The sequence below is a fragment of the Lactuca saligna genome, chromosome 1 (assembly GCF_052625555.1).
Source record: "Lactuca saligna cultivar CGN05327 chromosome 1, ASM5262555v1, whole genome shotgun sequence".
In the NCBI taxonomy this organism is placed as follows: domain Eukaryota; kingdom Viridiplantae; phylum Streptophyta; class Magnoliopsida; order Asterales; family Asteraceae; genus Lactuca; species Lactuca saligna.
This window is the reverse complement of record NC_136417.1, coordinates 180006039-180078127: the sequence shown is the minus strand read 5'-3', so window position 1 is coordinate 180078127 and position 72089 is coordinate 180006039. Positions and strand designations below refer to the sequence as shown.

General features: G+C 35.9%; 2 protein-coding genes and 3 long non-coding RNA genes across 8 annotated transcripts in view; 2 read left to right on the top strand and 3 right to left on the bottom strand.

The window, feature by feature from the left end:
• The window catches only part of LOC145046447 (putative disease resistance protein At4g19050), a 17087-nt gene extending 347 nt beyond the window's left edge, over positions 1-16740 (top strand). The window contains exons 3-4 of the mRNA XM_078994737.1: positions 12187-16354; positions 16429-16740. Coding sequence (XP_078850863.1) covers positions 12187-16332 — 4146 coding nt within the window. The 3' untranslated portion in view covers positions 16333-16354; positions 16429-16740. The remainder of the gene's footprint in view (positions 1-12186; positions 16355-16428) is intronic.
• Positions 16741-18078: 1338 nt separating this feature from the next.
• LOC145046435 (uncharacterized) lies at positions 18079-24148 on the top strand. 3 transcript variants are annotated; one of them, XR_013682002.1, is made up of 4 exons: positions 18079-18454; positions 18534-18881; positions 19370-20472; positions 20898-21049. It is a non-coding gene; the product is annotated as an uncharacterized LOC145046435 (long non-coding RNA). The 3 variants fall into 3 exon arrangements; XR_013682003.1 differs by lacking the exon at positions 20898-21049 and adding an exon at positions 23997-24148 and having other exon boundaries at positions 18095-18454; positions 19370-19454; XR_013682004.1 differs by lacking the exon at positions 20898-21049 and adding an exon at positions 21056-22167 and having other exon boundaries at positions 18095-18454; positions 19370-19454.
• A 2594-nt stretch (positions 24149-26742) lies between these two features.
• Positions 26743-29086, bottom strand: LOC145001574 (uncharacterized). Of its 2 annotated transcripts, XR_013661647.1 has the most exons (4): positions 28106-29086; positions 27817-27895; positions 27052-27724; positions 26743-26823 (listed from the first exon to the last, which is right to left on the bottom strand). It is a non-coding gene; the product is annotated as an uncharacterized LOC145001574 (long non-coding RNA). The 2 variants fall into 2 exon arrangements; XR_013661645.1 differs by having other exon boundaries at positions 27817-29085.
• A 133-nt stretch (positions 29087-29219) lies between these two features.
• LOC145001564 (N-terminal acetyltransferase A complex auxiliary subunit NAA15-like) lies at positions 29220-31135 on the bottom strand. The gene is made up of 6 exons (XM_078960935.1): positions 30646-31135; positions 30370-30415; positions 30019-30098; positions 29801-29935; positions 29615-29719; positions 29220-29528 (listed from the first exon to the last, which is right to left on the bottom strand). Exons 1-5 carry the CDS (start codon positions 30669-30671, stop codon positions 29707-29709), a joined length of 300 nt encoding a protein of 99 aa, XP_078817061.1. The 5' UTR covers positions 30672-31135; the 3' UTR covers positions 29220-29528; positions 29615-29706.
• Positions 31136-31521: 386 nt separating this feature from the next.
• On the bottom strand, positions 31522-33009 carry LOC145001556 (uncharacterized). The gene is made up of 3 exons (XR_013661640.1): positions 32586-33009; positions 32149-32306; positions 31522-32076 (listed from the first exon to the last, which is right to left on the bottom strand). It is a non-coding gene; the product is annotated as an uncharacterized LOC145001556 (long non-coding RNA).
• Positions 33010-72089: the final 39080 nt, after the last annotated feature.

Sequence of the window (72089 nt, the reverse complement as noted above, 5' to 3'; positions counted from 1 at the left end):
GTGCCCTTAAACCCCAACGTTCTCAAGTCCTAATTAGTTGTCTCAAAATGCATATATATATATATATATATATATATATATATATATATATATATATATATATATATATATATATATATATATATATATATATATATATATTATCTCCAAATATAATCGAACCGAATTCAACTTGAACTGAATAACATCCCAATTACAATAAATATATCGATGACACTAAAATCATCAACATTTAATACTTTCAAAATTATCTCAATAATACATATTATTGGTACCTAATTTTAAGATAACTTTATTGAAGAAAAATAAGCAAACATGTATTCTTAAATTTTTTAAAATGATTATCTAAAAGTTTAATAACAAGTAGATTTGTTTAAGTTTCTTATAAAAATGAAATATCAATTATAGGCCATTATTTTTTCTTATGGTAATATTAGTTATATACGTTAATTATAATTAATTTTATATAAAATGTTTGTAAACAGATTGGAAAACAAATAATGTCCATTTAGGGCATATACAAATTTTTAAGTTATGATAATATTTAATATTGTGCAACTTACGATCATATTCCAAAATCCAACTTCTTGTTTTGTTGAACATAAGACAGAACAGGCTTTTATTTTCGTAATTTATTTTGCGTTTTTGACTTCTTAGATATTATATTATTTTTTTGTTAAGAGAAATTAGATAAAACTATTTTTCTTTATCTTAGATTCTTTTTAATTGCATAATCTAATTAAAAATATTTAATATTGTATTTATCCGATCGTATATTTTCATGATGTTTTTGATTTTTCAGTTAAAAAAAATGTATGTCTATCCAACGTGATGTTTACTGTTCATTGAAATAGAAAGATAAAACTTTACGAGGAAAACATATTTTTTAAAATATAAAGTAACTATGGAAATCAAACTAAGGGCTAATGTCATAAAAACCGTTAAGTTTTTAGAATTTTGTCGGTTTATCCAAAGTTGAATTTTATATCCGTTTTTACCCTATTATTTTCCAAAAAATGTTCGATTTTACTTTTTTTACCGGTGATAAGAGGTTAGTATTATATTAACTGCGCAAAAAAACCCTTAAGTTTATAGTTTTTTTTACGTTTTTACCCTTAAGTTTATAATTTTTTTTTACACTTTTACCCTATGAATTTTTTTTCCATAATATACGTATTCAAGCAGAAAAATCATATGAATATGTATTTTATGAAAAAAGTATACTTAAGGTAAAAGTGTAAAAAAAAAATTATAAACTTAAGGGTAAAGACGCAAAAAAAGATAAACTTAAGTGTTTTTTTTTTGCGAAATTAATATAAAGATAATCTGGAAAACCTATTATCATTGGTAAAAGGGTAAAAGCGAGCATTTTTTCAAAAATATTAAGATAAAAACGAACATAAAATTCAACTTTGGGCAAAACCGATAAAACCCTGAAAACTTGATGGTTTTTATAACGTTACCCTAAGACTAATCAAGAAATGATTTGATAATAAATTTATATATATATATATATATATATATATATATATATATATATATATATATATATATATATATATATATATATATATATATATATATGGGGAAAGTGAATATACTCTTAAGGGTATATAAGCTTAGGTACCCAAACTCACTATAATTAGTTGTTTTGTTTGATATATTCATTATAATGTTATTAAACTTCAACCTTAACTTGATTTACTTTGAAGATTTTCGAAATTTCACTATTGTTTTCCTCTTGTATCAATTCTTTTTGCCGAACACCTATTAGACTATGTATATTAGAGTTTAAAATGAAAATTATGTAAGAGGAAGATAAATGAAAATTATATTAAAAAATAAGTTAAGTTATAGAAAAATATTTATTTTAGGTTTTGGTAATAGGCAATGTTGTAAAAATCCCGACTAGGTCCTAATTAATCTTCGATTAATCCCTAGGCGCTACTCGACCGATTAGAGGGCGCCTAACGATTAATCCGTTCATACACAATGAGTGAAACAGTAGAACTTGATGAAATTTTAACACTTTGAAAAAGTTATACCTCAATAGAAACTATTTAAGGTATGATTACTCTTTTATTAATCATAATAACCTATTTTGTTATTGATATTAGGGGTATTTATGAACTTTTATATAATATTAGTCATATTTAATTTTTTTAAAATTCAACAAATTAGCAATTAATGGTCACCGATTAGTCCTCCGATTAATCTCCGCCTAGCCGGTTAATCTATTAACCACAGTCCACCGACTAGCTAACGTCAAACGATTTTTACAACCTTGATAATAGGTAATAGGTTGTAATTTATTTTGTTTTAGATTGTTGTATTAATTATTTAATATTAAATTTACCTTTCATTCTTGTTATAAAAAAATGAAATATTATATATTTTAGACAAATTTGTAAGAATGGTCTATGTAGTATGTCAAAACTAAAATGTTTGGGCAAAAAATGTTTGGACTAGTATTAGTGGTCCAAAAGTTTCATTATCTTACGAGTTTGGTCTAATTTGGTTTCAATTTTTTTGTAAGACAATTTTGTCTTTAATATTTAATTTTCCATTTTTGTTTTGTTAGTAGCATTAGAAAAACAATTAAAAATAAAATACCCTCCCTTTTTCCTCCCCCCCCCCCCCTTCTTTCTTTCTTTCTCTCTCTCTCTCTCTCTCTCTCTCTCTCTCTCTCTCTCTCTCTCTCTCTCTCTCTCCATTACAACCCTAATTCCAAAGATATTGAAGCGATTGTTATCAAAGTTTGGAATTGAGGAACCCTTGAAGAACATTCGTACAAAAAATTCATCAAGAAAGCATCATCGCTGCAATATTTTAAACTTTTTTTCGTAATCTCTTCCACATCAAGCTCCTCCTCATATGCACAACAACTTCAAAACTCATCTCCATCTTCTTTGAGATTCAACTCCATTACAAAAGTTATTACATTTGCTTCACCAAATTAAAACGAAAGACAAATCAAAAAACGATCAATATTTAAATCTGAACACCATATTCCAGATCATGATCGACAAATAAAAAATTCCAACAAAACCCAGATCAGAAAAACTTCAAAGCTATAAAGACTAAAAATATTTCATCTACTGAATCTGAAGTGATCAGTGGTTTTGATTTTCATATATAGTCAATGATTATAGAAACGAGAAGTGTGTACGAATCTTAGTTGAGAGAGCTTCAAATCATTGTTTAACTACCGTCGATCTCTCAAGAACCAACCTACAACAGCAAAAAAAAATCCTCTGAAAATCCCACTTGAAGTTCTTCAATGGCAACATCGATTCAGTCTCTATCAGTTCAGAGTAAGGGGAGAAGTGGATATGAAGGATGATAGGTGGGTGTTGGCTTCGATTTCAGTTTCAGAGAGGCAATCAGAGCTTTTTGATTTAGATCTTCTGGGATATCCGACGAACTTTAGGGATGAACATACATAAATCGATTTCAAGAAGGAAACCTACACATACACACATACATAAAATCGATTATAGATTGGATTTATGGGTATTCTTTTGAGAAAGAGATTTGTGTGTGTGTGTGTGTGTTCATCAGATATGGGGTTCATGAATGTAAGTGTGTACGTTCTTTAGCTCTTGATTTCAACTTTAGAACAAGAAACCCTTCATCAGATTTGATTTCGACTTTAGAATAATAAACCCCAAAAGTATTGATAACAAACCCATTGGCAATCATTAGAGCTCAGATTGAAGCTGTCGATTAAAGCTAGAAAGAGAACATCGATTTTTCATATGTATAATTTTTCACATGCCATTGAAGCTTCGGTGAGAGAGAGAAAGAGGGGTATTTTATTTTTGTTTCATCTTTAATTGTTTTTTAATTGCTGGTAATAAAATAAAAAATTGAAAATTAAATAATGAAAGCAAAATCGTTTTTACGAAAAAGTTCAAACCACACTGGGCAAAACTCTCAATAAAATAATTTTTTTTTACCATCAGTGTTACTCCAAACTTTTTGGTCAAAACATGCGAGTTTTGATATATATATATATATATATATATATATATATATATATATATATATATATATATATATATATGGCTTAGGTTATTCTATTTTAACTAATTATTGTGCGAATATCATATGATATAAGAATGATACAGAAAATATATTGTTTGATAATATAAATACGTTAAATCTTACATAAATGTTGTCATTAACACACATTCTCACTAATTAAATCGTCTATAAAGTTATTATACACATATTATTATTATTATCATTTCTGTCAGAACGTTTGTCAGAATGCTTATTGGGTCGTATTATGTCAGAATGAAAATGAGTGAAAAACGATATGTGAGAACAAAAATAAATAATAATTAGCGAGAATGTATAAAAATAACGATATTTTTGTAAGGTTGAATGTATTCACATTGTTAAACAACTTATTCTTTTAGTAATTCTCATAACATATTATATCCGCACAATAATTAGTTAGAATATTTAAATTTAGTTCATATATATATATATATATATATATATATATATATATATATATATATATATATATATATATATATATATATATATATATATATATATATATATATATATATATATATATATATATATATATATATATATATATATATATGCGCGTGTATGTGTGGGAAAGAGAAAAGCTATTAGGTAGGTCTACTTTTCCAAAATGACAATAAAAGAGAGCACTGCAGGATTTAATCGTATAAGGGAAAATGGAGTGGTTTGAAGTAAGATATAGATTTTACATGGTGGAGAAGGTGAGAAGAGACTCCATAAACTCATGTGAGAAAGGTCATCGATGACCGAATCCCATGACTATAACTCTATACTTGAACGATAGGGATGAGGTTTCTTCCTTTTTTTTTTTTATTTTTTTTTACATAAAATTAGTTGAAAAAAAATAAAAAATAAGATAAGAAAAGGATATAAAAGTCTTTTTATATACGTAAAACCAATCAATCGAAATTATTATTGAAATTGAAACCGTATTGGATATCTTTGACACAAAAGGAAGAGACTAAACTTAGTATTCTTAATATAATATTAATTTTAATGTTCTTTTCATCTTGTAGTCAATTCGCTTCATAATGGATGGAATCAATACACATACTATTAACTAAAAGACATTGAATTAAGCTTGCTAAATCATTATATATTAGAATGGCTTACTTAAAATACATTGAATTAAGCTTTCTAAATCATTATATATTAGACTCACTTCATTGGGTATTTCCATCCAAACATTAAGGGACTCGTCACTAGTGAGTATTGGAAGCGTAATGTGCAGGGTCGGTGGCGGTTCTGTTGGTTTAAATATTTTCAAATACTTTAGATGAGTCAGAAAAAAAATGATCTTTTTATTATTATACTAGGTGTAAAACCCATATATTATACGGGTTTGATAAAATAAAAATTAAATATAAAATTTTAATCAAAAATAGATTTCAACTTAAAATTTTAGATTTGAAATTTAAAATTTAAAATTTGAATTTTAAAGGAAATATATTTAATGCTATATAAGTACTAATATTGAATTTATTGATTATTTTCAATTAAAACAATTATTGATTGATGTGTAAATATGATGTGTTAATTAAGAAAAGATTAAAAAAATAACAAATGGAAAAACATTTAGTCAAAAATACCAAAAAATAACATGTGTCCAAGTTAATGAGGAAGTGATATGTGGCAAAATTGTCATTCATTTATTAGGTATGAAGTTTTTTATATTTAAATAAATATATATAAAGCCCTGTACAACGTACAACTGCCCACTTTACCTTAGTTTGAAAATATACAACTGCCCACTTTGCCCTCGTTTGAAAATATCACCACGTGTAGGGCATAGGATGTGCCGTCTTCGTCCAGAAAATCAACAATAGATAAACATGGTCAAATTAGTGGTAACAAGTAAAATCCAAAACAATGTCTCTTTCTCCACAAAGACGTTTGAAAACTATAGTACTATTTATTTTCTTTCTATGTTGTTTTATATTTCGAAAACCTCTTAGTTTTTTGAATTGTTATATGTTTGGCTAATTTCATTAAAATAGCATAATACTTATATTTTAGATGCCAAATAGATATTTAGTCGATTGAAAAGAAAAAACATTAAAATCATGTAAAATATTATTATTATTTTAGTCAAATAAATACCTTCAAATATATTATAATATCACAAGCAAAGATAACATCCATAAATTCAAATATAGCAAGCCATTGCAATCATGCTATGTAAACAAGCCAGAGTGAATGAGGAGAACCACTAAAAACAAAGAACTAAATGGGCATCCATTTTTGGACAATTTCCACATAAAATTCAACCTCTTTTCTACCAAAATCATGTTTTTGCTTCATACAACTTTTGATTGTCCATCTATTTGAGGGTGAAAGGTGTATTTTACTCGATTCTTTCCGTTGAAGCTTAAAAATGTAACGTCTGATAGATTTTATGGAAGCAATAAAAGCTTGACATTTTCATGCAATGAATAAAAAGAACCCAAAACAGGAGTAACTTTTTATTATAATATTTCAATGTGTTCAACATTACAATCTAATCTTCTTATATAGGAAATGTGCTCAACATTACAATCTATTCTTCTTACATAGAATAGGTGTGAAACCCGTGTATTACACGTATTTATAAAAAATATTTAATATAAAATTATAACCATTACATATTTTATAAAATAATAATTTTACATAAATCCAAAAAATATAATAAATAAAGTAAGTAATTTAATATATAATATAAGATATTTGAAAGGTTGTAATGCATTTATTATGAATTTAATAGAATAACTTACTTTACATATATAAATCTCACTAAAATGTGGATTTTAAATTTAAGAAAATGCAAAATACAAGAAAATGGTAAGGGGACAAAAAATAAATCAAAAACTCTTAGAAAATAACATGTGTCAAATTCAATAAGAACATGATATTTAGGTTAGACTGGTAAACTCTAAATTGATTTTCATTTATTAGGTTAGACTAAACTCTAAATCATTATAATAATAAATGAGAAGATTTAAAACGGACACATTAAATTCGGTAAAAAAACCTCCACATTAATATTGATCCTAAATATAAAAGTAACCTACGCAATAATAAATAAGGTTATTATTACTAGGAGTGCAAACGAGCCAAACTACTCGTGAACTACTCGAGATCGATTCGTTAAAAGCTTGACTCAGAACCGATTTTAAACGAGCTCGAGCCGAACTCAAGCTTAATATTAAGCTTGTTTATTAAACGAGCTTGAGCTCGAGCCTATATCACTAAGCTCGATTAGGCTCGTGAGCCTAAACGAGCTTTTATATAATATAATTTATTATTATTTTTATATATTAAAATAAAAATATTTGGGGAATTAGGAATTCATGGTATTAATAAACAAGTTTCTTAACTAGCTCGAGCCGAACTTAAACTTATTTAGGCACGTCGAACAAAAAACTAATCGAGCCCGAGCTCAGCTTGTATAATTATTTACGAGCTTGAGCCGAGCTTAGTACAAAAAAGCTCAAATCGAGCCGAGCTCGAGCTTGAACCTCATATAACTTAAACGAGCCCGAACCGATCCTGATCAGACTCAGACTCAGGCGTTGTTGGTCCCTTATCAATCCCCTCGCTTGAAAAGAACTCGTCCTCGAGTTCTTGGATTAGGCATTTTTGGTTGAAATATTGTTGATCAACGTCGAAAAATTCATCATTATCCACCAATAACTTTTTATCTGGGCTTTCAATATCATCCATGTTCCAAGTTTGAAGAAATTTTGAACCATTATTTTCTTTAGAATATTCATGAGCTTTGATATCATATTCTTTTATCAAGTTAAAATTATTATCCTCCTCCAAAATTTTGACAAAGACTTTGATATCTTTTCTAACAATATGTTTACCTTGAGATTTATCAAAACCATTATTATTAAAGTTTTTTTCTTCAATATCTATACGTTAGTCTCGAATTATTTGTTGTTTGACCTTCGATTTTGCTACTTGGGTTCTTGCATTGATATGGAGGATTGCATTTCGTTTCTATTCCCATGTAAAAATGTAGATATATTTTTTTTTGTTTCTTATAAATACCACTAACTTCTTGTTGCCACGATGTTCCCAGTAGAACATGACATATATCCATGTCAACAACCTCGCAAATCACATCATCTCTATAGGTTTTTTTCCGCTCTCACAAGTCTCTATTGGTAATTGTAAGTACTTAACAAGATCATGCGAGACAAAATTATTAGCATTATGAGTAATTAAGCGTCATACCTTATTACTGATAGAACACTTCGAGTAGAATATTCAGCCTTCTTGCAACTCTTTTTCTTTATATATATATATATATATATATATATATATATATATATATATATATATATATATATATATATATATATATATATATATATATATATATATATATATATATATATATATATATATATATATATATATAGGGTTAGGTTCATTTGAGACCACCTATATTTTGTGAGACCGTGAGACGCATTTTTTTATTTTATTTTATTTATTTATTTATTTATTTTAGTTAATTCATGTTCCGAAAATAATATTTAAAAAAAGAATTTTTTGATTTTTCCATTTATTTTGCATTTTAAAATTATTTTTAGAATATGTACAGTGTAATATTCTATTTAGAATATTTCACGTATTTTTAAAAAAAAATAGAATTTTTTTTTAATTTTATTTTTATTTTTTTTAGTTAATTCAAGTTCCGAAAATAATATTTAAAAAAAGAATTTTTAGATTTTTCCATTTATTTTGCATTTTAAAATTATTTTTTAGAATTGTCAGTGTAATATTCTATTTAGAATATTTCACGTATTTTTCAAAAAAAACGGAATTTTTTTTATTTTTTTTATATTTTTTTTAGTTAATTCAAGTTCCGAAAATAATATTTAAAAAAAGAATTTTTGAATTTTTCCATTTTATTTTGCATTTTAAAATTATTTTTAGATTTGGTCTCATGGTCTCACAAAATTAGAATGGTCTCAAATGAAACTGAACATATATATATATATATATATATATATATATATATATATATATATATATATATATATATATATATATATATATAATTTGTGTGATTATTCCGACCATCTACGATCGCGACACATAGTTGTTCAAGCTCGACGACAAAATTATCGTTCACTCGAGAAAGAACATCAACCTCACGATTAAATCCAACTTAGTATGTCATCAAGATACTAACGAACTCTGATACCACTTGACACAGGACGTGTTTTGCAAACCTTCGCGTATCACACAATATGGAAGCGATAAAACGTAGACAATATCTAGCAAAGAATAAAGAGAATTTAAAACGGTAGACTTTTATTACTCCCTCCGTCCTAAAATTATAGTCCATCTTTTCTTTTTAGTTTGTTCCAAAATAATAGTCCACTTATAAAAATAAATAATATTTATACCAAAATACCCCTCATTATTACTTAACCTACTAAGCATTTAATGGAACATTAAATGCAAAATAAGAACAAAACTGTCATTTTATTATATAAAATTAATGATAATTAATGTATTTTTTAATCTGTGTGTTATTTTATCTTTGAACAATAATATTGAAACTGAGGGAATATAATATTTCAATGTCCTGGACATAACAATCTAATCTTCTTATAGGAGACTAGTAAACTCCAAATCATTACAATAATAATAAATGTGAAGATTGATAACCGACACATTAAATTCAGACATTAATATGATCCTAAATAGAAAGGTAACCTAGCGTAATAATAAATAGCGTTATTATTACTTCTATTTTATGGAATAAAAAACAAAAAATCTATAATAAAAAATCAAACTATGGAACTAAAATATTTAATATAATTTTATTTTAAATTGAAGAATATGTGACTTGAATTTGACCGTCTTTCCACGTTCCCAACAATCCATAGGTGAATCAACGAGTTGCGTTGTTGGTCCCTTGTCAAAATCTATTTCAAAAATCGACTTTCTAAAATTCAACCTCTAATCCATATTGGTTGACATTAAAACATGTAAATAAGTAATTTCCTTGGTAAAAAATCTAGCTACCGATTAAGCTGTAAATGGATGCTTCGAGGTGACTAAATAAAGGAATATATTTGCTCAATTAGTCAACTACAATAATTATAAAATTCATTCCTCTTACTACAAAAATAGAATTCATTCGTCCGGAGTTTAGAAAACTATATATGAGGGCCATTATGATTTCTTTCCATACCTTCAAAGGTAAACGTATAAGTTGTAGCAACGTCGCCACATTTCAAGACAAACGTTTGTTTCTTTGACAAAGATCACATGCTTTGATCATATCAAATATATCGTTCATTATTCCCATCCCAAAAACCTTCCACACAATACGTAGTTAAGTCCCTTCTTTTTTGAAGTGACCCACTATCGGTTTGACATAAAATTCTTCAAAGATAAATTTTTATCAAAGTTGACTTCCTTGGTATAACCAATTAAAGAAATTATTTTTGAACAATGAAACCTTTATCAGAACTAAGGTCTTCCATAAGATCCTTTTTATCTTATTTAAGAGATCATCATTGTTTTTCTCTTGTTTTAAAATAATCTATTATCTCAAATGTGCTCCACAAGGACTGTTCATTATACATCGGGGCTTCATTCTTGATAAGGCATCCGTAGTTCAATTTTTAAATCTAGTATTGTACCCATTGCCTTCACTTAAACATGGTTTTGGAACCTTATCCCATCCCTTAAAAGAGCCCAATTTGATATCACTTCTCATAGACATTTCTCTCCAAGTTCACCATTCATACTTTGTCTTAAAGCCAAGTAGCCTAAATCGAGGCACTTTTGTAAACAAGTATACAAGGGAAGAAACTAAGAATAAACTTTAAAATATAGTTATCTTATAAGATGAAGTTGACAAAAGTTGATGGATGATTACAAATGAAATGGGACCTATTTATACTAGAGTCTTGCCTTATTATACAAGAGAAGAAAATGAATACAGACACATACATACATACATACACACACCCTACATATTTACTAGTAAGGTTCTAGAAAACTAATAGACCATTTTACCATCTTTTTTAGAGGACTTGAAGTTTTGTTGTCGATTTATGTGAATTTTGGATCGACCTAAACATGGTAGGTAATGACATTATGAAGTCAAATTCAAATAGATCATAGTTTAAAACTTTAAGGTAAGAACTTTCTAATAAAATATGATCTGTTGTTTTCCCTTGTTGACTATAGATAATTTCGGTCACCACTAGTTATATTGGAGTTAACCCTCTCTCTTTAGTGGATCTTTTGGAGTGAAAATTTAGGACTCCACACATCATATAACAATCTAATTAATATGGTATTGGAGCCAAAGTTGAGCACCTCAAGCTTTGACACATCAGTCTAATCTAATCCAACCTTCCTCTGGTGGATGTGTTAGTATCCCACATCGGCTTCACATATGGTCTTATTCACATTTATATATACCGGAGTGCAGTCTTATCTACCCGAGACCTCTTTTGGAGAAGAAAAAAAAATAGGAATCTACATATCCTATAACAATCTATATAACATGATTTCAAATAGTTAACAATTGTATGTATTCATTAAACTTTTAGTGCCATGGATGGTTATTTCCCCATCTCCTTTCTCTTCTAAATGGATTGAATCGAGTTAAAATAATTAAAAAAAAATATAGTGCTTTTACTACTACAACTAAATACTTTTCGCATGTCTATGAGGTTATCCTAGATACAAGGTAAGAGTTTTAGTGTGTGACAAATAAAGGGAACTCAAATAGGCATTTTCGCCATCGTACATATTTGGTAGAGTCTATTTTGTTTGCTAAATAAATTCAAAACCACTATGTATAAATAAATTTTGTTTTCTAATTACTATGTTTTAGTCAAAACTCTAAAAATTAGGTATATATAATCTTCTATTTACCCCTCTCTAAACCACCCTTTGTGTTTTTAAAAATTCTACAAAGGAAGAAAATAGTATCCACAATTTTATAAAAGTTAATGGTTTATACTAAACACCTTTATGTGTCAATTGAAAGAATAAAGCCATCATCTAGTACATGGGTTTTAAATGACCATCATATAACTTGATCACTTTTGATTACATTCCGAAAGTACTAAATTTATTTTATATTCATTATAATTGTAGAATAATAATGGCAAGGAAAAGGTGCTCAGTTCAATTCAGCATGTGAGCAAAATATGTGCAAGCCTAAAAGATCACAAGAAAGTAAATCTGTTTGGGCCTCCAGGAGTTGGGAAAACATGGATGGCAAAGAGAGTAAGTGAGCTTGCCACCAGGATGAAAATTATCCATGTCACACTTTGGGTGTTTATGTGCAAAGAGTATACGAAAGAGTCTCTCTCCAAAAGTATTGCTCAACAGCTATGCTTACTTCCTACTACGTATGAGGAGTGGGAGGATGGGGATGAAAATAAGGAACTAAAGGAAAACGATGATAAGGTTCAAGACTCAGAAACATTGATTAAAGAGATAAAGAAGAAACTTGAAGAAAAGGAAACGAAGAAACTTGAAGAAAAGGAAAAGAAGAAACTTGAAGAAAAGGAAATTCTTCTAATTTTAGATGATGTTCACCTAGATCACGAAACTGAACATGATTCAAATGAAACAAAATTTTGGTCACTATGGAATGAAATGTTTCCTAATGAAAACTTCAAAACTCTTTTAATATCAAGATTAAAGAGGAAACATGAAGATATTTCTGATGCTATTGAGGTTGAAGCTTTCCCTAAAGAAGAGTCTAATGCTTTATTGATAGGAAAACTTGATGCTCAGTTGAGGAAGAAGGAAAGAATCCTAGATCTAGGTAGAACATTGATGGAAAAAAGTGACGGTTTTCCTGGTACAGTTATTATGATAGCAAAATCCTTGAATTACTTTGGTGTAGATGAATGTAGAATGTCTATTCTTGAAAAGGAGTTGGAAGAAACATCTCACAAATATAGTGTAAACAAGTTATTGTGCATGAAGCATGATGTGTTGCCCATCAGTATTTTGAAAGATCTATGGTGGCATGGTCACCATTTCTTTCGTGATTCAGCAAGTGTTCACTACAACGAGCTGATAACTTACTGGATCTTGGAAGGGTATTTGGGTTATGGTAGCATGACTAGCTTGTATAACAAAGGTCATGGGATTGTAATGGAGCTAATGGATTATGGCGTACTCAAAGGGCTAGAGGGTGATTATGTTTTCATGGATAAATCACTTATAAACGTTGATGATCTCTATCAGTACGTTGACCAAAACGCAAATCTTGGTTTGGCGACTGTGTTTACTTCTGATGTAGAAGGTTTTGGGCGAATCACACATGAAGATGGAATGTTAAAAACACCTCGGACACGTACGAAAGAGAAGAATCAAGAGCAGAAACAATCATCATCAAAGGAAGTTGGTCAGAATCTTTCGACTTTATTATTAGACGGGACCCATTTTAGCGAGCAAGTCATGATGAACTTCCTTGAATACGAAAAGGAACTTCAAGTTCTAGCTTTATTCAATCCCACCATCAAATCTTTGCCAAATTCGTTGGATATGATGGAGAAGCTTCGTGTTCTTGTGCTTAGAGGTTGTGAGTTTTTGCAAGATGTCAAGCTCCCTTTAAAAGCTTTACGTGTTCTTGAGATCTCTGGTGGAAGGTCTTTGAGGTCATTAAAATCGATATTTTTCAAGAACATGGTGAATCTTCAAAGTATTCATCTATCTGGACTTCAAATCAGTTATTTACCTCAGGCCTTTTATAATCTTCTTGAACTACGTTGGCTAGTCATTAAGGATTGTCGGCGTTTGAAAAAGCTTGAGAGCCTTTCAAAACTCGAACATCTTTTGGTTGTTGACCTCTCGGGTAATATCGTTTTGGATACTGTCGATAAAAACTTCTTGAAATTTAAGAATCTTCAAAGCCTTAATCTTTCTAATACCTTGGTTTCCACAACCCCATTGCTCAAAAACATTGAATCACTCACTCATTTGTTATGTCGGGGATGTAAAGGTTTAGGCAGATTGCGAGGGCTAACTTCACTAACCAGTCTCCAAACTCTTGATCTCTCTGGTTCCATAGAATTCGAAGAGTTCCACGATTCGTCTTTACAAAGCTTAAGATCCCTCAAAACCCTTGACCTATCCGAAACTGCAATTGATCGTCTTCCTTCTAACATTTCCGACCCTCGTTCTCTTTATCTTAAGAGTTGCCCTCAGTTAGAAAGACTTCCATGCATCGAATCCCTTCGAGACCTCGAGGTACTTGATGTTTCAGGTTCAAAGAATCTTAAAGAGTTTGAGGTGGGATTCTTTGATCGACTCACAGATCTTCGAGTCCTCAACCTCTCAGAAACTAATGTTGTAGATCTTCCTTCCCTCTCACGGCTTTCCAATCTTCGTGAATTGTACCTATCACGTTGTCCATCATTAAAACGTTTGCCCTCGCTAGAATCTGCTACAAAATTGGAGATTCTTGATGCCTCATGGTGTAGTGCTTTAGATGATATTGGAAATCAATCTTTCGAGGGAAAAACTCGCCTTCAAAAGATCGATCTTTCTGAAACAAAGATTGAGTCCTTCCCTTCCCTTTCAAATCCAAGCCATCTCCGTCAGCTCCTACTAAAGAACTGCAAAGCCTTGAAGAATTTTGAATTAAATGTATCCTTGCCGAATCTTGAGGAGTTAAATCTTTCTGGTGTCACCTTGAAACCTAATGGAGCTGAATTAATGAAGGACATGAGCAACATTCAAATTCTTGACCTCTCTAATACTTCCCTCGAACAGATTCCCTCCATTTCAAAATTCACAAACCTTACTCGTCTTTCTCTTGCTGGTTGCTCATGCTTAGATGCAGAACTAGATTTGAAGCCATTAAGTAAGCTTGAAGTATTGAATCTTTCAGGATCATCCATTAAACGTTTGACAAACCTCAGTGGGTCCCACACCCTTCAAAAGCTCCTACTTCAAGGTTGTTCTATAGCGGAGTCCTCCGAAGATGACGAGTTTAAAGATCTCTTGGGGTCCAACCCAAAAATACCTGATGAGATGTCTGGATTAAGTCATCTTGACCACATCGAGTTTCCAAATGTCAACGTTAACACCAGCCATGAAGAATCTTCATCAAAAGAGGCGAATCAAGATGAATGGAGCATTTGTCGGTTGTCTGAGGATAACAAAGCTCCCATATTTACTAGTGGTTCTCAGTTTCTTGAAATTCTCAAGGAAAACCCTTTGCAAGAGGAGAGCCATTTATGTGCAGTTCCTTACATGGTGGAAGGTGAAACAGGAGATCGATATCTTCAACGACATGAACTTGTTTTTCGAGATGTCTACCTCCAAGCATGCGGGATTCCTCAATACAAGGGAAACAAGTCGTTGCAGATTCGTGGTTTTAACCATTTCCCAAAGGGTATCGAAAACATCATCTGTAAAGTCAACATGGTCTTTCTGATTGATAATATGTTCAATGGTTTGCCATCTGAGTTTGATGTCTCTAAGCTCAAGCAAGTAAATGGATGCTGGATCGACAGGTGTGATGAAACAATCACCATTTTTACCGAAAAGGAAGGAGACGAAAATTCCAATTCTGCAATTTTCTTGCAGAATCTTGGAATTTCGAATAATCGTCGTTTGGAAAGCATATATAAAGGGAAACAGGCATCTGGGAGCTTCCATAGTCTCAAAAGTTTGTATTTGGAAAGTTGTCCAAAGCTTTCAGTCGTATTTCAATCATCATGGCTACCAAAGAACTTGGAAGTTCTTCAAATCAAACACTGTGACAAGATAGTAACACTCATTGATCCAACGGATCATGGTATACTTCCAAGCTTAAAAACATTGCATTTATGGGAACTACCAGAACTGGAGAACATTGGCCTCTCATTTCCAAAGTTACAAACTCTAAAAATCTGGGAATGCCCAAAAGTGAAGCAAATTGAGCGCATCTTTCAATCATCCGATATTTTAGAGACATTATCGATCACTGGTGCGACTAGTTTGAAGAGTTTGGACGGAATCTCATGTTTAAGATGTCTTTCTACTCTTATATTGGAAAGTTGCCCGATGCTTGAATATGTTGCCTCTTTTCTCGACTCTGTTAAAACCATCGAGATAAAGTCATGTGAGAAGTTGCAGATTCTGTTTACACGCGTGTACTATATGCCAGATTTAGACACACTCTATTTTGAAGACCTACCGATGCTGAAAAAGATTGGCGTCACTTTCCCATCAATAGTAACTATAATTACTTATGAATGCCCAAATTTGAATCTCAAAGGCACGATTGTTGACTAGCAATGATTCCACATGCATCATGGTACGTGTCATCTAGTTCATCAAAACATCAATTATATAATAATGAAATTATTGACTATGTATTTTGATACTCAGGTTACATATTGTGGCATTTAATTACTTGTTCCTGAAAAAGATGACAGAAAATTACTAGTTCGTGAAGGTAATAAAAGTTGTGTCATGCATTGGATATATTTGTGAAGATTCTAATAATGTGTGTGCTTAATTACTGATTGGATTATGTATGTTAATTAATCTGTTGTGGTATTGAGTATCCGTAGAAAAAGGGCATCACTTTCTTTGTTCATTGTAAAATAATGTGCGTGAAAACGTGACAGAACAATAAATCCATGTATTAGTTATTATGCATCTTGATTGTTTAATAATATGGTTTGAGTTATCAATCGATTCTTATTATCGTATATTAATATTTCTGCTTGATTAATAATGTATACAGTGATTTTGGGAAAACATCCATGATTAAGCAAAATTTTTGTATAGTGCTTCTCTAATGCATATTATAATACATCTCTTAATGGTTAAGAACCTCTCGGCCATTTGTTTTTTTTTTTTTTTTTTTTTTTTTTTTTTTTTTATATTATAATCTATTGGAATTTTAAGTCCTGTGTGGCTATGTGTGATAGTTTATAGGCCGTCCTAAGAAATTAAATAACATACTACTATTAATACCTCATTTTTTTTTTTCTAACATTGCCTCTTTAATTATTTCTTGTTTGGTACCAGATTTTATAGCAATTATTTTTATAGAAGTTTTTTCAAAATTCTAACATCAAAATATATATATATATATATACACACACTAGCAGCGTACCCACGCAAAGTGGCGGGGTGTGTAAATTTTTTCGGTGATATGTTTCATCTACAAAAATGTTATGTTACAAAAGAAAGTACATGTCGAAGACAAAATAATCAAACTATGGTGTTATTTGGGAGATGAAATCATTTTTTATTCCTAGACGGTGGGTTTTATAGCAGACGAGGGAACAAAGAGGTATCTGCGATTGGAGGGATATTTAAATTAACATGCTAAATTTAAGGATATCGAAAAGGGTTCAAAATTTGAATGAATCCGGGATTTGAGGGAACCATATCAAATTGCTGAGAAATATAAGGAGATTTGATGATAAATATTTGAATTCAAAATGTGGTTAAAATTTAATATTATTTTATTAATGGCTAGTTGTACTATCAGCTTCATCATTTGGACGTCTTAAAAAAATATTATTATTATAATCAATCTATTTTTAGAAATAGTTAGATTTCTTTATAAGATAGTAAAGATATATAAAATATGTATTCTTTTAATACATTGAATATTGTGTGCCGCAAACAATCAAAATATTAGCCAATGTGTATTATGCTTTATCTATCAGATTTCCAAACTGTCCACTACTAAAAAATAGGGCATTACCGACAGAATTTAGTGACGGAAAAAATCCGTCGGAAACAGAGACGGAATACCGGCGGATTTTCGACAAATTAGAAAATTTTAATTATATGGATTTTAGTGACGACTTTTGCGACGGTTTAGCAACACTATACATTTTTGTTACTATACATTTTTGTTGGTAGTCCGTTACGCTTCACCAACGGAAATCAACAATTTAATTTTTCATTCCGTCCGAAATCCGTTAGTGAAATTTGTCTTTTTTTTTTTTTTTTTTTTTTTTTTTTTTTTTTTTCAATCTTTAAATAGCTTGGGCAATATTGTAAATATACGAGTGTTAAAAGGGCGTTTCTGAACAAGTCTGAACTGAACTAAAAAAGAACGTCATCTACCGATTTTCCCTTACTCTCACTTTCCCTCTTCTCTGGCCACTACCTCCGTCAACAACGTCACGTCCGCCATCCGCGCCGACAGCAAAGCCCTCCATCTCCTCCAAATTCATCGACGTGACATGCCTTCTCCCTCTCGGTCTGACCTGCAACCCACTGCCCCTTCAAGCTTTCACTAAGTAAAATTTCTCCCATTTATCTGAACGACGACCAACATTGCCTCTCTCTTTTGTTGCCGCCACCACCGCCACCGTCAAAATTGCTGCAGTAGCCAGTGGACCGTACCATTGGATCCAATTTCACTTTTTTTTCTCTCCAAGTTTTGGTAAAAAAAAACCCTAACTTATTTTTTCTATTAGATTCTTTATGTACATTACTCAAATGATGTTTGTTTGTTCTATTAGCACGAGATTTCGAATAAGCCGAAAAAAACTTCATCTCCTCGGGACTAGCAACAGGTCTTCTCTATTAAGTAATTGGACTGTGTCGGCATCAAATTACACGTATAATCTTCTTGGAACCCAAGATTAGATAACTTATTGGTGGATTTTTTATTTTGTCAAATTTTGTGGCTTAGCTTTTCAAGATTGCAGATATATTTATCCATATCCACAATCAACTCATTGAATTTGTTGATAGCTTTTTTGTTTCTTTTCAATCACTCATTGTGTGCTTTGCATAGCTCTGCAACCACATGAGGAAGAAGATGAGGACTTATCTACCTTTTGAAGTGCACACTAGCTGTTTGTAAGGTATGGTTTTGGTAATTTTCCTTATTATAGAGCAAGAAAAACTATGATAATAAGTCTCTCAGATTCCTTTTTATGTTGCTCCCAAACCAATTTCAGTTATAGGGTGTTAACAGCTGTAAATGTTGTCCACCAAGTGTTTGTTATTTTTTTTGTTGGTATGGTTTCCATAATTTTGATGATTATAGAGCTAGCAAAACGCCATGGATTTTGGAGAAGAAATTTTGTTGATCTTTTATCTATGAATATGGTTTACAACAAGGGTTTAGGTTTTTGTTATGTTCAATTTATGTTTTTTATATATACAGTTGTAAGCAAAAGTAAGCAAAATAGTTAAACAATGTATTGAGTAGAGTTGAAACTATGGATAAATAAAATAAAAAGTGAAAATGCAACTGGACAACTAAATGTGATTATTGATATAACGATTCATTCATTTAGCTTGTGCTTATTACCTTATTCCATTCAATCTTAACTCATATCATATGTAGATGAGGAACCTTCAACTTCCAGGAGTTCAAATGAAGAGATCAGGAGGTCTTTCGTCCAAAAGAGATTGATGATTGGCCATGATGAGTATGTTCTGATTATTATTATAATTATATTTGTGCTTATTATTATTGGTTTTTTTTTTTTTTTTTTTTTTTTTTTTTTTTTTTTGGATATGATTAGCATAAAAAGAGATCAGGAGGTCTTTCTTTTTGTCTTCTCTCTCCCGTCCTTCAACTGAATCATCTTCATTGCTCCCCATACCAAGAATCACTGTAATGAATTGGAAATCGAATGGATGGAATTGGAATTAAAGTAATCTAGCACATTCCATTATTTTAATGGAATTGGATTCTGTCCATTCGCAACCAAACACAACCTGGATTAGAATCTTGAAATCTGAAAGATTTTGATTGAATTGGAACTGAGTTCCGTTCATTAACAACTAAGTGCTCAGTGGAATGGAATCTTGAATCATGAAATCGTATTTTACCACAGTTCTTGATTATGGCATCATACATTACGAAGCAGCAATCTACTTTCATGTAAGTTGTAATTGGGAATTATGGCATCATACATTCCATCGCTTCTTATCGAAACTCAATTGTATCCCCACACATGTATTATCTCCACAGTTGTAGGTTAATCGGTCCTTCATTTCTTTGTTCTTATCCAACCTTTTCTTCTCCCATCATAATCGGCTAGAAGCCCTAAAACCACCCCACCGATTGATTTTGCTCCTTCTACTACGGTGGCTTCAATGGTTGCCATGGATTTGGTGATGCCGAGATCGGTCATCTGGAGGTGCCGATGTGGAGGCGACGGTGAACCACCACCTATTTTGGGTCACTTCTTCTTCGACTCACTTACGTTTTAGTCAAAATTCTTCACTCCATCTACATTCATCGTCTCCACTGTTGTCTGTTGTTTTGCCCGATTTTGGTCCTTGACTACCTTCGCTTCAATGGCTGCGATGGATTTGGCGATGCCTTCCCTTGATATTAATTTGGATTTTCACTACGAATCGCATCTTCTCATCACATCTCCATGTTATCTCCGCAATCGGCCAGCAGGTTGGAATAATCGAAGCTCCTCCGGACCACAAGTAATCTGTGATCACTTCCGCCTTCGTCATGTAACAGGAAAATACCCCAGTTTTCGGATTATTGCTGATTACTTTGTGTATTTCTCTTTAGTTGCATTTCTTCCTCAACACAACCCACTAAAATACCCGGAACAGGAGCAGTGTTTGTGTCGTTAATATTAATTTTTTTCGAACTAGAGGTCGATTAATCACTGTTTTTCATTGCTCATTTGATTTTCTATCTTCATGGTTGATGATGCTTCCGTCATCTCTTATTTTTCAGACGGTTTTCAGCCTTGGTTCACAATAATCTTTTAATTATTCGTGAATCTTGGAAAGTAAACATAATTGACAATAATTGAGGAACCTGTTTTAAGTTGGTCATAATTGCATACCGTTTTGCATGCGTGGAATGCTGATATAATTTTGTGTTTCTAATGTCATAGTTAGTGATTCTTGGTGTTCTCTATGGGGTGACATGACCCTTTTAATTTGATTATTTACATTCATGAATCTTTATTCATGCGGATGGCAAATACATCCCTTCATGTTGCTGCTGCTCATAATAGTGTTGAAGTAGTTAAGTTTTTGTTGAACATGGCAGGACTTGAAACACTTGTGTTGGAACAACGAACATGGTGTGTAAAATCTTTATTCACTCATTATAGGATTTGATTATTCATATAATCTGTTTATGATTTTCGCTTCAAAAAATGGAAACTTATTGTCTTGCTATATTTTGTCACAACTAGAAAATTTTATGCCTTGTAACTACAACACTTATGTCAATTATGAATCAAAAACATGAAAGCATGCATGATGCTTACTCTATGACAACAGAATTACAATCAAACACCTTATACAAGCATTGCAAATAGTCAACAAGCAATTGGAAACCCTAGAAGTTCTTGTTTAGGTCCATTTTGGACTAGGACTTCCTAATTGGACCCAATGGACCAATAAGCTTCCAATTTGACTATCTTGGGCTTAGAACTCTTAAATGGGCTCTAATTGGACCCACTTCCATTTATTTCAATATTTTGGGCCATATTGGGCCTATAATGAAATAAATTATTTAAAATGAACCATATTGGGCCATAATTCACCTAATTTAGCCCTAATAGGTCATAAAAATCGCACTTATATTTATTAGGACCAAAAATCACTCAACATAACCATGAAATTGGGCTTAAGCCTTTAAGGCCCAAAAACTCTCTCTCCTCTCTCCATTCTCGGCCCAAGCCCAACCAAAGAAGGAGGAGTTGACTTCTTGCATGACACATCATCTTTGTATGGAGGATATGTAAGTATTACACTTCAAACATCCATGCATTCTCATCTTTCCATGCAAGCTCATTCTCTTCTTCTCCCTCTCTCTTTCTCTCGGCCGAATCCAAGCACACACACACACACACACATTTCACTCACAATTCTCTTAAATAAACTATCTTATTTCTCCTCCATATTTTCGAGATCCAAGAGGTGTTCAAGCGATTTCTTCCATAAAAATCATCATCTAAGGTAAGATATGGCTTGGATCGATAAGCTAGCCATTTCATTTCATTCAAAAATCATCTCTTAATTCATTCAAACTTATGATCTAGCACCTTAGAAGCATCCAAGTTCGAGATCTTTCAAGAAAGGTTGCTAGGATCGAATTCTTCTCATCTTTTCCTTCCAAAACCGAAACCACACCCAAGGTGAGTTTCATACCCCTTTTCTTTTTCAGTTTTATGAGTTTTTATTGGGGAGAATACAAGTAAACATGTAGATTTATGTGTAAATGTATGCTATGTGTGATTTGATGCATGTTTGTGTGTGATATCATGTGTTGTGATGAAAATGTTATCCAAAAAGTATGTAAAAACTGAGATCTAAGACCTAGGGAAGGAAATAAACATAACATAAACTATCTTACCCTAATCAAGTCAAGAAAAATAACTCATATGGTTAGGATGAACATGCTTGGACATAAAACCCATTTTTAGGCTTAAATTGTTAAAAATGCAAAAACTAAGGGCCTAAACTGACATGTTATAGTTTTTGGAGGGTCAAAAGAGTCCAAACAGTTTCTATAATAATTTTTCTGAAACAAAACATTTTTGAAGGACTAAATTTGTAAATTTTACACTTAATGGGCTAAACTTGGGCTTTTCGGCAGAATAAGCCTCAATATTCGAGATTTTTAAGTTTGAGGGGCTGAAAAGGAAGTTTTTGTAAAACAGGGGATTTAAAGTGTATTAAAACCCTTTCAAAGGTTAAAAATGTTTTTCAAATTCAAAAAGGATCAAAAATGTAAAAATTTCCTATTTTGGGCCAAAATCATAAAAGTTGCGAAAGTGGGGGTTCTAACCGAGAAAACCACATTTTTGAAGGACTTAAGCTGTTTATAAAGTAATTCTGGGCTGAAAATGTCTTTTCAATAAGTTTTGATACTAATGTGTCAAGAAAAATTGGTTTAAGGTCTAAAATGGAAATTCTTTTATATGAAGGACTAAAAGTGTTAACTTTATAAAAGAAGGGTTGTGAAAAGGTAAAACTCTTACTTTAAAACAAACAAATCCCTTAAGACAAAATGCGAGATCCACGACTACCGGTGAATCGTAATAACAAATACACTTTCAACACCAATATCGTTATGAGACGCATTGATTCGGTCTCGAATCAATAACAAAACCAAAAATCAGTAAATCGTATATATCAATAAAAAACCGATAACTACGAGGAGTCATTATTCAATATTTGGGCTTGAAAGTCTCAAATCGTGCTTGTTGGGCCTTGCTAGCCCAATGATATGATCTTTGGGCCCGAAGGGAACGCGCTTACATGTTAATGGGCCTTCTATGACCCAATTACATGTAAAAGGACTTTCGATAGCACTATTGTGCTGTTGGGCCCCAAGGGTCCATTAGTACTGCTAGCGAAGTCGAGAAGTCAAATGCGAGTCAGTCCAAGTGCCTTTCGCATTCCCGATAGCCTTGAATGACTTATGGAAATAAAGGAGACTTCTTACCTTCCTTTCTCCTTGGTTGTGGGGCTATGAGAAACCGAGTAAACAGATCCGTGTCGTTAAACAAGAGAAGTTAGGGTGGTTAGATTATGTGAGTAGTATGGATGACGCCTCAAGGATCGTTCATAATTTGTAGTTATAAACTAGTCATTTTTAATAATGCGTGATTGTAACAACTCACAACCCTTAGTTAATCCAATGTCACCTGGATAATCAAAAAAAAAAAAAAAATCATCGTATCGGTATAACAATAAACAAGACATGTAATTTTATGTGTTGGGAAAACATCGGGTTTTCCCGGGGCGTTCAACATTTTAACTTATATGAAGTATACAAAGTTCAACAATTATTCATGTTTTCAAAATCGACAAGCATATTTACGGATCTTCACACCTTTTTATAAACAATAATCTTTTCAGAAAATGTCGGATTTTCTGGGTTTTCAAACTTCAGAAAAATCATTTTCCATAACATTACTTATGAACTCACCAACATTTCATATATTGACCGTTTTCAAAATAACTTGTATTCTCAGGTAACAGGTAAACAGAAGAAAACGTATCAAGTTATATCATGGTGTTTTGCTTAGATTAATGATCGAACGGTTTAGGTTATGGAATTGTATTGTTTAAAAAAATGTACTGAATGTAAAAAATATCAGTTGTAATATTTCAATGCATGGTAATGAATGATGTTATGATTAATGTATAATCATTGTGATGGTATTCAATTAAGTCACAACAGCCCCCGGACGTTTCCACCGTCTGGTTCGGGGGTGTGACAGGTTGGTATCAGAGCTCTATTTATAGTGAACTAGCATATCTAACGACATATTGATATGCAACTATAAACCTAAAGAGGGACTAACACAACTCTGAACAAAACAAGTAAAACTTAACAATAAAACACCCTTGCTTGCAATAGGAACAAGAACATAATACCGAACCAAACAAGATAATGCTAGTATCTCGATTAAGCCAGAACTGTGCTAGTCATATCAAGGAGTGGATGTAGCCTGATCAACGACATTCTCTCCAAGGTATAACTATCACATGTCCTGAGGAGATCGTGATATCTAGGGAGCCTAAAAACATACCCCTTTATCACCAAGAAGAGAACATCCATTTAGTCTATACAATAGTTGTAGAGTCATAGGATAATGATAGTATATTCGTATACCTTCTCCCAGCCTTCATGGAAGGAGAGTAGCAGGGCATTCAGTTTCATCAAGTCCTAGTAGCCCATGGGAGGGTCAAGGATGAGCCAGAGGTAGATCAAGGAAAGGCACAAGGCATTAGAACTAAAGAGGAACAGGACGAATACGTGATGGTTGATCTCGATTATGATGAGTTGGACCAGGAGCCAGATGAAGAAAAGGGCGTAGATGTCACACCCCGAAAACCGAAGGCGGAAACATTTTCGGGGTTGACTCCACGTTGAGTATCAAATCCAATGCACATAGTAAGTAAAGTAAAACAACCATTACATTACATAAGAAAAGTTTTACAGTTGTTTCAAAAGTAAAGTTTGTACAGTTGTGTTACATAGCAATATATATGAACAAAATGAAACGGGTCTCTTGAGTACACCGTCTTCAAGCAAAAAGGATCTTCGGGTACCCGTTCTAACGCTGACCTGAGAACAGAAGTGGTTTGAAAATTAGCATAACGCTAGTGAGTTCATAAGCGGTTTTTTTGTTTGTGAAATTATTCAAGTTTCCTTTCAATTTCTGAAATGTTACACACACCAAGAAAATCCCATATTTTCTTAAAAAGGTTGGTTATTGTTTGTCAACATGTAAAGTAAAGTTGTACACTGAAAAGCTTGTTTTCTCTTGCAAAGATGTATAGTTAAGTTATCTGAATTGATATACTATTCTGGTTATGTACCAATGTATTCCCAGGAAAGTCCCATACTTTCCTGATGTGTATGTTATCAATTGTGATAGATGTACCGTTATCCGGTTTGTTATCCTTTCTGGTTATGTAAACGTTTACCCAGGAAAGTCCCATACTTTCCTGAATGTTGGTTATCGTATGTAAATGATGTATTCTTGTTAGACCTAGTTATGTACAAGGTTTCCCAGGAAAGTCCCATACTTTGCTGAATGTCAGTTACTATATGTAAAAGATGTTTTCCGAATATGTGGTATTGTTCAATGTTTTCCCCAGGAAAGTCCCGTACTTTCCTGATTGTTGGTTTCCAATGTGAAAGATGTATACTAGAGAACTGGTTATCTTGTGAATTGTATAAAGTTGTTTATTATTACCATAAGTAAATCTCTGTTATCCTAATTGCGAGTTCCATAACCATACTATGGACTAAACTTGTGGCAATAAGTAGTCCACATACTTATGACTTTCGTCACCCTTGAACTAATTCGGTTCGGATGTAGCTAGCAGCCAGGTGTGGGGTAGTCAGCCCCGTATAGATCTATACACTCAAGTCACGCTCTCTAAATCCCAGAGATTCTGGTTACGGGTGTAATCCTCCACTCGCATATCTCTGTGGAGTGTTCACCGAGGACGTGTCTCCAATCATACAGGATTAACAAATTTACTAGTAATAATATGATAGTCCTCCACTCGCGTATTTATGTGGAATGTTACCGAAGACAAAACAGTGTACAGGTATTATGTTCAAATGTTCTAATGTCATGCTTTTAACTGATAAAATGTGGAAAACCATTTGTGAAATATATGTAAAACATAACAGTTTAAAATCCATTTCACAAATATATGTTTACGTCACTACTAGAAAAACAGCCTTTTACGAGGCTCATTGCGCGTCGTAAAACGCTCAGACGACGCGCAAATGCACGTCAAGGAAGGCCCTGTCATAAAGAGAGACGACACGCATTTATGATGCGTGGTTATGACACACAATGCGTATCAAGGAAGGCCCTGTCATAAAGAAAGATGACACACATTTGCGTGTCGTAACATTACGACGCGCATGTTTATGATACGCAATGCGTATCAAGGAAGCCCCCGTCAAGAAAGGTCATGTCATAAATCAAGACGACACACACTTTTGCGTATCGTAATTTTAATTTAAAAAAAAAATTATTTATAGATTTAATGATTTTCAAATTAAAATTCCATTTCATGTCTCATCATAGAAAATAAAATACCATATACAAAAAATACAATACATTGCACAAAAGTTAATATCATACAAATAATCATTCCAATAGTAGATAAATGTAATACATCAAATAATCATTCCAATAGTAGACAAATGTAACATTTCAACATTTTTTATATAATTAACCAAATTACTAGCCAAATTTCCTAAAATACCAACATACTTTTCTATGAAGAGCATTAACACTATTCTTTGCCGTCTAAAAACTTCACAACCTGCATAATTAAATGAATGTGCAATCAGCTACAGAAATATGTGTGAGCATATGGCAATAGAAAGAGAAGATGATAATCAGAAACAGAAATTTTTGGCATTGCAAACCATCAGAATAATTGGAAGTATATGTATACTTCATGTTGGAGGCGTTGACTTTCGGTCATTTTATAGCAATTTGTGTATTTAATATAGAAAGACTCCAACAATAAATAGAGATGTTATGTTACCTTGACGCATCTCTGCTGTCCAAAAGTATCCTCAAGTAGGAGCTTTCTTCATATTTGGAGGCCTCTCTGTTCCCCAAGTCAATCAATCCACACACAACACAAGTGAAGTGGAGAAAGAATTAAATTAAACCTTAACTCACCTTCTATATGAAGCTTGTATAACCAGGATAACGCCAACTTTGACATACTCCAAACGGAAAGTTGTGGATTTGAACCAGCTCACGATGTAGATGCAAGAAATTTGGAATAAGATGTTTGTATATGTATGGAAAAGTGTTGCATCATAAGGTTTGTTTCTATTATAGACTGGAATAAGACTAAATAATTATGTTACCCCTACATTCCAAAAAAACAAATTTCACTATATTTATCAAATTTAACATGAGTTGTATTAAGCCAGCTTTTCTAGCTATCTATCCCTTTTTAAGTTCTTAAGTCAACAAGAAGCAAGTGTATGTATGTATGTACCCACTCTAAGAGAAGACCCAATTACAACCACGAGTATGTTTTTCTCAGGGTCCCACAATATGATGACAGTTTCTGCAGCAACAACCAATACAGAAGCATCACTAGAAAATGCAGCAACAGCCATATAACTTTCTTCCTGTATGAACCAACATCATGTCATGCCTATCTACATCTACTCCTCTCAATCAACTTATCTTCACCATTGCTAACCCAAACATGTAAAGCCACAAAGAACAATTATACAAACACAGATTCATAATTATAAAATAAATTAAAAAACAAATTAAAAAACATTACCTTAAAGTCAGCACCATAAGAAGCACTAACAGCCATGAAACGACTTGGATGGGAAATAATTGCAAAAACTACTGCATCCCTGTAACCATCACATGTTAAAAAAATGTTATACTGGAAAAAAGTTCTATATACATATTAAATAAAAAGATTTTATAAACAAAAAAAAAACTATGGGGCACATATATAACAATAGACAAGGTAAAATCATTATTGTGTTGCCCACATTCCTAAAACTTGAGTGTTACAAAACCTCCTATTCCTTGTTCAGACATTTTGGTTTCAACAGTACCCATCACAGTGCCATGACACGATCAGCAACAGCTTCTAGACGATCCCATAATTTCCTCACGAAAAATTCTCTATTATTTGTTAGTATCTGTTGGATACCTCATTGCAAAAAATTCTCTCCACTAAAATCATAAATTGGGACTCTGCATTGTAAAAAAGTAAAAACTAATTAGAAGGACACACATGTTCTTCTAATAAGTTTTCATTTGTTGAGATGTACAGTTCATCCCTAACATAGAAGTAGCACTTGAACAATATCCAACTTAGACCAAAATGAAATGAAAGCTAAAACAGGCCTGTCCTGATCATTTTGGCTTGTTGAGATGAAATTGCACAAGGGTTTTTCCTGGAACTTTCACACATTGAACAAAGAAAATATAGTTTGAGATTAAATTTTATCTTGGTTTAAGATGTACATTTCATTGATAACACGAAATCTTGATTAATGACATGTAATATGAGAACATCATAAAAGTTGTGTATGTACAAAAATAACAGAGTGAGGGCTTTTTTTTAATATTTGGAAGAAAGTTTTTGACTAATAACTTTTAACTAATTAGGTGAAATTTTGTGATCTCTTTTGATGGTCTTCCATGTGGCAAATTGTTTAAATCGGAAGGAAAAATTTCAGACATACAAGTGATATTGGTGAACAGTGGAGCAATGCATGATTTCATGTTCTTCCAATTGATCTTGCTTGATTGGATAGTACTAGGCCATTTAAGTGCTGACCTTACCTTAGATGGCTTAGAGATGTTCCCCATAACAAGGGGAAGGAGTATTTGCTAAACTTTAAAGGATTGGGATTGAATAGTATGGTTGTAAGACTGGGATGGGTATCCTTGCAACCAACTCATTTGCTGGCAGAGAGAAATAGGGAACCTGTTTTAGTTAAAATTTAAACGAAATGGTAATTGGACTGGGTTTAAAGATAATGGAAAAGGAAATTGGAAAAGTTTAGGTTTATTGTCCATGGTAATTGGAACCTTTTCTATATGACCATCTAAATGCTTCAAATGGAGCTACCAACATAACAAAAGTTTATCTTTTTATGGTAGAAAGCACAAGAATCATGATAAGTAATAATTATAATATGTTGAAATAAATACCTTATAATCTTGCATAAACTCATAGTGATGAACTGTATCTAGGTTAGTTCTAGCAGCTCGTAGAAACTTATCTATACCATCTCGTGTTCCATTATCCATTACAACCCATATTAATTAAAAACAAAAAAACGGTATGTTATTACTTATTTTGCACCTATGAAGGTCATGATTTAATAAGATTACCTATAATGCAAGCAAGATCTTTTGTGTTCGCATATTTACTTCAAAAGAAAGCAAATGTGTCTCCAAGGAATCAGATTAATGTTTCTAAAGCAACTTTAGATACTTTCCAGCTTCCATTAATGGATCTTCAGTCTAACATTTACATTTGGAAAAGATTACAAGAGTAAGTCCATCAAGCAATCTATTATGGAGGGGGGGGGGGGGGGGGGGGGGGGTACCTGCAATAGCTTCTCTCCATATGGATCTGGATCAACTGGCTTGACAATTCGTTTCCCATACTTACAAACACCACCCACTACTTCCTCACTTTTCACTTCTGCCTCCTTAAGAAAACATAAAAGAAAATAATTATTAAACAAAAAAAAAAACAATTTTTGTATCCATAAAATGTAAAGAATTTATACTTTCTTAGCTCGTGCTTCAGCCTTCCTCTGTTTTTTTTCCTCAATTTCTTTTTCTGAGAAGCAGGTAGTTTTTCCAACTCATCGTCTTCTTCGGTAGATGACTTTGAAGGAGAATCATACAACTTAATATAACATCTGCATCAAACAATACAAAAAGAAAATCAAATTTCAAAAGGTAATGACAGATTTTACAAATGTAACTGAATCATCAGCATTACCTTATAGCTCCGACTACCGCCTTCCTAAAGTAATTATGTGCATGAAGTCGATCTTGAAACCTTAAGATTTCAATATATGCCTGCAGATTAATTTTTCTTAAACAATAAGAATGAACATCAAATTGACTACAACATTCAGAAGAGTTTGATTGTTTGTTTGTTATCTTTTATATATATATATATATATATATATATATATATATATATATATATATATATATTAGTTTTAAATACTCAATACAAAAGGTCTTAAACAATCATAAATCTTATTAATACTTTAATTTTTTTTAATAAATATTTTTCCCGTGGTTCCCACGGGTTGTAACCTAGTTTTTAATAAGTATTTGGTACCTGTATTTGTGAATAACAGTGACTGCATGTCGGTTTCTCCAGCTCCCTAGCACCATTATGTATGGTGTACAAGTAATCTTTAAATTTCACAAATCGGAAAAGGATTTAAATTTCACTATTCATAATGAGTCCATTATGTGTTCTTTTCGGTGCATCAGAAAAGAATTTAATAAAAACAAATAAAAGCAGAGGAAATGATTGATGAATTATTACATGTACATGATAGTAAAAAAACCTTAAATCAAAACCGGATACTTGCATAATAAACCCACATACCTGAAATTGACATACCGATAAACCATGCAAACCAAAAGGGTAAGGCAGAGACAGTAGCAGTCCCGACATCCACCTACTTGAACATGAAGAATAAACCAAGTTGCTTCAAATCCCGAAGCCTGCAAATTGTTGAATAGTTAGATGAGTCTATTCATGTAAAGGAAAGTAAAAGTATCTACAGAATGTACAAACTTGCCTTTGGAACTGCTCGGTGTCAATAAATTTCAGTGACAGCTACAATTCAAAGGAACAATTTATAAACTTTGATTGAAATTCCATCTCAAAATCGTGTTTAGAATGTAGCAAGAAGAATGCACTAAGCATGAATTAGTTTCATGCTCTTAAATATAAGCCAATGACAGTCACCAACATGTCTATTAGTGTCAATCAAGATTCATGAACAGCTATAGTACAGACATTATAGCAACTTACTATGAAAATCAACTACCAACATCAAATTAATGGTTTCTTAACTTTTCAGTGGTCCACAAATTTATATTTCCTTCTGTCTTTTCATTTTCTTCATTTAAGAGAAGCAATTTATCAAATCATTGGATTTGGTTTATAATTCTTCAACATACAATGAATCTTTAAGGTTAGATAGGCACAGAAAATAATATAAATACTGTATTTGAGTGAATATAACTAAAAAATCACATACGAAAAGTGAAGTGGCTTAATAACAAAGTCAAAACCTTAAAAATAGATTAAAAGAGCTATCATGATTTAAAGAGTTACTTTCACATATTTAACTAAATACATCACAAGAAAATGTATGATTCTGAGGACATCCAAAATAGAGCTACACTAAAGCTACAAATACCAACTAATATAACACATAGACAAGAATATCATCAAAATTATAAAATAAATTGAATAAACACCAAGGTAATCATCTGTAATACCAAACCTAATCAGTATTCAGCAGTTAAAAGCATCAAGATGATCAAGGCCTTTGGTTGAGTGAAAATATAAAAAAAATAAAAATAAAAATAAAAATTATGCTGTAAAGACCCCTTAAAAATCCACTTGATTCTGGGTAGTAACCTTACATTTGGTGAAAATTAAAGTCATATGTCTCATTGAGGCATTTCATCAAATAGGTGAAGTGCAATTTGGTTTTCTACTAAATTCATAAGTATAAATGGAAGCACTTATTCTCTGCACCATATTGATGATCTGGATAAAATTTCCCATAATATTCATCAACAAAGGATCTAGTTGACAAAACAATTTGACCCAATTGAAAAACTTACAAATATTTTAGGGCTATGAACCGCAAACCAGGGGGAGGGGTTGCACAAACTGACCTCTAGGATGATTTCTGAAATACCAAGGGAGATTTCTTTTTATTTGTGCATATATCCCATTTGTGCTGTAGAAGGTTTTTTTAAAAAAAAGTGTAAATTGAAAGCACACTCCAGAAGATGCCTACAAGGTAAACACCTAATCAATTCAGAGATATTTTAGAGTTGGAAACTGAATTAAAATAGGAGAACTTACCTTCCAAATGTTGCTTGAGCATGTGGAACTGCTCTTGTAGGTTACAAGCTTGTGAGTTGAGCAACAAAAGCCATAGAACACAATATGAAAATATTCAGTAACATGGGTTTACCTACTATACATGGGTTCTTCTCCATCATCTAAATAAAGGTTGTTTCCTGAACAAATCCATTAACAGAGTGATCAGAAAAAAAAGAAGCTAATTACGCAAACACCAACGGGTTAATGAAGGAATCAAAGGTATTTCTTATAAAATTTTGTTTTAGGGGGTCAATTATAGAGGTGTTTGACGGTTAGAATAGAAGAACTGATGAAATATGTTCCATATTTCCTTGAAAAATGAATGAGAAAACCAATAAAAGAATGAAATGTTGTGATTTTTTTTCACATAATTACATTTTGTTGAAGAAAAACAAACCAAATTGATGGCGTCAAACCTGGAAACAGAGCATGGTAACCCTAAACAGATCGATTTCAGTGTTCGTCTTCAACTTCAACTGGGAGAAAGAAGTTGAATGGTATAAGGTACAATTGGTTTGAGGAGGCAGGTGGATAGAGAATGATAGCGACAGAGGGAAAAGTAGACGACGATGGAGTAAAATCATGTCTCCATTGGGAAGAAGTAGATGGCAATTGAGTCGAGGTAGGGTTTGTGGAGGCTTCGCAGTCGGCAATAAATCGTTTAATCGGAGAGCAAACGAAAGGAACTGGGGTAATAACCCCCAAACTGGAAGCAACTGAATTTCGGAAGGGGTAGGGGGAAGAGGTGAGCGGAGATCGTCGGTGGGAAGTGAAGCGGTGGATGTTTGAGAATCGAGAGAGAAGAAAGAAAAAAGGGGTTTTCGGAGGGGACGAGCTAGGGTTTTCAGGCGGTGGAAACAAAGAGGGTTTTTAATTTTTGTGATTTCAATTCCCCGCGGGATGGACGTGCGTTTGATTAAAATTTATAAAACGACATGGTTAGACGATACACGTTTTATTTAAGGTGCCCTCCGTGTTTTTTTATTAGACACTAATTTTGGGGCATGCAAAAATGTGTATCCTCAATCCTTTAAATTTTAGGATAGATGACATTATTTTTACATCACACACGTTTGCGTATCGTAAATCCGTGCGTATCGTAAATTGCGCGTCGTAAAAGGCTGTTTTTCTTGTAGTGCGTGATCTGCATGTTCAAACAGTTATCAGTTGTAGTAATCAGTGTTAAAAGCATATAATAATGTGAAACACACATTTGAAAACATGTTTTGAGTATAAGAAATCCCTTGTATTTTGCTTGTGTCCCCCCTGAAAACAGTGAAAACAGTGAAAAAGGGTAGGGGTATGAACTCACCAGACTTGGAATTGCAACGGTTTCGAACACTAGACGTTGGTTCGGGGCTTGATTACTTGCGATGTCCCTATGTAAAATGTAATAATGTCCATATATATCTATATAGTTTTACAATTACTAATCATATGGAACATTACACTCCAACGAGGTTAAACACCTCAAAACGAGCGTTTAGAGTGACCCGGGTGACATCTTCGGACGCGTAATGGCACTAGGGACTTGGGATTTGAGTTTACTCCCAAGAGTAAACATTTAAGGGAGTTTACAGCCACATAACACACACATACATGAGTTTACGGCCGTAAACTCATGTTGGTGTGATTTTAAGTGTTTAATAGCTTGTTTGGACATGGGGATTGTTGAAATGGATTTCTAAAATGCCTTGGAATGGATTAAATGAATTTAGACCATTTAAAAGGGAGTTTACGGCCGTAAAATCTACTATGGTCAAGAATAATTGATTTAAGGTATAAGGGACAATCACATGTGATTCTAGTTAATTTTCCAAGGTTTTGTATCACTTTTGGGCATCATTTAACATCAAATTGGGAGTTTGCGGCCCAAGTATACATACCATGGCCGTAAACTCTCTCATGTTCATGAATAATTAATATTTGACACTTAAAACAATCACATGTGATTCTAGAAATTTTTCCAAGCCTTTGGGGTGAATTAGGGGCATGATTTGGCATGGTTTTATGAGTTTACGGCCAAAGGGTATGTGCCTAGGCCGTAAACTCCTATATGTGGCATTTTGATATGTTACAAACCCCCAAACTATTTTTAGATGGATCTAGGATTTACCACAAGGCTATTGGTTGAGTTACAAGGCATTTTGACATTATTTAAGGTGTTAAATCCCCATTTTTGAGGAGTTTACGGCCCAAGCACATGCCTTGGCCGTAAACTCTTGTTTTTCCCTATGTCTGTTTAATGTGTTCCAAGTCCAGGTTAGTAAGCCTCAAAGTCGTATCTAAGTCCCAACTATGATTTGGAAGGGTTAAATGGCTCAAAAACCCCATTTTTGTGTGCTTACGACCCAGCTTCCTCCTTGGCCGTAAACACATGTTCCAGGTCCTATTTCACATTTTGAACATGGATTTGAAGGCCTAAGAGGTTGAATAACAAGCTAGGAAGGTTACCTCTAAGATTTGGAGCCTTAAATCTTTGATTTTGGACCTTAATTTAGAGTGAGGAGAGAGGTTAGAGACAGAGTAGTGAGATGAAGCCAAAAGCTTTAAATGAAGGCCTAGAACACATTATATAGTGTCTAAGTTTTAGACACGGTGAAATTCTACCCGATACCGGCGTTAGGCGATGCTTTTGGTCATACCCGATTAGGTTGCCGTAACCCGATATGGTCGATTCTAGAAATATTCCGATCACTAATATGGGGTGTTAAAAGGATTTCTAAATGTATTAAGACACCCATTAAGCCATTTTAGATACTAACAAGTTAATGACTTAATTAAACAAGAAAATCGGAATTGAATTTGGAAACGACGATTGGTTGCTTGAATTGAACTACGAAAGAGTTACAAGAAGTGGTACGGAAAATTCGGGTTGTGACAGTAGAGGAGGCGTGTAGTGAACCTCGCCAGTTGGAAGCCCCGTCAAATTTCCGCATGTTTCAAGGGTGGATACAGACTACTTACGCGCCCTCGAGGAGGCAGTTACCAGCCTGAAGCTATAACTCATCATGGCCAAGGCAAGGGCCACGCGAGCCGAGCGAAAAGTAGAGGTAATCACCCAAGAGGCGGATGAACTGGCTGAACTTCTGGTGCGTCACATCGATGATTGAGTGTCGTCGTCATCCTTAATAATAGGAGCTACTCTACTACCCGCTAGATAGGTTCCACTGTACGAGGGACTAGTTACACTCGTCTTTAGTACTGGTACTAGGATCTATGCTATGTACCCCGACTCTATGTTTAAGTGACTACACTACTCATAGAGCCGTTATGCTGTCGAACTAATATCACTTATGTATGCTCTTACGAGCAAAATTTTCATGTATCAAATGTGGATAATATTAGTAAAATTTTTTATATGTTTTACTATGACGTTATAATCTGCTATGTGTTACGAATCCATGATTGTATGCTAAATTGTAGAAGTAATTAAGTTTGTGCCGCGCACCTAGTTTATAGGATCACAACCTCACAAAAACCATATACACTCAACATCTTTCCGTTCTATGACAGAAAGATGCCTCCACGACCCGCTTGCGGAAACCCTGGACCAACCCCACCCAAAGTCGACTCAGCTGCATTCCAGGCAGCTGTATCTGCTGTGGTCACCGCAACAATGGCACAAATTCACCAAGGGAACAATGGAGGAGTCAACGGACAAGGGGCCGGAAGTTCAAACAACGGGATGAATCAAGGACCCACCAAAACATGTTCCTACAAAGACTTCACAAACTCCAAACCACGAACCTTTAACGGCACTGGATGAATGATCACCCTGAAACGATGGATCGAGAAGGTGGAATCGGTGTTCGAGATATGTGATTTCCCTAAAGAGATGAAGGTGAAGTTTTCCGCATGCACTTTCGCTGACCAAGCGCTCACTTGGTGGAACAGACACGTGGAAGCCATGACACTCCCCGTAGCCAATTCTAGACCATGGGCAGAAATGAAAGAAATGCTGATGGCTAAATACTGCCCTCATGGTGAAATTCAGAAAAGGGAGCAAGAGTTGTGGAACCTCACTGTCCGGAATGCTGACATAGACGCCTACATATCAAGGTTTAGCGAATTGTCTCTGTTATGTCCAGGCATGATCACCTCAGAAGGAAAGAAGATCGAGCGATTCATCTGGGGACTAACCTCCCCGATCCAAGGAAATGTGATAGCTGCAAATCCTGAAACTTTCGACAGTGCCAAGAGATTGGCCAAGAAGCTGTATGACCACAACAACAAGAAGGGTGAGAAGCCAGTAGAGACGAAAGTTAAGAAGGAAAATGATAGCAGGAAAGGGAAGAACAACAAGAGGAGGGGACGTCAAGGCTCCGAAACTTCCAAGAAGCAGCACGCAGTTTCAGTTAATGCTCCAACCACGCAAGTTCCATCCACACCACATGCTCCAGCCTCAGCTACTCCAAGTGCTCCTAGACCTTATTCCGGTAATCTTCCCAAGCGCAACAAGTGCAATCTCCATCACAATGGAGAATGCAGGGAGATGCAGTGCACCAGTTGCAATCGGAAGGGGCACACGGCAAGGTACTGCAGGACTTACCCTCCTCAGAATTAACAACAGGGAAGCAACAACAACAATAAATGCAATAACAACATCACCAACACTGGCGGTAACAATGCAGGACCTAGCCACACCTGCTATGGATGTGGAAGGACTGGGCATTTCCGTCGAAATTTCCCTAACAACAACAATCTTTGAAATGGAGGAACAGGAAGGGTGCTGACCATGGGTCAGGGGGAGGCGATTCAGGATCCTGCTGTTGTTACCGGTACATTTCCCCTAAACCACACTTATGCATGCATCCTATTTGACACCAGAGCAGAGCGAAGCTTTGTGAGCAATAAGTTTAAACATTTATTAAAACAACGACCCCAGAAGCTCAATGAAACCTTTATGGTGGAAATGGCTAATGGGAAATCCAAATCCACTGGGGAAATCTACATTTGATGTACCCTAACCCTGAACCAACACGTCTTTCGAGTAGACTTAATGCCTGTTTCCATTAGGAGTTTCGATGTGATTATCGGCATGGACTGGTAAAGCCCCACCATGCTGAAATTATGTGTCACGAGAAGGCCGTTCGCCTTCACCTTCCCAATCACGAAACACTAGTTATTTACAGAGACACACCTAGCACGAACCTTCACCTCATCTCGTGCATCCAGGCACAGAAGCATCTATGAAAGAACGATTTGATGTTCCTGGCTCACATAGTGGATAAAACCAAAGAAGAGGTTAACATTCAAGACATTCCAGTAGCACGTGAATTCCCAAATGTATTTCCTGAAGATCTTCCTGGAGTACCCCCATAGAGACAAGTTGAGTTCCGAATTGATCTCGTTCCAGGAGCAACCCCTCTCGCTAAATCGCCTTACCGGCTAGCTCCTGCCATGGGGAGCTCTGGTCCTCTTTGTCAAAAAGAAGGACAGATCTTTTATAATGTGCATCGATTACAGAGAGCTAAACAAACTCACTGTCAAAAATCGCCATCCACTCCCACAAATTGATGATCTATTTGACCAGCTCCAAGGAGCTAGTTACTTCTCTAAGATAGATCTACGGTCTGGGTACCATCAACTCTAGGTCCGAGTAGAGGATATTCCCAAAATCGTTTTCCGTACTCGTTACGAACATTATGAATTTTCCGTAATGCCCTTCGGTCTAACAAATGCCCCTGCCACATTTAAGGACCTGATGAACCGAATCTGTCGACCATCCCTCGACAACTTTGTTATCGTTTTCATTGACGACATTCTAGTCTGTTCCCGAAGAGAAGAAGAGCATGGCCAACATCTCCGACAAATCCTGGAAACCCTGCGAATGGAAAAGCTATAGGCAAAACTTTCCAAGTGTGAGTTCTGGCTCCGTAGCGTGAACTTCCGAGGTCATGTTGGTAGTCGGGAAGGAATTCATGTAGATCCTTCTAAGGTCAAAGATGTTGAAGGATGGGCAGTCCCAATGACACCCACATAAATTCGCCAATTCTTAGGCCTAGCAGGCTACTATAGGAGGTTCATTCAAAACTTCTCTAATATCGCCAAACCACTTACCTCGCTTACACAAAAGGGCGTACCATTCAAATGGACGGACAAACAAGAAGTTGCATTCCGAACCGTGAAGCAAGCGCTCTGCAGTGCCCCGGTACTATCTCTACCAGAGGGAATGGAAGATTTCGTGGTCTACTGTGACGCATCAAATTAGGGTTTAGGTTGCGTTCTCATGCAGCGTGGAAGAGTGATAGCTTACGCATCCCGCTAACTAAAGACACACGAAGTGAATTATACAACCCATGATCTGGAATTGGGAGCAGTGGTCTTTGCTCTGAAGATTTGGAGGCATTACCTTTATGGTATGAAGTGCACCATCTTCACGGACCACAAAAGTCTCCAGCACATCTTGAATCAGAAAGAGCTGAATATGAGGCAACAAAGATGGGTTGAACTTTTAAACGATTACGAGTGCGAAATCAAATACCACCCAGGCAAGGCCAACGTGGTAGCTGATGCCTTGAGCCGGAAAGAGTACTCTAATCGTCGTGCAAAAACTCTCTCAATAACTATCCAATCTCACCTAACCACTCAGATTGGGGTTGCCCAGTCAGATGCCATGAAGACGGAAAACAGAGCAAGCGAAGCATTACGCGGAATGGAGAAGAAATTGCCACAAGACGTGAAGGATTTAGGGAGGTAGTCATGAATGAAGCTCACAAGACGCGATACTCCATCCATCTAGGTTCGGACAAGATGTACTTGGATATTAAACAACATTATTGGTGGCCTAACATGAAGGCAGAAATTGCCACCTATGTCAGCAAATGCATTACTTGCGCCAAAGTAAAGGTGGAGTACCAGAAGCCCTCGGGGTTATTACAACAATCGGTGATCCCCGAGTGGAAATGGGAATGGATTTCTATCGACTTTGTGACCAAGCTACCCAAGACGTCAGATGGATTAGACACTATATGGGTAATAGTTGACCGACTGACGAAATCTGCCCATTTCCTGCCAATAAAAGAATCCTACAAGATAGAGAGACTAACACGATTATACATTCGAGAAATCTTGAGACTTCACGGAGTACCGGTATCTATCATCTCAGATAGAGACAGTAGATTCACTTCACGTTTTTGGCAATCACTTCAGAAAGCACTTGGAACCCATCTCGACATAAGCACCGCTTATCACCCACAAATGGATGGTCAAAGCGAACGAACCATCCAGACGCTCGAAGACATGCTTCGCGCATGTGTGATAGACGTTGGGAAGTCTTGGGATACCCACTTACCCTTAGTTGAATTCTCGTATAACAACAATTATCATTTGAGCATCAAAGTCGCTCCTTTCGAAGCACTAAATGGACGTAAGTGTAGATCACCGTTGTGTTGCGCTGAGGTGGGCGACACCCAGCTAGCAAAGGAACTAGCATCAGACAAGGCGTTAAGGGGATCGGAGATCATACGTGAAACAACAGAAAAGATAGTTCTAATCCGAGCTCGACTACAAGCCTCACGCAACCGACAAAAGAGCTACGCTGATAAACGGTGAAAGCCCTTAGAGTTTTAGGTCGGGGATCGAGTGCTGTTAAAAGTTTCTCCTTGGAAAGGGGTCATTCGTTTCTGAAAACGGGGAAAACTGAACCCACGATACATTAGACCGTTCGAAATCGTTGCCCGAATAGGTCCAGTGGCGTACAAACTGCAGCTACCCGCTGAACTAAGCAATGTACACCTCGTGTTCCATGTTTCCAATCTAAAGAAGTGCCTATCAGATGAAACTCTCGTCATTCCCCTTGACGAGATTGAAATCAATGAGAATCTCTTGTTCATTGAAGAACCAGTCGAAATCATGGACAGGGAGGTGAAGCGTACTAAACAAAGTCGCATCCCGATCATGAAAGTACGGTGGAACGCGAAGCATGGGCCAGAATTCACGTGGGAACGCGAAGACCAAATGAAGCAAAAGTACCTTCACCTATTCTAGCATTCTCAAATCTAGCTTTCAAAAGAATTTCGGGACGAAATTCCCTCTAACGGGGGGATGATGTCGCAACTAGAAAATTTTGTGCCTTGTAACTACAACACTTATGTCAATTATGAATCAAAAACATGAAAGCATGCATGATGCTTACTCTATGACAACAAAATTTCAATCAAACACCTCATACAGGCATTGCAAATAGTCAACAAGCAATTGGAAACCCTAGAAGTTCTTGTTTATGTCCATTTTGGACTAGGACTTCCTTATTGGGCCCAATGGACCAATAAGCTTCCAATTTGACTATCTTGGGCTTAGAACTCTTAAATGGGCTCTAACTGGACCCACTTCCATTTATTTCAATATTATGGGCTATATTAGGCCTAGAATGAAATAAATTATTTAAAATGAACCATATTGGGCCATAACTCACCTAATTTAGCCCTAATAGGTCATAAAAATCACACTTATGTTTATTAGGACCAAAAATACTCAACATAACCATGAAATTGGGCTTAAGCCTTTATGGCCCAAAAACTCTCTCTTCTTTCTCCATTCTCGGCCTAAGCCCAACCAAAGAAGGAGGAGTTGACTTCTTACATGACATATCATCTTTGTATGGAGAATATCTAAGTATTACACTTCAAACATCCATGAATTCTCATCTTTCCATGCAAGGTCATTCTCTTCTTCTCCATCTCTCTTGCTCTCGGTCGAATCCAAGCACGCACACACACACACACACATTTCACTCACAATTCTCTCAAGAAACTCTCTCATTTCTCCTCCATATTTTCGAGATCCAAGAGGTGTTCAAGGGATTTCTTCCATAAAAATCATCATCTAAGGTAAGCTATTGCTTGGATCCATAAGCTAGCCATTTCATTCCATTCAAAAATCATCTCTTAATTCATTCAAACTTATGATTTAACACCTTAGTAGCATCTAAGTTCGAGATCTTTCAAGAAAGGTTGCTAGGATCGAATTCTTCTCATCTTTTCCTTCAAAAACCAAAACCACACCCAAGGTGAGTTTCATACCCCCTTTCTTTTCGGTTTTATGAGTTTTTATGGGGGAGAATACAAGTAAATGTGTAGATTTATGTGTAAATGTATGCTATGTGTGATTTGATGCATGTTTGTGTGTGATATCATGTGTTGTGATGAAAATGTTATCCAAAAAGTATGTAAAAACCGAGATCTAAGACCTAGGGAAGGAAATAAACATAACATAAACTATCTTACCCTAATCAAGTCACGAAAAATAACTTATATGGTTAGGATGAACATGCTTGGACATAAAACTCATTTTTGGGCTTAAATTGTTAAAAATGGAAAAACTAAGGGCCCAAACCGACATGTTATAGTTTTTGGCGGGTCCAATGAGTCCAAACAGTTTCAAAGGTCAAAAATGTTTTTCAAATTCAAAAAGGATCAAAAATGTAAAAATTTCCTATTTTGGGCTAAAATCGTAAAAGTTGCAAAAGTGGGGGTTCTAACCGAGAAAACCACATTTTTGAAGGACTTAAGCTGTTTATAAAGTAATTCTGGGCTGAAAATGTCTTTTCAATAAGTTTTGATACTAAAGTGTCAAAAAAAAAATTGGTTTAAGGACTAAAATGGAAATTCTTTTATATAAAGGACTAAAAGTGTTAACTTTATAAAAGAAGGGTTGTGAAAAGGTAAAACTCTTACTTTAAAACAAACAAATCCCTTAAGACAAAATGCGAGATCCACGACTACCGCCGAATCGTAATAACAAATACACTTTCAACACCAATATCGTTATCAGACGCATTGATTCGGTCTCGAATCAATAACAAAACCAAAAATCAGTAAATCGTATATATCAATAAAAACACGATAACTACGAGGAGTCATTATTCAATATTTGGGCTTGAAAGTCTCAAATCGTGCTTGTTGGGCCTTGCTAGCCCAATGATATGATCTTTGGGCCCGAAGGGAACGCGCTTACATGTTAATGGGCCTTCTATGACCCAATTACATGTAAAAGGACTTTCGATAGCACTATTGTGCTGTTGGGCCCCAATGGTCCATTAGTACTGCTAGCGAAGTCGAGAAGTCAAATGCGAGTCAGGCCAAGTGCCTTTCGCATTCCCGATAGCCTTGAATGACTTATGGAAATAAAGGAGACTTCTTACCCTCCTTTCTCCTTGGTTGTGGGGCTATGAGAAACCGAGTAAACAGATCCGTGTTGTTAAACAAGAGAAGTCAGGGTGGTTGGATTATGTGAGTAGTATGGATAACGCCTTAAGGATCGTTCATACTTTGTAGTTATAAACTAGTCATTTTCAATAATGCGTGATTGTAACAACTCACAACCCTTAGTTAATCCAATGTCACCTGGACAATAAAAAACAATCGTCGTATTGGTATAACAATAAACAAGACATGTAATTTTATGTGTTGGGAAAACATCGGGTTTTCCTGGGGCGTTCAACATTTTAACTTATATGAAGTATACAAAGTTCAACAATTATTCAGGTTTTCAAAATCGACAAGCATATTTACGGATCTTCACACCTTTTTATAAACAATACTCTTTTCAGAAAATGTTGGATTTTCTGGGTTTTCAAACTTCACAAAAATCATTTTCCATAACATTACTTATGAACTCACCAACATTTCATATGTTGACCGTTTTCAAAATAACTTGTATTCTCAGATAACAGGTAAACAGAAGAAAATGTATCAAGTTATATCATGGTGTTTTGCTTAGATTAATGATCGAACGGTTTAGGTTATGGATTTGTAATGTTTAAAACGATGTACTGAATGTGAACAATATCAGTTGTAATATTTCAATGCATGGTGATGAATGATGTTATGATTCATGTATAATCATTGTGATGGTATTCAATTAATTCACAATAGCCCTCGGACGTTTCCGCCGTCTGGTTCAGGGGTGTGACATATTTGACTTTGCAGTACGGAGAAACACCATTGCATATGGCTACCAAAACGGTTGTAATTTCTTTCTCATGGAGCTTCTACTGAAGCTAAAGCAGATGTATGTACTTTGTTTATGTCATTTATTGAGCATTACAATTTTAATATAATCTAAGCTTGATTAAAAAAATTAATCTTTATCATGCATATGTAGTCAAACAAAAGGTAAAATGGATGAACTTGAAAATGGGTTATCCAATTTAGTGGGGCGTCATGAGCTTAATTACAGCTTAGAAAATGGGCTAAAGGGATGCTTTTAGATGAAAGGCGAAGAGCCCTTGGTTTAAAAGTTGGGACCCATAGACCACCTCATATGTCCCTCCTTGATAATCCAGCAAAAGGAACAGGAACATGTAAAATTACTTATATACCATCAACAACCTTCTATTTGTAATTTAGGATTGTGGGGGGAAAATTGTAATTTCCAAATTGTATTGTGTATAGGTAAAACTATGGATGCTCGGATTCTTGGAAAGTTACTTCTTTTGGTTTGGATTTTACCAACAAATAAGGTGATAGAGGTGCAAATAACAAATTTGGTTTGTTACTTTTCTTTGATAAACTTGGGTTTTATGTATAAGGATACTATTAAGAAGGAAAATTCTAACAGTTTAGCCAAATTATTGAAATGAGATCACTAATGAATTATTATTACTCCTAAAAATAAATTTTATAACATGTTTCCTTTGCAAAGAATTGACAAATATTATACAGCGTGCAACAAGATTGAAGAATACTTGGAATTGTGAGCCCAGTTAAGGACCAGGATCAAGTGGATCTTTAGGTAAACTTTTTATGTCTCCCCTTTCGGTGATTCTAAATTTTCTTTCTCACTGAGTCAATAGAGTTCTATGCAGGTTCAACTCGCTCCTTCTTCCTTCTGCATGTGTGTAGTTCCAGATCAGACGTGGAACACACATCTCATATTCACCAGCTTGCCTTTACTCTTTCACTTAAATGAATCCGAATCAGAGCCGACTAAAAGGAAGAACTCTGAAATGAAGGACCGATTTTATTCTTATTATTATTGTAAACTACTTTAAAGTCTATTTTTTTTCAGATTCAATGAGGATCACCCTTCCCACTTTCTACTTCTCTTGCTGAAAACTTTCACTTATTCAGGTCGGTACTTTAACAATTAATAGATAGCACTCTTCGACATTGATTGGTGACGGCGATGAGCGAGGAGTCGAAAAAGACACTTTTATGGGGTTCACCGTTTTTTTAAATAGACATAAATCAAGCAGACAGAGGGAAAGCGAAAAGGAGTGACTTAAAATGGATTAATCTTTTCCTTTAATGAATTATTGCACTATCTTTCTTTAGTGTTGATATCCAAAGATGGATCATGTCAGGTTCTTCTTTTCATGATTTCTATCTACCAATCGATATTTATTTTCTTTTGATTTCATACCATTATGTTATTCTTCTTTCCCAGGTTCGAGTCTTATTTATTGATTTCGTAGGTTCCAGTTTTTCCTATGTTGAACAGGTAAGCACCTTTTTAGTCTAGATTAAATATGAATATATGATGAGATTGTAATTACCTGGTTTGAAAGCTTAATGTTTTCAACTTCATCATCTTCTTCTTTTGGAACAAATTTTCAATCAAATACTTCTTCATTCGTACACTACAGGACTCCAATATATGATTGCCACGAATGGCAGTTGATACCGCTTTCCATAACTTTTATCATTACAGTAAGGTATACTACCAAAAGCCTTTTTTTTAATAAGAGATTATGAATCAATTTTATGTTTAATTGGGGTTTCCAAATTTAATATTCATGTTCTGTTCATGTTGTAAAGAAGAGGGTACATCTCCTCACATTGCTCACATAGCAACCTACTTTTTCTATTCCCTTATTTCATTGATTTTATATGTGCTTTTCACTATTTGTCTGTTTATTTCAAGGTTGGAAAATCTGATTACATATTACACAGTTTTATAGCTTTTTACCATTTTTCAATTTTGTAGTTATATACGTTCTTATTTAATATTTTCTTAAGACCTATTAACAAGTTCAATTAGTTTTTAATTTGAAAGTTATGCAACTCCAGATCAAATCCATAGGATCTATTAACCCAAAAGTTGTAACACCGTAAATTTCAAGGCAAAATTTTCATTTTATTTAGTCAAATTAATATTAAAACACTTGTTTAAAATCTCATACACGTTTGAATTACAAAAACATAGTTCCATTTTCACTTAGTAGAAAACCAGGATCCTCCAGAATACAACTCTTTCTTTGGTGTGTACAATCGAGCCGGTGCCATCCCGCGTTACTGAAAGAACCTGAAACAACATAACATAAAACACTGTAAGCACGAAGCTTAGTGAGTTCCCCCAATATACACCTTACGCACATACGCCTTTCCAGGCCCTGACCTTCCGGTCCCTGCACAATGCCTTCCGGCCCATGAGATAATCACCTTCCGGCCCATAACATATTGCCTTCCGGCCCATAACATATTCAGCACATAATACATTTACTCTAACACATAAAGCACATATATCATATATCATACCTGACCTTTCTGTCACATAACACTTTGCCTTCCGGCCCATATATAAACATGCATATCATGCGTAGCAACTAACTTTTCCATTTATAGCATATAAACATAACACATAACATATTCGACCTTCCGGTCACACAATCAAACCCTTCCGGGTACAGTATAGTGAGAAAACTCACCTCGTGGATGCTGGAAGTTAGCAACTCCTGAAATCACTTGCACCTGATCCGCCGAGCTACAAGCTCCCTATAACAATATCTCCCTTATTAATACTTTGATCTTCCACATTAACTGACCCTAAGAAATCACACATAGGTCATCTCTGGTCAACGGTCCATGGTCATCTCGACTGGACTCGGCGAGTACCCTGGCGACTCGGCGAGTCTAGTCGTCCTCACAATTTCCTGGATGTTCCTTTCTACTCGTCGAGTATCTCTCTGACTCGACGAGTTCCTCGTGGAAGAATCGCGGGGCCACCCCAACTCTACTCGCCGAGTCTGAAGAACAAACTCGGCGAGTCCCAGTGAATCTTCAAGCTACTCGCCGAGTCTGCTCATCCGACTCGGCGAGTCCATGCCATGCAGTCGATCAACTGCTTCCAGAATTACGTATGGTCCCGAAATACACAATCATGGGACTTCTGGACCTCTAATCATCCTATTACTAGGGTATAAACTTTTGTATAACAACATAATAATCCATCAAATCACCAAATGGGTTTCATAAACCCTAAATCCGTGTACACATCAAAATAACAGGAATGATCCGAAACATTACCTGAAAACATACTCTCTGTGTCCCCAAACCTCAGAACTCGATCCCCTTGATCTTCCTTTGGCCAAAATCCTTCCTCTTCTTGCACCACAATTCCTTCAAAGTCACTAATGGCCTTCAAGCTTGCTCTAGATGCCACAGTCGTTTAGGGTTCTCCTCAATCGGCCAAAAGACGAACAATGACGGCATAAGATCCCTTATATACGTCCCAAACTGAACGGCTAGGGTTTTCCGCTGAACAGCGTCGACTCGCCGAGTCCATGATGGACTCGTCGAGTCCAGTTGCGAACCCGCGACCAAGTCCGTGCTCCTACTTGGTGAGTCAAGCTCCAACTCGCCGAGTCCCCCCTTTAAAACACCCCAAAATGTGATTTAATAATACTTCGAGATTTCGAGCTGTTACAATTCTCCCCCACTAGAAACAGACTTCGCCCTCGAAGTCTCACTCTGAAAATAGTGCCGGATGCTACTCCCGCATCTCACGTTCCGACTCCCCAGTCACTTCCGATCTCTTCCGAGGTTACCACCGAACCAATACCAAAGGTACCTCCTTGTTCCTCAGAACCTTGATCTTCCGATCCCTGATGGCCACTGGCCTCTCAGCGTAACACAGGCTCGCATCCACCTAATTGTTCTTTAGTGGAACCACTGTTGACTCATCGGCTATATACTTCTTCAATTGCGACACATGAAAAGTGTCATGGATCCATCCCAATTCCTTTGGCAGCTCCAAACGATAGGCCACTCGTCCTACCTTCACACCTTCACGAAAAGGCCCAACATATCGGGGCCCCAACTTGCCCCTCTTCCTGAATCGGATCACCCCTTTCCAAGGAGGGACCGTCAGAAGTACGAAGTCGCCGACCTGAAACACCTGCTCGCAACGGCGTCTGTCTGCATAACTTTCCTGTCAACACTAGACGATCATTATCCTCTGTTTAACCTGTTGCCTCTGCTGCGTCGACTAAAGCATGCTCTCTGTACTGTCCACCACTCCCTGTAACTGAGAATTACCCAAGATGCAACTCTGCTCTAAATCTCAGCAATCACTCGACCCATAAGGGTTAGGAAACCATGAATCACCGGCTTCCTGATCCTAAACCCTCTTTATCCATTTCGGAACAACTGAGGGACCCATCCTCAATTCTCAGAGCAACTCTCACGAGTTCTCCTCTTGCAATCGCATGCACATGCTGCACTAGTCCCCACATACCTTCTTCTTCCTTTATCTAGGGAAATCCGCTTGACGACCTTGCCACTACTCCATGTATCGTACATGTTCTGGATCTGCTCGCAAGGACTCTCGGGTCCATGAGTTACCTCTCCTCAGTAATTGAGTGTCCGACACCACCTCCTATACAACAGCTCAAAGGGCGGCATACTAATGCACTAATGATGACTGCTGAAATGAGACAACTCAACCAAGGATCAATACGTACCGCGGCTTCCTCAGAGATCGAACGTACATGCCCGAAGCATGTCTTCGAGCGTCTAGATCGTTTACTCTCTCTAAAATATCCTCAGATGTCATCTTGATAAACTCCTTCCCCATATTCCTCCTCAAGACTGAGTACTGGATCAGCTCTTGGCTCTACATCTGAGCCCCCATCTGTCACCCATCTCATGACCCAAATATTCCACTAACTTTCTCCCCGTGACCACCATCCCGACCCAGTGACACACAAGTAACAAAATTCTCTTTTCCTCGTGCGAGCAATACAATCCAATCAAGGATCGTCTCGACTCTAATCTCTGGGTTCTGCTGCGCATATTCCTCGCGTATTTCCCCACATCTCCCAACAGGGACGGATACCCCCGTCTTGTCCCCGACTCAACATCTAGGCTCCAAAAACTCGATAATAGGACTACTCAAACCCAAAACTCTTCCACACCATACACTGCACGGAAAACATTCCAACATCGCATTCTCTTGCCATATAATGAGTACTGCGACTCCACACGGTATCACAACATCTTTTGAATAGTGAGTACTGCGACTCGAATATTCACCACAGACTACGGAGGCAACCAACATAACGAACGCCCACCTTGCTAAAATCCACTCTCCCAAATAGTCTCCCCGGATGTCCATACTCGAAGACTCCCACTAGATCCGTAGATACTTGATACGCCACACGTCGATTCAGTTCAGGATTCCTGAATAACTCCGAAGTAAGGATATCATAACCGAATAGCCCAGAATACTGCCACGACCACTGATCTCCTGTCCCAACATCATGTAGACACAATAATACATTCCCTCTGAACCCCATATCTAGATCTTCATTTCTCACCTTACAACTTCGGTGCATCTAATCTTCTCGATTTGGAAAACAAGAAAATGCTGCCGCTACGAAATTTGCTGATAATGCTCCGAAACCCTTCTTCCGACGCTCAAAATCCAACAAGGATATGCACACCGGCCCCGGAAGTTGGCTGCCTAATCATTCTCTATCTTCTTGCAACAACACCAATCACTTATCATGAGTACATTCGTTCTCCTCCTCAAGTACTTCCCGCATAAACTCACTCTGACTTCTTCACTCGATCACCGACACCTCTGGTCTCATGATTTCTTATAGCAGATCTCTATACTTCACTTATAGTCACTCTTGATGAATCTTTGCTTTATTATGTACTGCACCCGGTTCTCCCCCACTTAGGGTTCGAACCATTCCCAATTAACACTCAACTAACCCACGACTATTTTCCACCAGCGAAATCGCACCTGCTCCGAGGAAGTGCTACGCAACGCCCGATAATTCCCCCTTAAGGGAATCAATCGACCCCCTATACTCTGAACCTCTGATGAACTCCTCAAGAACTCCTCATCACGACTGTCTCTAATCGTTCCAAATCTCATACCAATCCAATACTAAGCATCTCAACTGCCCAAAAACATCCCTGGCTCGTAGACTGCACCGCAGAATCGTCGTTCCTCTCGCCTCAACTCGTCAACCAATGTTCCAACACCGGAAATTGTCCCAAGGACAGGGACCCACTCTCGACATAGACGAAAACTCTCTGCACTGCAAAACTCGACTGAACTCCCCACTGCTACCACTATAACACCTCCTATTATTCCCAATTAGGTGTAGCGTGGTCCTCGACTACCTCAGTCCCAATTGACTGTCTGTTCACGATAAGTCACTGCCTCGCGGCACCCATGCTCCCTGATACTCTGGGGAAAATCATCACCGATAACGACTTGCAGGGTGTACCCCCCCAAAATCCAAAACTGAAACGTCAGACCTCTCGTATCTTGCACACAACATAATTAGCAATACCCACCTAAAAGGTGACCTCTCCCTTATCGACTGATTGCTCAACTCAGATCGAAATTTTCCTCTCCCTTTAACTCCTTACCAAAATACTCTGATAGGCACTCGCCTTTCCTCTCAAAGGACGCCTCTCCACACTTAATCATGGTCTGCAGGCCTAAGGCCCATCGTGCCCGATCTCTACCTCATGGATCATGACCGGATAACAAGATAACCAGAAGCATCATTCACTACGAACCATGGCACTTATCCCACGACATCCCTTCTCAATCTGCTCCGGTGTATGGTTCCTGAACCATAACATCTATCCTCAATTTGTTCCGATGTATGGTACCCGGACCATAACATCACTCTGCAATCCGCTCCGATGTATGGTATTCGAACCATAACACCACTCCTCAATCTGTTCCGATGTATGGTACCCGGACCATAACATCACTCTGCAATCCGCTCCGATGTATGGTGTTCGAACCATAACATCACTCCTCAATCTGCTCCGATGTATGGTACCCGGACCATAACATCACTCCTCAATCTGCTCCGATGTATGGTACTCGAACCATAACATCTATCCTCAATCTGCTCCGATGTATGGTACTCGAACCATAACATCACTCCTCAATCCGCTCCTTAGGGCCTCCAGAATACTCCCTGTATCAAGTATGGGTCCTCTGCTTTCAGTAGTACGGGCCCATACTACCTGCCACATCTACCCATACTTTCCACACGGACCATCCCAGAGCTCCTAAGTAGCTGCTCGACCTGCTCTTTCACCATTTCCATCGCACACGCTCGCTCCCCAGCGAAATCCTCTACTCTTTCATCGCACTTATCCAGCTAGGTTACTCCCTAGTCTCTTCCGTCGTCCTCCCACTTCTTTGCCATCAGCTGCTGAAGAGCTCCTAATGATGCCAGTCATCTACCTCCTGAATATCGTCATACTCACTTAGTATCTGACTCCCATCATCGAGAGTTCCACAAAGCACAAAGCAAGCAGCATTCGAGCATCGAAGCATACATAGGACTCCCTCTTTGTGATAACTCCACCTTCTCGGCTCATCCTCGGAAGTACCACTGAACTCTGTAGCTCTACCCCTTGCGCGTTCTAACTGAATACTCTCATTCATCACATATCCAAAAGCATAACGCACATATAACAACAAGCCCTAGACTAAGGCATCACAAATCAGGCCATTCTAATCCTAAGATATGAAATACCTAGCCTGTCTCTAGCATGCAATAATATCTCATAAAGTGCATAATAAATATTTCATAATTCAAAAGTAAGGGTATTTTGGGAAATCACCGTCTGGCTCTGGCTGATTGTACACACTGCTCTTTCTTGCTTTCTCTTTGAACTCTTATTCACTTTTTAGAAAACTATTTATTTGAAAACTTTTTCTTACTTCCTCGGTTTGAGTCCAGATTTACCCGTAGGCGCGTCCGAATCCCTCAAACCAAGGCTCTGATACCAATTTGTAACACCGTAAATTTCAAGGCAAAATTTTCATTTTATTTAGTCAAATTAATATTAAAACACTTGTTTAAAATCTCATACACATTTGAATTACAAAAACATAGTTCCATTTTCACTTAGTAGAAAACCAGGATCCTCCAGAATACAACTCTTTCTTTGGTGTGTACAATCGAGCCGGTGCCATCCCGCGTTACTGAAAGAACCTGAAACAACATAACATAAAACACTGTAAGCACGGAGCTTAGTGAGTTCCCCCAATATACACCTTACGCACATACGCCTTTCCAGGCCCTGACCTTCCGGTCCTTGCACAATGCCTTCCGGCCCATGAGATAATCGCCTTCCGGCCCATAACGTATTCGCCTTCCGGCCCATAACATATTGCCTTCCGGCCCATAACATATTCAGCACATAATACATTTACTCTAACACATAAAGCACATATATCATATATCATACCTGACCTTTCTGTCACATAACACTTTGCCTTCCGGCCCATATATAAACATGCATATCATGCGTAGCAACTAACTTTTCCATTTATAGCATATAAACATAACACATAACATATTCGACCTTCCGGTCACACAATCAAACCCTTCCGGGTACAGTATAGTGAGAAAACTCACCTCGTGGATGCTGGAAGTTAGCAACTCCTGAAATCACTTGCACCTGATCCGCCGAGCTACAAGCTCCCTATAACAATATCTCCCTTATTAATACTTTGATCTTCCACATTAACTGACCCTAAGAAATCACACATAGGTCATCTCTGGTCAACGGTCCATGGTCATCTCGACTGGACTCGACGAGTACCCTGGCGACTCGGCGAGTCTAGTCGTCCTCACAATTTCCTGGATGTTCCCTTTCTACTCGTCGAGTATCTCTCTGACTCGACGAGTTCCTCGTGGAAGAATCGCGGGGCCACCCCGACTCTACTCGCCGAGTCTGAAGAACAAACTCGGCGAGTCCCAGTGAATCTTCAAGCTACTCGCCGAGTCTGCTCATCCGACTCGGTGAGTCCATGCCATGCAGTCGATCAACTGCTTCCAGAATTACGTATGGTCCCGAAATACACAATCATGGGACTTCTGGACCTCTAATCATCCTATTACTGGGGTATAAACTTTTGTATAACAACATAATAATCCATCAAATCACCAAATGGGTTTCATAAACCCTAAATCCGTGTACACATCAAAATAACAGGAATGATCCGAAACATTACCTGAAAACGTACTCTCTGTGTCCCCAAACCTCAGAACTCGATCCCCTTGATCTTCCTTTGGCCAAAATCCTTCCTCTTCTTGCACCACAATTCCTTCAAAGTCACTAATGGCCTTCAAGCTTGCTCTAGATGCCACAGTCGTTTAGGGTTCTCCTCAATCGGCCAAAAGACGAACAATGACGGCATAAGATCCCTTATATACGTCCCAAACTGAACGGCTAGGGTTTTCCGCTGAACAGCGTCGACTCGTCGAGTCCATGATGGACTCGTCGAGTCCAGTCGCGAACCCACGACCAAGTCCGTGCTCCTACTCGGCGAGTCAAGCTCCAACTCGCCGAGTCCCCCCTTTAAAACACCCCAAAATGTGATTTAATAATACTTCGAGATTTCAGGCTGTTACAAAAGTATAGCATTTTCCCCCTCTTTTTTAATAATAATGATAAAAAAGTTTCCATTTTGGATTGTTTTGAACATCTGTTGTGCTTTATTTGCATCAGGTGAAAACCATGGCAGAAGCTTAAGATTGTCTTCTTCCAATGAGAATCACATCAAAAAATAGGAACAACATCAGGAATAAATAGCAACCTACTTTTATTTCCTATTTTACCAATATCAATTTACTTTCATTTTTTTGTCAAATATAACGCCATACTTTCATTTTCTATTTTGTCAAATATTGAAAAATGAAAGTATAGTGCTATATATGGGTATACACTCAAAACTACAAACCACCGCACCTCATTTAGAATATCCAAAGTACATTGGTATTTTTTATTTGTCTGTTGTTTGTGTGTTGTGTGATGTGTGATGTATGTGTGTGCTAACCGATATGTTCTTCGATCGTGCAACCGAAGTACTAACAAGATGAATGGTCCATTATTTGGGTGTGCACAAATAATGTCGTGTTCAAAGTATAGTTTATGAAAGAATATTTACAGAGAATAAACCGAACAAAAAATCTAAAAAATTGACAAGTGGCAAAAAAATTAATTTATTAGGGAGGATGGAATTTCGCCAAATTGGGATATCGAGTTTGCTGCCAATGCAACCCTCGATTTTCCGTTAGGGTGGCGGGAGGAGTAATGATAGAACTCCTCCCAAATCTCCGGTGTCTGTTCATCGCCTTCAATAAAGTTGCTGACAACGTGAAGTGAAATTCACCAAAATGTATTTTATTGGATTTATAGGTAAAATAAAAAATGTAGATGGTTTGATTAAGAAATGAATGATTTGATAATTGATCATTTGTGTGTTTTTTTTCATACAGGGATTTAGTTCTCACGTGGCTAACACCATTCCTGCAATGACAATTCCCATGGTACAACAGCAGCAAGCCTCCGGAATTGATGATTCCGTTTGGCTTATGTACAAAGATGGGAGTGTTTATGTCCCTAATCCTTAGGTAAAGCTCATTGCTATTAATATATTTAATACAAGAAACTCATCCCATTCTTACAATGGAACGCAAAGACTTATTCCATTCCATGCAGAGACATCTGAACTTTGGATGAATGCAAGGGACATTCCAAGTCTACAATCGACAACGTGATATAAGGTTGAAGTACCTATTGATGGCACCGTGAGACTGTGACGTTTCCATATTTAGGTTATAGATGTAGTGAATAGTACTGTACTACAAATTTAAAAAATATTTCCTGTTTTTATTGAAAATTTTTCCCGTAAAACTTTCGATCATATCTAGTTAGCTCATCGCCCGGCAACGCGGGGCTCCTCATCTAGTTTACACAAAAAATTACCCCTTAAAAAAACCTTGTTCATGTGCTTCTTTTATATCTTTTCACCCACTCACTGTTTTTTTATCTTTTGCATATAACTTACCATTTTGCATTCATAGTCCTTGTACTTTCAACAATCGTCATTTTACACCCAAAGGTTCGTTTCCTTTATATCTTTGATACTTTCTAAATGTCAATTCATCCCCTTGAATAGTTATACTTTTAACATTAAATTAATCTTTATTACTTTACTTTCATTATGGTTTCCCATATAACATATTTCACCTTTAATTATTAATTATAAATTATTTATAATTATATAATATTTTTTTATTAAATCAATTTACATAAGTTTATGAATTTGTTTAATTGTATTTTAGTTCCTTGGTGTTTTTATTACTTTCTTACGCTTTAAAACATTTATAACATTATTTAAATACAACATCATTCGTTTTATCACTATTCCCTTTCTACTAGTTTTTTTTTAATAAAAATAAAGTTATATATATATATATATATATATATATATATATATATATATATATATATATATATATATATTAGTGAATTACTATATATATTAAAAGACAAAATATATTGCCAATACCACGTTTAAAATTGTATAATATTTAGTTTTTTAACGGTACATTTATATAAAAAAAATCTTATATTTAAGTTGAAAGGTACTAAATTCTTTTCTAATATTTTTGTTACTCTTCTTAATAGGATAAAAAGTATTCCAAGTACAATATTTTTATCTTTTATTTTATAAGTAGTGTAAAATTTTTCTAAAAATGGCATCATCATTTTATTTACTAGTATTCTTTTTAATATATATATATATATATATATATATATATATATATATATATATATATATATATATATATATATATATATATATGCTTATGTTATTTTGTTTTTACTAACTATTATGTGTCAGAATGCACAGATCTGGACTACCAAATAGAATAATATCAAAGGTCATGATCTGAGGGTCTGTGATATTACAATAAAATAACATGTACCATATAATCACACAAACTTCAGCATAAGGACATTTTAGTCAATTAACCTATATTAAAAAAGGAAATATTCAGATTTTTAGGGATAATTATTTGCTTTATTTTTAAAAATATGAATATTTTAGATTAATTCAAATTTAATTAAAATATAATTTTTAATAATAATCGATTTTATTCTGTCAGTATGATAAAAAAGCTACCATAAGCTAGTAAATGTATATTTTTTAAATTATTCTTGTAGAATATAGTTAAATTCAATATATATTTAAAATTAAATGCTTAAAGAATTGTATAACATATTATCAATAATAACATTTTCTAAAGAATACGAATTTTATTCTTTAAGAATCACTATATATATATATATATATATATATATATATATATATATATATATATATATATATATATATATATATATATATATATGTATAAAACTTGGCTTTCAACATGAATATTGAACTGGTGAACAGTTTGGCAAAAATGGTCCTTTATGTATATTTTTTGTAAGGGGCGCATATTTTGACATTAGGTATATTCTTTTTGTATACGTGTTAGCAATCCACCACATCTTTATATTCCCCCACTGTATTCAATAGATTAGATCGATATGTTCTGCAATCTAGATAATCCGCCTCACCTATTTGTATCCAGAAGCATCAACCAGGTGCACAATGATTTTTGGCCTCTTTACTTCGATTGGATTATTCTCTATGATTTGTATACTAGAGGTATGTATTCATCCCTATCTTCTACAGATTTCAATTTATAATTTTTATTTGATGAACGAATGCCCATAAATTGCAGCTTATGAAGGCCATGTTCAGGTTGTTCAGCTTCTGTTGAATCGCAAGGCCAACATTGATGACCGTGATCGGTGGGCAAGCACGATATATCCATGCTTTCATCACTGAAATCATGTTATCATGTTCGACTCATTTCAAATAATAACAATCTGATCAACACAATCACCAGTTTCCCTGTCCATTTTTGTTTTCGATCATCAATTTTGTCCAATTAGTTTGGTGAAAGTTTGAAATTTGACATCTATTAGGTTAAATGTTAGACAAATCATGTTCCTCTTTTTCCACACATATGATATGTCTATTCCTTCTACTTTCTACCATAAACAACAAGTTTTTTTCATGATTATTTACTTATTTGTTCAAGAACTTTCCATAATGACAGGCATGTGCTAATGCAAAGTACTATGGAAACGCTGAAACTTACAATATATTGAAGGGTAGAGGAGCCAAAGTTCCGGTATTTCCCATTAAAATGCTTTTATATATTGAAAATTTCTAATGTGAGATCATATAATTAATTCATTAAAATTTGGCTAGAAAACTAGAAAGACCCCAATGACTGTTGCAAACCCTAGAGAAGTTCCAAAGTACGAACTCAATCCCCTAGAGCTTTAATTTGGAAAAAGTGATGGCATCTCAAAGGTAAGATTGTGATTTGTGCTTCATATTTAGTTCAAAGTTTATATATTTTCATCATATTAATGATACTATATGGACATTTTGGTCATTTTAATAGGGAACCTATCAAGTTGGTAAATGGAATGGAAGTATGGAACAAAAGTTTCAGTGAAGATATTTGACAAGGACAACTATTTTAAAAGCATGTATGTATTTACTATTTACACATTTTTTTTTATAATTTTAACAAGATAACTTCATTGTAATTTGACTTTTGTATCCTTTTGGTTTTTATATATGCAGAAATGCTTTTACAAATGACGCCTTTTGATTAACCCTTTAATAATTATGTATATGAATCAATGATTTTTTTTTCTTTTTAAAATAGTTTGTTGATTCAACATCTTGAATCTTACTTCCTGTAGTCTTGGATGTGACTGATTTGGGTGGAAACAAATTAACACATGACGATATTATCAATTGCATTGAACAAGTGCAGTGAATTACTTTACTCTTAAACTGAATAATATCAATAACTTAAAGTTCTATGTTTAACGTTTACGTATATGTAGTTTGTTTTTGTATTCGAAAGGTACATATAGAAGTATTCGACATTTAATGATTTCTCAAAGGTATAGTTACGGCCATATTAACATGTGAAATTTCCATTCCAAGCCCTATTAGCATGTAGTTGGACCACAAAGGCCCAATAACATGTAAGAGAGTAATTTAGGCCTAATAGACATGTAAATGGGCCACAAAAGCCCAATAACATCTAATCTAATACCATGGGCCCAAATTAACATGTAAATGGGTTGCAAGACCCAATAAACACATCATGGAAAGCATTGGGTTCAATATATACTTAATTGGGCCCTTAGGGTCTAATGGTCAAGTACCGTGTATATTAGGCCCAATAAATAGTTATTGCTGTATTTCGTTCGTTTTGTTTTATTCTGTTGTTTATTTTGACTTGAAATTTAAAATTTCATTTTTTGACCCTTTTAAAAGCATGTTTAGCATAAAAATACCTTTTATTATATTAGGACCTTTTTGGCCCTATTAAAACAGAATTTTCACTTTTTACCCTTATCTTTTGTTTTCTTGACAATTTTGACCTTTAACAAGGTTTTTGTTGAATTCTTTTGCATCTTAAACATGTGTTTACTTTTGGCTTGATAATATGATGTATATAGTGTTGTAGTTTTTAGATCTATGCTACATCATAATTAAAATTTCTAGATTCAATAAGATCTAACTTATTTTCACCAAATAAACTAAGAATTCACACAAAACATGCATATAAGACATAGATCTACACATTTTACTTGCATTTTCCCTGAAAAATCATATGAAAACCGAAAAAAAGGGGGAATGAACTCACCTTTGCTTGATGTTTCGGTTTTTTGGAAGAAGAAGTGGAAGGATGAAGTGATTTTCGGCCCTAGTAACTCCCTTGAGTGGATCTCGAACTTAAGAAGATTTCTAGGAGTGTGATCACCAAAAACCTTTGTTTAAAAGAGTGATCTATCATGAAGATGGAGTTATGAAACTTGAGTGTGTAAAGGCTTACCAAGAATGATGACTATCTTGAGAAAATCCTCTTGAAACCTAAGCTAGATCTTGAGAATTTTGGAAGAAGAAGATAGATGATCCTTGAGAGAATGGACAGAATTTGGTGTAGTGTGTGTGTTATATTCGGCCGAGAAGAAGAAGAGATGGGAGAGAAAGAGAGATGAGGTGACAAGCATGGATGCATGGGAGGTCTTCACCTTGATATATGTTGGATATTATGGAGGTGGCACTCCAAAGTCAACTCTCCCCCCCCCCCTCCCCCCTTTTTTTGTTTCATACATGGGCCGACATTTTCGGCCAAGAAGAAATGATGGAGTAATTTGGGACCATTAACTTTAGCTAGGAAATTTAGATCCTAAACATAAGGTTTTTTGACTCATTGGGCTCTTGCAAGCATTCACGACCCAATTAGAGTAAAAGAATGGGCTTATGGCTCACTAAGGTTAGTTGGATTAATCATGGCCCAATAAGGCCCATTAGGGTTAGAATGGATCATTCTAGACCCAAATGGTCCAAAATGTTTTAGATTTATAAATTGGGTCCAATTAAGATCCAATTAGGGCTTATAAGTCCATTGAAGTTGAATTTGGGTGCTTATTGGTCCATTAGGGCCAATAAGGAACTCCTAGTCAAATATGGGCTTACACCATGGATCTTAGGGCTTCAGACTCTTTGATGAACATGAATGGTGAATCTAAATGTGCACTGAGTGAGATTTACTTAGAATATAAATTTTATAATAGTTGGATGGTTACACATGAATAAAATTTCCTAACTAAAATGATAGTTGTGACACATAGCAGCGAGCGAAGCATCGAAGAAGGCAATATGGATAAAGAACTTCATCGGAGACCTTGCAGTGGTACCTTCCATAAACGAGCCTATGGATATTTTCTATTATAATGAAGGTGTGATCTCCTTAATCAAGGAACCACAGGATCATGGTAGATCCAGGCACATTGACAGAAAATACCACTTTATCAAATATCGGGTAGAAGAGGGACTCCTCGTAGTGAAGAGGTATCGTCATAGGAGAACCCAAAAGATCCCCTAACAAAGGGACTGAGTAGGGTTAAGCACTTGCAGCATGGTAGGAGTATTGGGCTGAAGGAAAATATTAGTTTTACTGATTAGATAGCTATTTAGAAACTTGTAATAGATAAAATCTAATTGACATTTGATAATTAAATAAAGGAGTTTTATTTATGAGTAAAGTTACTGTTTTGTGTAAATTGTTTACTATTATTTCATTTTGCATGTTTTGACTTCCAGAATAATAAGATTATTCAAAATTATCCATAGTTGATCATACTTTGGAAGTAGGTATTGAGACAAGACTGTCATGAATTGGCTTGTAGATTGTCTAAGAGTTTAGACCTAACAAAGGTTTGCCACAACGTTCATTAGTGCTCCTAAAATAAGATTTGAATATTGGATGAAACCCACGCTCACATAAAAGACTTCATGGAATTAAGCACGAGTGATTGTGAGACGATAATATCATATAGTCTTGAAACTGAGATATATGAGTCGTTTAAGAGTTGGTTATGCATTGATAAAATGTAAATGCATCAGTAAATTAATGTTATAAAACGTATTGTTGTGTACAATTTAATGGGTAAATTGTACAAGCATATAAGTCGAAGTTTATCTGTTCCTTTTATCCTAAGAGGTTAAAAGCGATATCTTGGGCCCCTCGATGATTTTGAGTTGACTTATGTGTTGGGATGGTCAGGACTGGGTTGATGTGTTGAATTAAGTTCTATGTTTGACAAATTAGAAATTGGGAACAAACTACTGGAAAATAAGTATGACTATGTTCCATGTATTTGTCCGCATGATATCTTGAGAACGGAGGACTACATGATCCCTTATCTATAGGAGGTGTTAGAGTTCGACACGGATTTTGAGAGCTATGATTGCCAATTGGATTTTGATGTTGTACTTGCATTTATAGTTATTAGACTTATCTAAGTGGGAGACTGCTGGATTAGTGTGTAACCCCATAACTATATTTGGTATGTACTTGACCTGATAGTAGCATGGTCCTTTTGGGTTTCCTTCACCAAAGCAACTTGACTGGATGAATTATGGAGAAAGAGGTTAAGTATGATTTATTAATATGTTATATGAATAATATATTAAAAGAGAAATCATATTATTTAAATAATATTGGTCAATAATTAATTTTGTGGTCAAAAGAGATTAATTAAATTAAGGGGACTGATAATGTCATTATAAGATAGTTACAAAGTTGGGCTTAGGATCCCTAAAGAAGGGATGGACAATTCTATGACGAATCCCACATAGAAATCATTCATAGGGGCCTTCTGGAAGGATTTTGTGGACTACTTAAATTGTAAGCAATCAGATTAGGGTTTTGACTGAGACCGTAGCAACTCAACTATATAAGGAACCCTTGGGACTCTTATTTTCTCCTTTTAAACCCTAAGAATATTACGAGCCGATTTTTGTGATCCCTAGCCTCTCTCCAATATTCTTCCATTGCTCTTGGTGTTTGTGATCTATTAGAGGCATCACATTTAAGGTGCTAAGTTCTCAAAAGTTGAAGATCAAGCTAGCTACAATTGAAAGGTAAGATTCTAAATTTGTTTTGAATACAAAGTTTGATTTATGCATGCTAGATTAGGGGTATAACTTTGGATGATTATTGCATGTGCAATTAGAGAAAACCTAGAACCAAAACTTTAGGGTTGCATGTACACCATAGGATTGATGTAATGCTCAAAACCCATCATCCAAAGCTATAACCCTAACCTAGCATGATTTAATACCAATACAAAGTTAGATGATTATTGCATGTGCAATTAGAGAAAACCTAGAACCAAAACTTTAGGGTTGCATGTACACCATAGGATTGATGTAATGCTCAAAACCCATCATCCAAAGCTATAACCCTAACCTAGCATGCATAAATCGAAATTTAATACCAATACAAAGTTAGATGATTACCTTTCAATTGTAGCTAGCTTGATCTTCAACATTTGAGAACTTAGCGCCACAAATGTGATGACTCTAATAGATCACAAACACCAAGCGCAAGTTGGAAGAATGAGAGAGAGAGAGAGGGAGGGATCACAAAATCGGTTGATACTCTTCTTAGGGTACATGTGTCGATTTTAGGAGTCCCATGGGGTCTTTATATAGCCGAGCAACTAGGGTTTCAGTTAAAACCCTGATACGTGTGCTTAGTCCTTAAGCAGCCCATAGGATCCTTCCAAAAGACCTCTTGGACAAATTCTATGTGGACTCCAACATAGATTTTGAAGGGACAAGTTAATGGTTTGGTCTAGGCTTTCATTGTAATAGTTCATTATGAGTTTTGAGTGTGTTTTGGGAGTTGTTTAGCAGTTTACGGCCAAGAGTGAGTTTACGGTCGTAAACCTGTTTACGGCCGTAAACCTAGTTTGCGGCCCAAGTATTGTATAAATAGAGGAGTTGTAGGTCTTTGTCTAGTTGTTGATGCCATAGAGTTCTCGGTCCATTATGTCGGGTTGTACCAAACGTTTTATGAAATAAACGCGTGCAAGCTTGATTTCTTTTCTTCTTCTACTTCTATTGTGATTGCTATTGATTGTTTGTTTCTTGATCATTGGTAAAGATCCGTTTTAGGACCTTACAATTGGTATCAGAGCGAAACCGGTGCAATGCTTCATTTAATCGAGTTTTCGGTTGTTTAGACTAACATTATTTACTGTTCGAGATTGGTTTTGGTGTTTTTGTGGTTAAAAGGATTGAATCTACTCCAAAATCGTGTTTTCGAAGAACTTCTGGGAGTTTACTGCTGACCGTAAACTCAAGAACATTAGTCAACCGTAAACTGTGTTCTTGGACTGTAAACAGAGCAACTTGATTAACCGTAAACTAAGCTTCAATAACCATAAACACTTAAACCGTCAATATCTAATCCGTAAACGCATCAACCATAAATTCAGTTCACGGTCCTAAACACATCAACCGTAAATGCGGTTTATGGTCATAAACTCATCAACCGTAAATGCAGTTTACGGTCGTAATCACATCAACCGTAAACTCCTTTCTGACATTATTTTGCTTTAATTTCTAATGGAATCTCAAAGTCAATTCCACTTTCACGAACTTGATACTGTCATGGGCACAACTACGCGTATTCTAAGACTGTTGTCTGTAGATGGTTTTCCTGAGTGGAAATATAGGATTGAAAAGTAAATTAAAATGAAAGACTTTAAAGTCTGTAGAAGCATCATCAGAGGTCCTATTAGAATCACTATGATGTTTGGAGGACAAGTGATTGACAAAGCTATTGAAAACTACACAGATGAAGAGTTTGATAAGGTGGAAGAACAGGAAATGGCTTTAGCCACTCTAACCATGGCATTATCTCCTGATATTGCTCAAGGTTTCCGAGAGTATACTTCAACTAAAGATTTGTGGGAAACCCTAATTGAGGTATATGAAGGCAATGAATATACGAAGGAGAGTCGCCAGGACATGTTGGGACAAAAGTTCAATATGTTCAACTACATTCTCAGTGAGACTCTTGAGGCACATCTGCAGCGGTTCACAACTCTCACCACTGACATGAACATATCTGGGATTTTGTTGACCAAGTCAGAGATTAACAAGAAGCTTCTGAATGCTCTTACTAGGTCATGCGACAGGAATGTTGCTGTGATTAAGAACACCAAGGATCTGAATCGCGTCACTCTTGCTGAAATCTTGGTGATCATCAAAGCTTGTGATATTGATGAGAAATAGAGAGAGATTAAACATGTGAACTCGTACTCAACTGAAAATCTTATAATCTCATCCAAAAATTCTCTCTCATCAATCATGTCTTCCTCAGGTCAAGCTTTTGCTGCTTAACAACCTCAGATTTAGACCTTCGCTGCTACATCATCCATTCCTCATTCTCAAATCCATCCATTTGTCACTCCACAAGTTGTTCCCCCTCCAAATGTGGCAGTTGTAGCCTCTTACTCAAACTCGAAAGGCACTGATGAAAATATGGCTCTAGCCACTGGGCTTGTTAACTGCTAGAATGCTTTTGTAGTTGGAGAGCTTCCACCTCAGCTAACATTTGCTGACCTGGATCATATTCATCCAGAAGACATGGAAGAGATGGACATTACATGGCAGATTGCTATGGCTGTTTTCAGGGCCAAGCAGTTTCCTAAAAAGACAGGGAAGAACAACTGGGGAATGAATGCTGACAAGAAGGTGGGATTCAACAAGGGCATGTTGTGATGTTTCAACTGCCACGAGCCGGTTCACTTTTCTTGTGAGTGTCTAAAACCAGATCGGTGGATGAACAACAACAGGACAATGGTTGTTGTGGGAAACAATCGTGCAGGTGCTGCGGTTAATGGTGAGACTGCTATGGTCACTTAATCCTTTGACTGGGAAGATAAGATTCAGGCTTTGAATATTTCACAGCCAGAAAATGCTCACCTAGCTCAAATTGATGATGCTCCCCTGAAGATTGATGCATCTGATCCTGAAGCAGAAATGATGGAGCTGCAGTTTGCTCTAATGGTGTATTCTACTTCCGATCCCAGGAAGAGTGAGGTAAATATACCTTCTTGTTCTCAGACATGTAATGAATATGTTAAACTTCTTCATGATGAAATTCAATTATTATGTAGACAAGTAGACGACCTTAGATATTAGGGCTATGAACACAGGAAAGGACAAAAACCCCTTAAGGCTCAATTAGAAACAAAAATAAAGGACTTTAAGAGAATTCAGACAGAATACAGTGAAAAATGTGAACTTTATAATTATGTTAAGAGACAAAATGATGAGTTAATTACTGATCTTGATACATTAAAGAGACAATTTGAAACTGCAAATTTTGATTTTAGAAAATTTGATGGATAAAGCGAGGTAGTTGCCAACATGATTGATCACTGCATGCAGTTCAAACGAAACCAACCAAAAGGGTTTAGGATATGATAGTGTACCTCCTCCTTATAATCACATATATCAGTATCAACCCCTATCCAAAGATGAGATTGCCAACAAACCATTCATGGTTTACGACAAGCCATCTGGTTTCGTTTCGGGAGGATTTATTAATGTTGAAAGTACTAACGTTTCTACTTCCCCTGCAGATCAATCCTTAGATCAGGCAAAGTGTGAAGTTGGAGATTTTGTTTTTGTTTCTGATTCTGATATTTTTGTTTCAAATGAAAAAGTTTTTGTTTATGATATTAAAACTAAGAATGTTTTGTGTGATGCTTCCACATCTGCTACTGTTGAATTTAATTTATTTGATATGTTTGATGAACTGTTTGGTAATTCTGATGCTTGTGATTCTCATGATAACCCATCAATTCCACAAGTCACACCATCTGAGGCACCCTCACTTAACTCACAACTTATTTCTCATGCATGTTCTTATGAGAAGAGTAAGAGTGTCTGTTAAGAAAATAAATCTGAGAAATGTAGTACAAGTTCAAATAATAAATAGATTTGTTTTAATTGTCGTGTTGGTGGTCATATAGTTAGGAATTGTCTAAATAGGATCTTTGTGAACTATATGTCACCAAGAGGAGAGAACAAATCTCGAGGAAGGTCTTTAATTAGAAAATCCTCAAGAACTCGTTCTCGAAATGATGATTGGAAAGATGATCGAAGCAGAAAAGGGCTGTTTTTCAAAATAATAAAAAGGTTTTTCATAACAAAGCTCCAAATAGTTTGCCAAAACCGAACAAGGCTTTGCCAAGATCAGTTTCGTAAAAGAGCATTTCTAGATCTTCAACCACTTCTAGTAGAACATCCAGAGGCTCAGTGCAAACTAATAAGAAACCTATTTCAAAACCACCTAAGAATGTTATAAAACCTAAATATCATTGGATGCCGAAATCAATTCCAATCCATCATCATCGTCCTCTGAAGTGATTAGAAATGAGGATTCAAAATTGAAAACTTTAAAAGATACATCAAACAAAGTAAAAAGGCAACCTAGGACAGTGATGACCTAGATTCCCAAATCTAAATGATCCCGCTCATTTTGCAGGGACAGTTGCGGGGGAATGTCGACAACGGCTGCTCCCGGCATATGACAGGAGACATCTCCCTATTGAGCGACATTCAATCTTTTAATGGGGGATATGTTTCCTTCGCGGACGGAGATGGTGGCAAGATCACTTAGAGAGGAACCATTACAAATGGAGTGCTAAGCTTTGAAAATTTCAACTTTTCTCCCGAGTTAAAGCATAACTTGTTGAGTGTTTCCCAAATTTGCAACAAATGCTATTCTACCCATTTTACCGATAAAGAATGCATGATTCTCAAGCCAGACATTGTCATCCCGGAAGTGGATTCTCGTCAAATCTAAGCGGGATGGGAATGCTTACATTATTGACATCAACAGTAACATTCCTAAACAAGTTGCTTGCCTATTTTCAAAAGTCTCCAAACAAAACGCAATGCTGCGGCACCGACGACTCGGTTATGCTAGCGCAAAAAACCTAAATCGCATTGCTAAGAATGAGATGGTCTGATGCTTACCTGTTAGAGACTTTATTACATTTGAGAAGTGTGTGTCCTGTGCCCAAGGAAAACATCATAGAATACCACACCTGCCAAAGCAAGTCAACTCAATCAATCAGGTCTTCCAATTATTGCATATGGACTTATTTGGTCTGGTCAACGTCCTGAGCATCAAAAGAAGTTCATACTGTCTAGTTGTGATCGATGATTTCTCTCATTTTACGTGGGTCTTCTTCTTATCCAACAAAGTTGGGGTTGATGATCTGATAAAGAAGTTCATTGTGATGATTGAGAATCAAAACAACAACCAGGTGAAGGCGCTTCATACTGACAATGGAACTAAGTTCAAGAATACGATTCTTGACCACTTTTGTGCAGAAAAGGGGATCGTGCGTCAATACAGCTCTACTCATACGCCCCAACAAAATGGTGTTGCTGAAAGGAAAAATAGAACTTTAAAAGACGTTGCAAGGACAATGCTTTGTGATTCTAAATTAAATGTTTTCTTTTGGGCCAAGGCGATTAACACGGCTTGCTACGTGCATAATCGCGTTTTAATCAACAATGCTCAGATGATGACACTGTACGAGATTCTATACATTCGGAAGCCTTCAGTCAGTTATTTCCATGTATTTGGCTACCCTTGCACCCTTCTTCACCTGGAATCCAACCCTAAATTCAATGCCAAAGCCGATGATTGTTATTTTGTAGGGTATGCTGTGCACACCGCATATAGGGTTTACAACAAGAAGACTAAGCAGATTGTCGAATCCTATGATGTGCGCTGGTTGGAGGAGAATGAAACAGATGCTCGAGTGGGTCCTGACTGGTTATTTGATTAAACATCGCTTTTCAAATCCTTAAATGTGTCTTCAGATGGTTCAAATGGATCCTCTTCTGGTTCAAAGATTTTTTCTGAAGACGAAGACGAAGATGTTGTTTACAGACCTCCAACAGTTGAGGGGGAGTACTCTGCTCCATCTGAGGGGGAGTCCTCTGCTCCATCTGAGGGGGAGCCCTCTGTTCGACTTGATAGTCCAGAGTTTAAAGTTCAAAAGGAATCTCCTGATGCTGACACTACACCTCTTACCCCTATTGAAAGAGGGTTCATGTCTAGAGATAATTCCGTTGTCTCTCCAACTTTTATGGAACTGCTCTTTCCTGAAGAAATTGTTAATGAGTTTGTAGCAGATTCATCTAATGTGGATCAATCAGCAAATGATGGAGGTTTCAACATTCATACCCTTCCTGTTTCATTCAATGATACCGACCAAGAGATACCCTTAAGAATTCATACCCTTCCTGTTTCATTCAATCACCCGATCGAAAACGTTATTGGTCAACTGGGTGATGGAGTTAAACCCAAAAGTAAGAGTGGAGATGTCAATGCATGTCTCTACTCTTGATTTACATCTCAAATAGAGCCCAAGAACGTTGAAATGGCTTTGAATGAGCCCAGATGGGTAGATGCAATGCACGAAGAGCTAAATCAATTTGAAAAGCTCGCGGTTTGGAAATTGGTTGAGTTACCAAAGGGCAAAAGGTCTCTTGACACACACTGGGTCTATCGAAACAAGCATGATGATTCTGGTGTAATAGTGCACAATATATCAAGGTTGGTGGTTTGCGGGTTTGAGAAGTTGAGGGTCTTGATTATACTACGGTTTATGCTCCCGTGGCTCCCTTAGAGGCTATCAGTATCTTCCTTGCATATGCTTCCTATTGAAATTCATGGTTTACCAATTGGATGTCAAGACTACCTTCTTGTATGGCAAGATGAAGGAAGAAATCTAAGTTGATCAACCCCCTGGGTTCGTTAATTCAAAGCTTCCTAATCATGTCTAGTAGTTGGATAAGGCGTTGTATGTGTTACATCAAGCTCCTGGAGCGTGGTATGCGACTTTCACAAAGCACTTGCTCAAGCATGGATACTCTCATGTTACTATCGATCAAACTTTATTCATCAAGCATGTAGATAATGATCAGATTCTAGTCCAGATCTACATTGATGACATTATTTTCGGGTCTACCAGTCCACAGCTATGCAAAGAGTTTGAAAGCGTGATGAAAAGGAGGTTTGAGATGAGTTCATTGGGAGAAATGACCATGTTTCTAGGGCTTCAGGTCAAACAAAACTCAATTGGAATCCCGCTCCATCTAGCTAAGTATGTGCACGATATTCTTGAGAAGTTCGGGTTTCAAGACGCAAAACCTGCATCAACACGAATGGCTGAAAGACCCCTGCTGAATCTAGATATTGATAGCGAATCCGTAGATCAGACACACTACAGATCGATGATCGGATCGTTGATGTATCTTACTGCAAGTCGTCCCGACATCATGTTTTCAGTTTTTCAATGCGCTCACTATCAGGCTAATCCTAAACTTTCACATCTTATTGCTGTCAAAAGGATTTTTCGGTATATCAAAGGTAGCCCAAAATTGGGTCTTTGGTATCCGAAGAATTCTGAATTTGATTTATATGCTTTTGCTGATAGTAATTATGGAGGCTGTGAGCTTGACATGGAATCCACTTCAGGAGGGTGCCAATTCCTTGGAGATAGGCTGATGTCGTGGCAGTACAAGAAACAACATATCGTCTCCACCACAACAGCAGAAGCGGAATATGTTGCTGCATCTGCTTTTTGCTCTCAAGTTATCTGGATCCAACATCAGCTGTTGGACAACGGTTTGAATTATCTAGAAACCCCCATTCACGGTGATAATGAGGCCACGATTCAAATTACAAAAAATCCTGTCCAACATTCCAAAACCAAGCATATTCATATGAAAATTCATTCTATCAGAGATTGTTATGAGCGCTCGCTCATCCGACTGGAACAGGTTCCCACTGCTAATAATGTGGCGGGTCTGTTCACCAAGCCTTTTAACAAAGCTCGATTTGATGTGCTTGTGGGATTTTTGAAAATGATTCGTTTTGAGGATTAAATTTTTGTTTTAGGTTAGTTTAAATTTGCTCATTTTATTAATTTCACTCTCAACCATGCACACATTTAGTGGGAGAAATAAACATAAACCAAAAAAAAAAAAAATTGAAAATTTTCAAAAATCCAAAAACATTAAAAATCAGAAAATCAAAAATATGTTGCTAATAGTGTTGTTTGTAGGTGATGTGTCGGGAAGTGATATTATCAAGTGATAATAGGCAATCTGAGTCTCTGTAATTTACCCAAAGTTAAATTGTCTATGCCCTGTGTTTGATGCGCTGGTAGGCACAAAAGATTCTAAATGGACTTGACTAGGCAAAGTTGAACTTAAGGAATTCATAGACTTGACAAATCTTGACCTAGTTAAATCCCTTTAGCCTGACAATACAACACTTGGAGAGGTTGAGCAGGGAGATATATATGAGAATCTACTGGTCACATTAAAATAACTTGTATCTGGAACCGTGGATTAACTTTTCCTCGATGTGCGAATTCTGTCCTTAATTCCGGTATTGATGGGGTGACTGGTGAATTTCGATAAATTAGGTCAATAGAAAATTGTTTTCTCTCTATCTATCTGTTAGTTGTATGTTGCTTCCTTTGCATGATCGAGAGATCCAACCTGGATTGTAACATATGCAACTCTATTTCTCTGCATCTTCTATCTATGCAATTCTTTCTATTTGTTAGCAATATATTGTCTCCTTTGCGTGACTCACAATCCGCCTGGTACACAGTATATGCATCATTCTTTTTCTCAACCCCTCTAAGACTTCAGTTAGTCATATGTTTCACCTTATGCGTGATTGGAAGAGATCCGACCTGGGTGTATAGCATATGCATTCTAAATCTATCTTTCTCTTAATAATTGTCTGCTCACTCGATGTAAGGAGTATTCTGGAAGTCCTTGATTACTGGAGCATATCAGGAAGCGGGAAACATGTTCCAGCACAATTTAAATTGAACACTTACAGATTGTCTATAGATCTCGCTGCTCAATTTAGGTGGACAACAATATCCCTGGTCGTCATCAGCTGAATGGTCCTTAAGAAATATTATCTAGGAACTTCGGGATCACTTTGTCTTGTAACTAATGGTATGTCCTAATTCTGTCATAATTTTTCGTGTTTAAGTGGACCATAATACAGACGATCGACCAGACAAAGACGTGAAGACGAAGGTACCAACAAGTGGATTAAGGTTGTCTAACAACTTTGATCCCAATATCACAAAATTATTTTCAGTGATTTTTGAGATAATTTTTTGTCTGTATTTATTTTATCTCATTTTTATTTTATTTTATTTTATTTTTATAATTGTCAATTTTTTTTTAATTCTTAAATTTTAGAAATTATTTTATTTTATTTTTAGTTTAATTTTAATTTTAAAATCCTCAAAGGGCTTTATTCTTGAAAAATTAATTTGGATTTGGACGGTGCCTTATAGTGTGTGGGAGATAGATAAAATTCAAAAGTGGTATAAAAGGTGGAGTTTACTGTTGGAAACCCTTTCCACCTCACTTTTCATCCTTCCGGCCACAAACCCTCTCCACTCTCTCTCATCCTTGAAATTTTTTTTTGTGTGTTTTTGCAAAATCGTTTAGTCCAAATCAAAGATCAATGGCAAGTTTGAAGTTTGCTGACATGCATAACTTGGTTATTGTATTGGATGATCCTCCTACTGCTCATGGAGATTTCAGGTTGATGATCTACAGGCTGAGAGAATGCTGCTTAGCCTCTGCCATTACTGTGAACCTAGTCATCTATCAGAAGATTGTCAGGGAGTTCTGGCAGAATGCTAAGACGAAAAGAGACAATGGAGCAGTTACCGTTGGAGCTATTGTGAAAGGATGCAATATTATGATCACTGAGCAGTACATCAGAGAAACATTGCTGATTAATGAGCAACCTAATTTTCCTACTGAAATCGGGATTGGAGATGTGCAAAAGATTCTCAAGAAGATGGGGTATGAAGGCATCTATCCCCCCACTGTGAAAAAGCTTCTGCCACCCTACTGGAGATTCTTGGCTCATGTATTTTTGATTTGTATCTCGGGTAGAAGGTCATGAGCTAATGAGATCTCACAGAGGAACACAGGGGAAAATGTTTCACTAGCTGTAGGAATCGACTTCAACTTCTCAAAGTTTTTATTGGATGAGTTTATAGTAAACATCAATGCCATAAACCGGGAGACCAGACATTCTTTCTTGCTGTATCCTAGGTTTGTTTAGTTGTTGATTAACACCCAATTTTCGGAGATGGTAAAATAGGGAGACACACTAGATATGAAGTCGTTAGGCCCACACAATGTTGGTCTTTTTAAAGCAGAATCGCAAGAACAAGGTCATTTTCCAAGGATTACATCATCTTGTGAAATTCGGAAAATTTGCTGAGACAATCCTCGGAATCTCATGGAATGTCAGACAAAATGTCATCTGAGCCTACTTCTTCTGAGAGAGTCGTTTCAGAAAATGATGTTATTATAGTGTCGGATCGTGCTGAAGAAGAAGAAACTCTAGCTCCTAATGCACAAATAGCTGTGGAACATGAACTGACATCTGTTCAGGTCCAAGGTGATTATAATGAGGGGTCTTCAAAAAGCAGAACGAAGACTGATTTGTATGAAGACCTCAATCTCACTGGGTTCGATAAGGATGAAATTCCTTTAAATTTTGGTAGTAATAAAGACTTCATGACCGGTGAAAACCTCAACACGCTACTTGACAATATAGATAAAGTTGCTCATCTAGCAACATAGATAAGGGAAAATGAAGATGTTCTCGAAGCCACGCCTCCTCTTACCAATCGAATGGCGGAAATAACAATTCCTATCGTGACAGTGTCAGGGATTCCTCCCCTTGATGTTGTTCCACCTACATCTGAGCCATTAGAAAGTGATCACACAACCTCGCAGGCCTCTCAACCTCCAATAAAGAGACGAAGACTTGACCCTAGACAGGGAATTCCTGATTCGGGTGTATTTCAAAGCTTTACAACTCCACCAACAACTACTCCCGCCATTGTTTCATCTGAACCCATCAGTGAAGGTCCTAGCACCTTCTATGAAGCTGGTGAATCTTCCTTCCCCATAGGTTTCTCTCCTCCCATGCTAGACCATGATGCTGCTTCTGTGAGGCTAGCCATGCATTTGGCCGAAGAACAATTCACAATGACTCCATCACGTGGCAAAAGAATTTCTATTGGGGATGGCAGCTCAGGAGAAGAGAATCCTTCAATACTTGGACTTCGGAAGGAGATCGATGCACTAAATTAGAAAAATATTGATTTAGATCAGAAAAATATTGAGCTGGATATCAAGGTTGCAGACCTTCAGACTAAAAATGCAAAGCTCAATATTCAAGTTGCTGAACTTCTTGAAGATAAAGCTCTGAAGACGAAGCAAATTACTAATCTTCAGACGCATTTTGGTTTGTTGACCTCCAACTAATACGATCTAAAGAAGAAGTTGGAAGAAGATTT

Excerpts from the sequence above, each read along its gene's own strand:
- LOC145001564 (XM_078960935.1), bottom strand. The coding sequence starts at position 30,671 with ATGGTTTATCGGTATGTCAATTTCAG. Across the intron at positions 30,416-30,645 it reads TATCGGTATGTCAATTTCAG|GGAGCTGGAGAAACCGACAT; the intron begins GTATGTGGGTTT and ends TAATGGTGCTAG. Across the intron at positions 30,099-30,369 it reads ACTGTTATTCACAAATACAG|GCATATATTGAAATCTTAAG; the intron begins GTACCAAATACT and ends ATTAATCTGCAG.